This window comes from Cyprinus carpio, chromosome A20, assembly GCF_018340385.1.
Source record: "Cyprinus carpio isolate SPL01 chromosome A20, ASM1834038v1, whole genome shotgun sequence".
NCBI classification, from domain to species: domain Eukaryota; kingdom Metazoa; phylum Chordata; class Actinopteri; order Cypriniformes; family Cyprinidae; genus Cyprinus; species Cyprinus carpio.
The window spans coordinates 19,502,689-19,563,636 of record NC_056591.1 but is presented as its reverse complement, the minus strand read 5'-3'; the positions used below and the strand labels follow the sequence as shown (position 1 = coordinate 19,563,636).

General features: G+C 36.6%; 2 protein-coding genes across 3 annotated transcripts; one reads left to right on the top strand and one right to left on the bottom strand.

Annotated features, from left to right (window-relative positions):
• Positions 1-531: 531 nt before the first annotated feature.
• Positions 532-27,259, bottom strand: LOC109108798 (protein cornichon homolog 3-like). Of its 2 annotated transcripts, none has more exons than XM_042778018.1 (6): positions 26,638-27,259; positions 21,656-21,724; positions 16,711-16,758; positions 6,868-6,980; positions 5,675-5,818; positions 532-3,303 (listed from the first exon to the last, which is right to left on the bottom strand). In XM_042778018.1, exons 1-6 carry the CDS (start codon positions 26,713-26,715, stop codon positions 3,276-3,278), a joined length of 480 nt encoding a protein of 159 aa, XP_042633952.1. In that variant the 5' UTR covers positions 26,716-27,259; the 3' UTR covers positions 532-3,275. The 2 variants fall into 2 exon arrangements, with proteins under 2 accessions (XP_042633952.1, XP_042633951.1); XM_042778017.1 differs by having other exon boundaries at positions 5,675-5,821; positions 26,638-27,256.
• Positions 27,260-28,208: 949 nt separating this feature from the next.
• Positions 28,209-32,445, top strand: LOC109085573. The gene is made up of 7 exons (XM_042778333.1): positions 28,209-28,341; positions 28,973-29,095; positions 29,639-29,763; positions 29,990-30,157; positions 30,405-30,667; positions 30,857-30,957; positions 31,063-32,445. The coding sequence occupies exons 2-7, from the start codon at positions 28,977-28,979 to the stop codon at positions 31,184-31,186; spliced, it is 900 nt and encodes a 299-aa protein (XP_042634267.1). The 5' UTR covers positions 28,209-28,341; positions 28,973-28,976; the 3' UTR covers positions 31,187-32,445.
• The last annotated feature ends 28,503 nt before the right edge of the window (positions 32,446-60,948 follow it).

Here is a 60,948-nt window from a genome sequence, read left to right as displayed (position 1 = left end):
TTCGTATGCATCTGAGTGAGAGAGTTTTTCTCCAGGAGCACACTCCAAGTCCCGAGCAGTTATTGACCCACACGGTGACAAGATATTGACGTGCCATGCAAATGAGCACGCAAGATACTGCCCTGGGGTGCATTTCCCAAAAGCAACTATGGTCCTAAGTTCCATCATTACCATTAGAGTTCAGTGGAACTAACAACCATAGTTAGCTAACTATGCTTTTGGGAAATGCACTCCTGGACGGTTGCCCATGTTGCCCATGTCTAAATACTCCACTGGATGTGCAAATAAAGAAATAGGTGCAAACAGAATACTACACAGTGACGTTGGTTTTAATAAGCAGTTAGTTTATCACACGGAATGCTATTGCAGTAGTGAAACTGTGATGAGTCATGCATCTAGGAGACAACTTTTGATATGTCAAGATCATAAGAAAATAAAGTTATGTTGAGATCACAAGATAATTAAGTCGCGATCATGAAAAAACAAGAAAGAAAAATATTAATAATCCATGTTAATCATTTATATCCTCTAGGACTTCCGTACGAAACGAAATAGTTTGAAAAGAGCATTAAAAAAGCAGTAAGCAGATTATTAAAGTTTACAGATGTTACTTGCTATTTTTATATAGAACATGGGACAGCAATAAGCTTTATTGGATTCTTTATCCTGTTTTTAAGGATTATCTGGTACCTAAGAGGATGTATTAGTAAGTCAAGAACAAAATCTTTGTGAATAGCTGCCAGATTAAAAACACCAGCACCTTGGCGACTGTTCTTCTCTTGGGTAACTATTAGGTTTTAAGATTTGTTGCCAGAATGCTAACTAGATGTGCCAGCAAAAGTAGATTGTACAAAGTTTTGAAAAAAACATATTCAAGCCAGACTACTCCAATATGAATCTGCTTGTTTGAGTGGCCAGGAAGCAAGGTGAAAAAGTCATCCAATCCTAGAAAGACAAGTCAGGTGAAATCCATTCTCAACTGGCCTTCTGGGTAATCTGTGCTGACAGGCTGGACATCTGAGAAAACCCGGCAAACTGACAGGCTGCCCATCCAGCACTGTGTGGGGAACAACCACAATCGTCAAAGCATATAATGTGCAAAGCTCTTGGCTAGAGGGCAGGGATATTTTCTAAGAGAGGAACACACAAAACTCTTAAGAGCAAAGATAAATGGTGTTACTTCATGAAAACAATTGTTTTCATAACAGAAAATACCCTTTACTGTAGTTTGAATTATACATCTCAGATTTTCAAGTCCCACGAGTCTCTTTGAAGCCGGAGCCAAAAATCATCACTTATCTGATGCCACAACATGCTGACCAGGGTCAGAGATGGGAGTCGAAAGGGTGGCAGAAAGCTCTTTGAGCGCCAAGACCTGCAGACATCTGATGACGTTCATTTCACGGCTATAAGTGGCAAAGTGTTAGATTGTTGGCAAAGGGAGCTGCATCCTTTACAAACTGTAATTACGGAGCATGTGGCAGTGATTTGGTCAGATAGCAGGTGGAGCAGGAGGGACAGCCTGTCACCGATCTGTCGGCCAGTCACTGCCACACAGGGCTTGGCTCCGGAAAACGCAGATAATAGTCGATTTACGAGTGGGAGGCAATGCTCCCTGAAGAGGAGACATGTGAGAGATGGGGGCATGGATCAGTCTGAGGTGAATGTTTTTCAAAGAGTCACTCTGGGGTGAGGATTCAAATGAGGAGATGTGAGAAATGCTCTGTGGGTAATTGACTGAAATAACCACATACTGTATGGATCATGAACCACATGACCGATGAAACTAATGATTATGGAGTGAAAAAATAAACAATGCCTCCAGTGGTATTAAAGCATACATGTGATGCATGCATAAGAAAGCACCTTTAACAGTTTAAAATAGTCTGTTTTATTTCATATACAAATTTCTTTACTGATATTTGGATGGGTGAACACGTACACAATAAGGATATAGAAAATGTTTGGTCATCATATGTGTACCTACATAAGGCATACAAAAGACAGCAGGCTACATGACAGCAGCAGAATATAGTACTGCTGGGGACTGGTATTATTGTCCCCTACACGGCAATGAAAATGATTTAGTGTGTCTACTGCTATTTTCATTATATATAGTGCTCATCCAAAGCATCACGTAGTCTTAAGGGGTTTACGCATCATGTAGTTACTCCGGACAGTTAAAACCTGACTGATCCAACAACATTGTTAGAGTAACAGCTGTAGAAAGTAGTAGTCAGAAACATTTATGAACTGTGTTTGGAGATTTTTTTTAAGAAGAAAAAATGAATTGGATAGATGATAGAGTAAGAGAAAACTCTTTTGATGAAAAGAGAGAAAACTCTTTTGATGATTCCTTAAATATCTTATTTCAGTATTGCTGACCTTGTCGTATAACAGTAATACAGTTAATATAATAACAATAATACAAAATGAGAAGGTGATAATTCGTAGATGATGAGCTGTGGTTTTAATTTCTTCCCTAAAATGAAAATCAAGTTTGATGCACTGTAATATATTGGAAGACTCGTACTGGGTATATAAATATGACTTTTTTCCCACCACAACCAATAACTGTATCTACAGTGCAAACTCATAACAACTTTGTGCAAAATTGTGGAAAAGTGGCTCTTGTTTTCTATAATAAAGCCTCGATATCAGCATATTTATGTAAATATAAAGTCCAAAACATCTCAACCAACTGACACCAACACATAAAAGCATTACACAAAGTTCTCTATGTACACAAGTAATTCAACAGATAGGCATTTCATATTAAAAATGCTTATTTTAGGAGTGCACAGATACACATAAAATATATCACAAAAGCTTTTCACACGTAATCAGACTCAGTGGCCTAGTGTGTGACTGGTAAAAATGAAACATTCTCTGATCAAGTTAGCCATAGTTTCTTTTCATTTGTTTTAACCTAACAAGAATTTTAAGCTACATATAGTGAGTGTAAAGGTTGGCAGGTTTTGTGCCTCAAAGTGGTAAAGGACATGTTGTGCTATGCCTGAGAGAATCTGTGCAAATGTTACTGTGAGCTTGTGAAAAGCGCGTCGCACCAGGTCCATGAGACATCTAGGGCGTTGAGTCAGATCTGTAAACGACACTGGTTTCTTCTGATTCTCTGGGAAGATGGGGTCAAGTCTTCTCTGTAGGTTCAGACACTGCAGTATGTTGAACTTGTGTCTAGCGGTGCTCTTGTTTCATCCAGATCTAGTTTAGAGCATTTGGAAAACAGTGTCTTATGAGCAGTGTTGAGAACTCTGTTATGAGGTCACCAAGGAGTAGATCATACTGGAAGACAGAACAAACAGGCATTACTAACACCATTCCAAACATCACTCCCTTGCCATGAGTTTATGCCTGTGGGTTCAGTCATTCTGTCGGATAACGGTTTTAATTAGTTCATTTCTTCCTAGCTAACAACAAACACAAAGATGCATTTTGTCCCTAAATTATCCAGCTGCAACCACAGCATTTGTCCTCAGCTGGTGAAGGCATGGAAATATAAGGCGAGTGGCTTCAAAGCAGCTGGCGCTATGGAAAATGACAGCTTCACCAGCTTGAGGATCACTCCGGGCAGGTTGTGTATGATATGGTTTGTATTTATTTAGAATGCACTGCCATATGTTGATGCGTGTTGAATTTCTGTGCTGAATTCACACTAGGGGCCATGGATGCCATGCCAGAATGCTGTCCACAGGCATTAATACATAATAAGGGGTTGCCCTGATAAAAACTGCATAAGCAGTCCTTGGCTCACTCTGTCTTATTATCTTCAGTGTGTGGGGGTTGGAAAAGTAGTGGTGTGGATCCTTTTATATTCCTAATCTTTTCAAAAAGAAAGCAGATGTATTTATGCTCTTTGAAATTATATCACTGCGGCATATAAAGCATAAATGTTTAACTTCATCAAAAAATGTTTTTGAATGTTGAGTATCATGATTATATTTAGTGCACACAGCTAAAGGCTGGTCTCAAATCTAAAGATGTTTTTACTGGAGAACTGCTGTATTATTAAGGACTGTGGCTTATCTGTGTCCTAAAAACATGTTTTTAGTGTTCGTGTTGAAAGTGGAAGATCAATGAAAAATGTATTTCAGCTATGATCCTAGATATGATCCTGATGGAGCCTAAGGCGAACAATGTTCCTCATGCATTTGCAATCTTTGTGAGAAATAGTGTGATGTTTGCCCAAATCTCTCTTCCACTTCTATCAGAGTGGCAAACTCCTTTCTTGAGTCATTAGGTTTGAATGGTGTTTAGAAAAAAGGAACAGCAAACCTACTATTGTAATTGGATGGATGATGGCCTGGTGTGCTGATATTGAATTTGCAATTGATTTGTAAGATTGATTAGTAAGAGGGAGAACAACATTGTGGTTATTACAAAGGGTTAGAGTACAAACTACGTTTGTAGATCAAGCCACAGGGTTTAAACTAGGCAAGGCAGGCAAATGAAAGCATTCATCAAGTCAGATGTTATATAAGAATTTATAAGAAGTGTCAGTCTAATTAAGAAGTTTAGTTTTACTGAATGGTCCAAGTTAAACATAATGTTGATTACTACATACAGTAAAATAATTAAAAGTCATCCATTAGTAAAAAAAAAAAACATGTGACAGCATCCAGAAAATTTAAGGGGGAAGTGTGAAGCTCATATTTTCAAGCACTATAAAAATTCTTCCGTAAAAACCTGTGTATAATTTAAGCATTATTGTCTAAATCATCATTTTGTTGAGAATAATGTTCTAGACAGATAAACTTGTAGTTATTTGTCACAAAGATAATTCCTGTTAACAGTTAACAAACAGTTGGTAACCATTGAATACAATTGTATGGAAAAAATACCATAGAAGTCTACATGGCTTCGTCAACTGTTTGGTTATCCACATTCTTCAAAATATCTTCTTTTGTGTTTCAAATTATCTTCTTTTGGTTGAACTATCCCTTTAAGTTTAAATTGTACTGAACCCTGAACATGCCTTTAAGAAAGTAGCAATAATAAGCAAGCAATTATAAGAGGAAGGGTCAAAGGTCAAAGTTACAGAGAACATTGGTGAAGACCCTTGCAATATGCTATGAAGGGAAGTAAGACTGTGAATGTTTCACAATACATGGCACAATTAAAGGCCAGGCGAAGTTTAAGGTGTGCAGGATGGTCAAAATCAAAAAATGGCATGACCACTGAGAACTCACAACCATCACTCCTCAAAGAGCTGAACAAAAAGGCTGTATTTGTCCTTGAATTTTAATTCCAGAAGCAAATAGCCTTTAATAATGCAGAACATGGCTGATGCACAACAATCGGCTTTGATCTGACAAAAGGTCATCAGGCCTTTTCGCTCAAAGGGTGAATATGTGTGTTTTTAATATGTGTATATTAACATTTAATGTGACGTTATATAGTGTGGAGCTTAAAAGGAAATTCAGGAATTCTACCCAAAGGCGAGTTGTTGGCGCCATCCAAGTGCGCAGAGTCCTTGTCAGTTCAAATGCTTGTTTAAGTATACATCTCTGCTATGCTATAGGCTTAAGGCAGCTTATACTATAGCAAGGGCACACAGTAAAAAGCATATTTGGCTGTAAAGATGTAAAAATCAGTGAACGCGTTACACAAAATCTCATTAGTAGGCAATTGAGTTACTCTCTCAATCTCTACTTACCAGTAGAGATAATAGAAGAATGAAAGGACGAAGAAGGACATCTTGCACCAGGCTTCTTTTTGGCAGAATTTAAGTGTGTCGCCATTCATGACTGACGCTGGATCGTAGAGAAGCTCCTTAGTGTCTGTGGGGCTGTGAAAGTACCTGCCGAATATGGGAAAAAACACGAACCGGGTAGCGCTTCTTGAAACATTATGTGCACCTTTGTTTTAGATTCTTGTTTCATTCCATTTAATTGACTTTATTATTAATTTAATTTAATTTTATCTAATCCAAAGTGTAGATGGTCTAAGCCTCTTTATTCTAAATATTTCTGTCAATCTAGGCAGTCCTTGGAGATGGATGACTTAAATATAGTCTGTAATTGTAAGACAAGGAAAAACGTCACCCCCGGTGCAATAATTCTATTAGGGAAATCGAAAACAAGGAGTGGGGGCTTTAAGCGCATTAGGAGGAAAAACGTGAAAGAATTAGAGCAAAACAGAGGGAAGAACAGAGTGGATCTGTGGAAAGAAAGGTAGATTTATTGCAAGAAAAGCAATAAATCTGGTAAGAAAAAATATTGATAGTGAGTTCAAGCAGCTTATCAAACATTACTTCATAATAATCAAAATCCACCATTACTATTGTACTGATTAAGTTCAGTGTTTTATCATTCTGCAAAGAAAAACAGAAGCACAGCAGAACTATCTCTCATATTCTGAGGATGGTGGCAGTAATTGACAACAGCTCTGAACATTCAGTTACAAACCCTGAAGAAAGATTTAGAGCTCCACTGCAAAATGACTGAAACTCATTTTATCCCAGTTATGATTTCCCTAGTTGTTTCATTGTGTGATGAAACATTCAGTCTGCTATAAATCATCTAGAAAGATTAAAAAGACACTGTGGCAAGGATCTTTAATATAGGAAAATTAGGAATGGGATTGATCTGAACATTGATAAAAGTGATGCTGCATCAAGAAGATCAATCCTCACATAAAAACACTGATTCACATGAAAATAATAAATTAATAATTATTAATTTTTATTATTTATTTTGAAGGAAAATTAATATTAAGTTTCCAGTTAATATAAAATCAAGGGCTATAGCAGGGACTGGTTTGATTTCTCAGGACACATGCTTTAGTGAAATCTGACAGGTAGTAGGCACAGCTTGTTTAAGAGGAATAAAGGCTGGTTCAGGTGCTCACCTCCAAGTGTTGTAGAAGAGCAGAGGGATATTCAGGCCTACAGTAAGCCACTCCTGGGCACACAGGAACATGATACAGAAGAGCCCATGGATAGAGTACTCTGGAAGCACCAACTAAAGAGAACACAGATAAATAACTAAGGGTACAGCTGGGCAGAAGACAGTGCTCTGATTTAGGTCTGATTCTTGCAAGCAGATCTATGGATTTGTCTTTGATTCAGCCTTAAAGGGACAGCTCCTCCAAAAATGAAATTCTGTCATTATTTACTCACCCTCATGTCATTCCAAACTAATTTATTTGTTCTTGTTTTTCTTCAACTTTGTTTTTAAGAGTGACTAGGATATTTGGCCTTGATTAAATTATAGAGAATTGGCAGAATATTCTGAAAAGCCCTAAGTCAGGGAAGCACCATAATTAATTTTTGACAGAAATGAAAATGAAGCTGTGAGGGATGGAAGTAGAGTGCATTCAATGGATTGTACTGTTAACAACATACCAATAATCCAGCTGATGAAATGTATTTTTGAAAAACATTTCAGTAGACAAAAACTCCTTAAAACAGTTTTGAAAATTCTGAGTTAGTGAAAATTGTGATCCTGTACCTTTATATTGTGTTTGTGTTTGTATTGTATGTTGTTTTGTATTTCACAGCCTCATTTTCATCCACGTTTAATTCAATATGGCTAATCTAATCCAAATAAAGGTCTGTTGTCATTTTGTGTGAACTATCCCTTTAAGAAAGGACTGTATTTCATTCACATTTGTTGCTCTGGAGAAATTGTAAAACATGCATTGGATTTCTCATCGAAAAAGTACTTGAAATAAAAGAAATCAATAAAATATCTTATGTGATCACTGGAATTACCATTGTGAATTTTAGGACATGGTTTCTAGGTTATGTTAGTTCACCTTCAGCTGAGGAAGAACAGGACAATTTTTGGCAGCACTGCTGTGCCAGTTTGCTGTAAATGGACAAGAAAGGGGACTCTTAGGGCAGTTACTTTGGGCAGTACTTGAGTATGTCTGATACCCAAACTACTTAAGATGTGTTTCCCATTCACAGTGGGATTTCTTTGTAACAAAATCCCAGCACTGACAAATGAATAAAAACACAATAGCCTCAGTTAACATCAAATAAACCTCGGACTGTATAGCAATGAAAAAGTACAGTATATGTATTTTTGCAGTATCTAGGACTTAAGGCCAATGTATACCTGACACAGACTAAGGGCTGACTTCTGTGAATCATTTGTCATTTAAGCATCCTAAGGCACAAAACTTTCCTGTGGAGTCCTTTCACAGCAGGCTAAAGGAAATGTGGTTCAGGACAACCTTTACGTAAAAGTGCTCATTAAAGTTTGACCTTTCCTAGCTATTTAACCGGCGCAAAATAGCCCAAAGTATTCCATCACCAATACAAAAATACCCTGGACATAAAAGGAAAATTTTAAATGCTTTAGAAAAAAATTTATTGTCCTGAGTAATTCCTATCTGTGTGTCACATTCTTATCTTCATAACAAGATACATATTATACATAAATTAAAAAAATGTACAGAAATGAAAGACTTATAGATTCTAGCTATTACTCAAACATGGGAGACTGAGAGTTTGTTGTTAGCATGTTGCTATGCTAATCAGTATTCTAATTAGTATAATCAGTTTCAATCTTGAACAATCCTCTCACCTTGTCATTTTAGTTTATTGATTTCCCACTGAGCTTACTGCAGTGCATTCTGGGATCTGCATTAGTTATATTTGTAAAGCTGCTTCAAATGTAGCTTTTACTTATCTTATAAGGCAGCATAATAAAGTTGCCCACCTTTTGAAACAGCTTTTTTGCTCCTATGATGCCTTCAAATTCTGCCACAGTATAGATTTTGGAACAGAAAAAACTGAGGGCAGTGATGAATGCTGCATAATCAAGTATATATGGACTGGCAGCTGGGCTAGGAAGGGCCCATCTGGAAGATCAGTCTTTATCTGTTAGACTTCAGGGCTTCTGAACATCTGACTAACTTTAGGCACAATATTTTGTCCTTCATTTCAATGGCACACATAAACAAAAACAGCAATTTTGGGGTGATTTTATGCATGACGTTTATGTGAAAATAACCTTTAATCATCAGGCCAGCTGCAACATGTAAGCCAGCATTAAATATAAAACTGCATAAATAAAGCCATATTCTGTAATCAATTTGAATACAAAGTAAAGAAATTGCTATCTGTAATATTGCAGATGTCTTGTTAAAAATAAGATTAGAAATATATTGTATATAAACAATTCCTGCATTTTGCTGATTCTGTACACTTGAAGCCACTGATGCACATATTTAACCATTCAGAAGGAGCTAGTTTCTCCTAAATTGCTGCTGTAGCTATATGTTAATTATGAAGCTGTGGTCGAGGACCACTCAACCAAAGTCCAGACGCTTTGAGTGCTTTAAGTGTAAGTTTTAAAGTTGCCTTCCTATGGAAATCACAAGAGCCTGTTCAGTGTCATGCCACCTAATGAGAGGTCTGCTGTGGCTGAGTGCTTTTGACTGTGAAATATCTTTAACATTCTCCCTTCCTCATTCCCTCTGTAACCCTCTGTTCCTCTCAAACTCTCACCAGCCTGCCACTGCAGGTCTCTCCAATTAACACTATACTTACTCACCACTAATTACATGTCCCACCATTAGTGCAGAATGGAACGAGCACCAGACCTGTAGATATCGCTTTAATGAGGCAGTGTGTCTGGACAAGAATGGAGATTAAAAGGGAGTGATAACATTGATAACATTACTTTTTTTGTGGTAGAGAACTGACCACAAATATATAGAGGGTTGACATACAGTAACTATAAATAAATTCATACATGTTCAGGAACCATTCGCTTTCACATTCACTTATTACAATGACAAATCTAGCTGCACCCTCAGATTAGCAGCAGCAAAATGTTCAGCCTTAGCAGATCAGAAGAGCCACTAGTCTCCAATTACTGTCTTTCCCTTTCAATAGCAGCCAATAATTAACTGCAGCATAGAATTATACATATTTTCTCTTTAAAGAACACCTATCCACATGACACTGGATAGCATAGGAACTGGCTCTCCATTTAAATATTCAGACTGTGATTATAACCATTTTGAATATTGTATGGCTGTGTATGCCACAGCAGATCCATTCTTAGAGGCTTTAAAAAATTCTTTGTTTTTAGAATAAATCACTATAATTTTAAATAGCAGATTAATAATAAACATACATTTTTCATAAATATTTTTGTAGTACACTGAAAATCTGTGTAGAAACCACTTTCCCTCAAATTGCTAGTAAATTTCTCACATTTTTAATTAAATGTGAAATTTTGAAATAGAAAGACTTATATTGTTTTTTTTTTGTGTTTTTTGTTTTATTTACAACTTTGAATATATATATATATATATATATATATATATATATATATATATATATATATATATATATATATATATTTACACTGTAGTACATCATGCTGTTTTTACAAACCTGCAATATCTGCCATTTCTGTCAGAATAAAACAATACATAATAATATAAATTTATTGACTAATAAATAATAAACTTATGAAAAGTATTCAAATTGTCATAGTATTGAATGTGAAAGAGAATGATTATTACTTAACATGCAGTGTTAGTCAAAAGTTTATTTTTTATTTTTTATTTTTTATTTTAATTTATTTATTTATTTATTTAACCTTTATTTAACCAGATGATCTCATTGAGATTTAAAACCTCTTTTTCAAGAGAGACATATTAACAGCGCATAAATACAAATATAATCACCAAGCATATGCACAACAACAAGAGACATTTAAACAATATCCTCAAATACATAAACAAACAACATCAACATCAAACTACTTAAAAGTACAATTTATACCAACCATAGGATTTGGTTATTTTAAAAACAGTGACAACAATTTATGGCATCTATTTCCAAAACTTTCATGCGTTGTTTAAATTCACCAAAAGAAATCAGAGTTCGCAATTGCAATTCAGACTGTAATGTGTTCCAGGCGGACAGGGCTGCATAACTAAAAGCCTTCTTACCAAGCTCCGTACGAACTGTAGGTACAGATAACAAGTACAAATTACCAGAGCGTAAATTATAAGAACTAACATTACGTGACATATAGGAGCAAAGATAAGATGGAAGCATATCCAGCATAGACTTATAAATAAAAATAAGCCAATGTATATGCCTCCTCACTGACAATGAGGGCCAAAGTACAATGATGTACTGATGCCTTACATCCAGTCACAAATCTTAATGCATTATGGTAGACAGTATCCAACAAAGACGAACATTTATCAGGCGCATTTCTATAAAGCAAATCACCGTAATCGAGTGCAGTGAGAAAGGTGGCAGCAACCAATCTCCTCCTAGTTTTCCAAGAAAAACAGGCTTTGTTTCTAAAATAAAATCCTATTTTTAATTTGAGCTTTTGTACCAATTTATTAATATGCAACTTAAAAGAAAGCTGATTGTCAATTAATATACCCAAATATTTATACAATTTGACTAGTTCGATCTGCTCACCATGTATAGTAAAAATACTTGGAAAAGACTTCTTAGATTTTGAGTAAAGCATAATCTTAGTTTTCTCAACATTCAAAACTAGTTTAAGCTGATACAGTTGTATCTGAACAAGGTTAAAAGCAGATTGTAAATAAGAAAAAGCTTGGTGTAAAGTCGCAGCCTCACAATAAATAACAGTATCGTCAGCATAAAAATGGAAATGAGCCTGAGAAATGCCGTCACCCAAGTTTATTAATATAAATAGTAAATAAAATTGGACCCAAGACTGATTCTTGCAGTACACCACAAGATACACTCAGAGTTTCTGATTTGGAATTGTCAAAATAAACACACTGAGTTCTATCTGCCAAGTAGTTAGTAAACCAATCAACAGTACGGTCAGAAAAACCAATATTTTGTAGCTTTTCCAGCAAAGTGCAATGATCCACTGTATCAAATGCTTTGGCTAAATCTATAAAAAGAGCTACACAAATGTTCTTGCAGTCCATTGCCTCAATAATGTCATTTATGACCTTCATTGCAGCAGAAATAGTACTATGCTGCCTTCGAAACCCAGACTGTACTTCAGACAAAATATGATTGGAAACCAAATAGTCTTTTAACTGATCAACAACCAATGTTTCTAACACTTTAGCTAAAATCTGTAATTTGGAAATTGGTCTATAATTATCCCAACACGAGGAATCTCCTCCCTTTAAAAGAGGGAGTACATATGCCGATTTCCAAATTCTTGGTATCTCATTGTTGACTAGGGTTTGATTAAAAATAATTACAATTGGTTCAGCAATAAAATCAGCAGCTATTCGCAAAAAATAAGGCTCTAAAGTATCAGGGCCAGGAGATTTACTAGGGTCCAAAGCAATAAGAGCTGAAGATATCTATGATCAACAAATATCTCCTTAAGGTTTTTATGTTATAATGTGTATTTGTTTTGTAGTATTATTTTTTGATTTTTCTGTGCAGTAAGAAATTTATTTATGTTAACAACAATCACATGCTCAAAAAAAAATATATAGACAAACGTAAGTCAACACTGAGTAGGATAGAGTGATGTCAAGCTGGAAGGGCTACACTAATTGAAAGTTATAGTGGAAGATTGTGATTTTTAGGGCCAGAGTTAATTATACCACAGAGCAGCAGCAGCAGCATCACTGCCACACCTCTGCTGAGAGCACATTGTCTTTGAGGCTGGTGACAGTCTAATAGGCCCCTGCTGCCCCCTACACACCCATGGCTCAGACCTAACAAGATGCATACAGAGACAAGATACTGTCTGATTACCAGCCAGATGTTGCTATTTTTAAAAGCCATAAAGGAGATTGCTCTTTTCTCCAACAGTGAGAGGCTGGTTTTCTTTCTGAAAGAGTTTAGCATATACATCAGGAGCTGATAAATTCTCAAGCAAGTTTCCATTTTTCATTGTACACGACCAGTCTAGGCAGCTCATGCAAATTCATGTGCGGGCTACGCCTTGGCAGCAGTAGTTTAGTCTCTGCACTGAACTGTTTGATGACGGCTGGGATGCTTTTGGCTGGGTAAGAGAATCAGAACAGTACAACAAAGCCCCCTCACCGTGCTCTGACTTGAGCCCTTTGAAATCAAATGGAGCTTTTCTCCAGGCAGAGGCAGGATTTCTTAGTGCGCCCCCAAGTATATCAGTGTAGGGTGTGAAAAAGAAAAATCACATTCTCTGCTCTAATGAGATAAGGATTGCTTGGAAAAGTCATAAGAGGAAGAGACTATATATGTTTGGGGTGAAACACAGCAGTCTACAAATATGAAATGAGGTTTGTTCTGACTTTTGCTTTGAAAAAGTGCATCTGAATCTCTTAACAAGGGCTGTGTTGTCACCATAATAGAAATATTTTTTTTTTCTATATATGTGTGTTTAAGAATACACATATATAGAGTATTTGAAGTATTTATGAATACACACTACACACACTACTTGAAGCCTTTATAATACATGGCATTAATTATGCCTTGTAATGCACTTTGTAATGTAATGTAATGCATACATGACAAACAATGAATATGCAAATATTAAAATGTATTTTAACTTTATGTATTTTAAAAGTATTTCTGAAAAGATATAATGCATTACAATGACAATTATGAATACCTTCCTGATGCATTATACATAAAGGCTTAAAGTAAAGTGTTACCATATCTTTATAGCAGGTTTAGAAAAAAATGAGGGTGCGTAAATGATGAAAGAATTTTCATTTTTGAATGAACCCTGTAAGCATGATATTAAAAGAAAAACATGTTTCCAAAATTAAATAATTGGCATTTATATTGTCATTGTACTAAAGGTAAAACAAATGATTACATTAATATCTGGAATATATTTATTTTGTATCAAGCTGTATCTGTTTTTTTTTCCTGCCCACTATTAGATATCTAAAATCTAAAAAGAAATCAATCTAAATTTTATATTTTATATATATATATATATAGTACACACACACACATTTTAATATAATCACATAGAATAGGGTGAAGTTGGGTAAGCTGTGAGCAGTATGTCCTCTTGTTCTCTACATTGTAAAAATGAAAGTTTGGGCTACCAGTTTTATAAAAAATTATAATTTTGCAGTTCCTTTTGGTGCATATACATTGTTTAGCTATTACAAGGGTTTCATTGTTGTCTTCTGAGAAGATCCAACATCACAGATCTCAGACCCTGAGTTCAAATAGTCTTATCAGATGTTTTATGCTTTATGTTTTATGTCATTTATTGAATTATGTGCATCAGCATGTACCCACAGCATCAAGATAGTTTCCAAAGAGATATGCATATCATAAAGGTCTTTTATGAATGACCCTGTGCCTTTCAGTTCCACCTTGTCATTTGCATTTAACGCAAATTCTGTGCAAATGACTTTGGTGATGAATGTAAGTGTGAAGTGGAATGATGAGAGGACAGAAACGTTTGTACTGCAACATCAAAAAGTAGCTTCTCATTTGAAGAACAAACACACAGCGTTGGCAACCATAGGGGATTACGCCGCACTCCCCCAGCGGACGCCTCTGATTGGCTGCTGAAATATTGACCTTGACCTTCAGAGTTAGAGGGAAAAGCTTAGTTTAAGAGAAAGACAGGGTCAAAACAATGATGGTAAACTGCAGGGACAGAACTTCACAGCAAAATGAAACTATTTTTATTCATAGAAACAAAGACACAGAGAAGAACTGTTGAATTATGTGGTGATCATATCATTTATGTGTATTCAGAGCCATATTTTTGGGGGGCACAAACACAAGGTAGCTTTATTTTTATTTTTTAAGAAACTATTTTTACTTAGGGTAACAACCTATGTTCAGCAGTTTAACAAATAATGTTTTTAATAAATAAAACTATTTATTTTTTACTATCATTCAAAAAAATTTTATTTAGGAAAATGACAGTAGAGACATTTATCATGTTACAAAAGATTTCTATTTAAAATAAATGCTAAACTTTCTATTCATCAAAAGAAACCCGAAAAAAAAAGTTTCACAGCTTTTTACAAAAATATTAGGCAGCAATATTTACAACATTGCTAATTATAAGAAATGTTTCTTGAACACCAAATAACAATGTTACAATGATTTCTGAAGGACTGAACACGGGAGTAATGGCTGCTGAAAATTCATCTTTGCCATCAAAGGAAAAAATTATATGAATAAATATATATTAAAATAAAAACAGTTAATTTATTATTATGATTATATTTGACAAGATTACTGTTACTGTATTTAAAGTGTACTGTATTTTTAATCAATAAATGCAGCCTTGGTGAGCATAAGAGGCTTATTTAAAAAACAAAATCTTACTGCCCCCTAACTGTGTGTGTGTGTGTGTGTGTGTGTGTGTGTGTGTGCGTTACAAACAAATACACTCGATATGAAAATGTATACATTTCTAGTGTGAGGTATCTGAATTATGGATCCTAAAAGGATGTGCTAGCAGTTGTCTAAAAATATGCTGGCACTTTGCAAGGAAGCTCCGCGTGACTCAGTATAATATTATCTGACTGATCTGAAGTCAGTCAAACAAACCGCCATTCCTTTCTTGTTATCTCATCACGTTTTGTTGAATACACACATACGTCAAAAACTGCCTAATAAAAATGAGAAGACATTCATGTTTGTTTGTCTAGTAGGGGAAAATAAATGCTCTCATGCTACCTTTTGTCACTCTAGCGCTGAATACCAGTGAGCATAACTGAATGTCTCATTCTGGAAAGATGCACAATCCACAGATTCACTCAGCAATAAAATTGTCTCACTTACAAAAAACTCTGCTAAGTATATGTTTATTCTCCCATGCACAAATATATTAAACTCTCTTATTTGCTGAGTAAAGACATGCCATCTGTTATGCCTACCTGTTCAGAATGAAAATTCACTTTTGTTTGTTTACTCTCTGGCTTGATTCTCACAAATTATCACTGTGCTCATGTCAGTCAAAGCAAAGACACTGTGGCCCATTGGGAAGTGATAAGAGCCTTATGCTAATAATAACAACCAAGATAATTAATAATGATTATAAATGACAAATCACATGCCCTGTGTACATAAAGACCCCAACCGAGAAACAAAGAGGGAGGGGGGAAAACAGAGCTAGCTTTAAAACCATTCAGTGACTTTAAACGTTATGTAGCTTGTAGATTGTCAATTTAAAGTTTTAAGCTGTTTAATATTTGATGTGTGTTTTTTATGTTACAGGCAATTCAGCTCAAGCGCATATGAAGCACCTTGTGAACACTGTTTGGATAAGTGTTTTTGTCAGACAGTGTTTTCTTTTACATTTGCAGTCAGGTGAAACTGAGTGACAGCAGAAACCTTTTCTGCTAGGTGCACATGCACACAGAGCAGCTGGAACTATATAGAGAGCCTCATGCGATCAGACATATTACTCATGAATGCGTTCTGCTGATGTAGGCACAATATATATATGGAACATAACAGGTTCTGGCCCCCTGTAACAGTGCTTGGATTGAAATGTTCAAACACCCACAATGCGTTCAGTTTCACATTATAAAGGTGTGGGAAACACTTTATAATACCTTTGATTAATAAGTCATCATTTGCAAACTGAGACCACAAGTGAAAATGCTTCTTTTTCTATAAAAAAACAAAAAAAACAAAAATACAATAATAAACTGAAACTCAAATAGTTTCAGCATAATGTTAGCAAAAATGCTAAAGCTGACTGCATATGTTTGTGTAAAAACTGATGATCGTCCAAATAATAATAATAAAAAAAAAACTTTACAGGTTTAAACGTTACATACCTTTCTCAGCAGACAGCAGATCCTCTCAATATTTCGCAGTCTTTCACGCTGTTAAGAGAAATAAATATCTGTTAAATTTCCCATAACACCTAAAATGCCAGTCTCAAGGAAAAAACTAGTATGAAGGCCACAGTCTTCAGCTACTAAAAGGTTGATATGATGCATCAAAAAAAGCAGGAGTAGGGGGAGTAGATTTTAATTAGGCTTAAAAGTGTATATGCATCCATAGGTGTTTGTGGAACAGTGGTTATAGCTTTGACATGCACTGCTGGTGCTAAGGCTCTTGTCTTCCCCAGCTCCTGGCCCGTGTTCCCTTGCAGGATCAGAGCACTATACACTGGCAAGAACATCAAGGGACTTGCATTTAGAACAACAACTGCCAAGAGGTGGAAAAAACAGCAGGGAGGTTGTTGAATGGCATGTAAAACAGGGATAATGTACATTTTGGGGGGCAGGAAAAGAAGCGGTACTCACAAGGGACAATGTATTTTTGTATATATAGTCCTAGATATAGTATAGTCCATGTTTTAATCACATGTGTGCAGTAGATTAAATCTAATTCAACAGAGATTTGAATGCAAATTCTGATAAGTCAAATCAGGTTTGAGGTTTTATTTTTTTTATTTTTTTTTTTTTGCATCCTGAATTTACTTTCTCTGCATGCAATTTTTTTAATCATATATGCACTATGGAATAATTTTACATATTCGAGGCACAAAAAGCAGCATAACTCAATAGGAGGCATGTATAGATATATGTTAAAGCACAAATAAATCTTACATGAGTAACACAGAAGAAATATGGCTGCCCTATATGGCTGCCTAACAGTTCATACAGTTCAACAGCACTGTACATATGAGCACTTGGCAGGGGGAGTGATGCTGTTTTCTAACATGCATAAGTCTAAACATACATATTTGACTGCTATTTTTAAAATACACATTAACTTCATTCAACTCAATACATTATTTACACTACTAGCCTGCACATGTAAATAATTAAATCATTTGTGCTGTTATTCACTAATCCACAGAACCACCCATAGTGACAACTACAAGACTCCTACTCAGCAAGAATACTCTACCAGAAATGGCCTTGTTAGTCAGTTTAACTGAATTTAAGTCAGTTTGTTTAATATAATAAAATATTTCATTTGTAATATAATAATTATTTTATTGGATTACATAATAATATATTATACATTTGATTAATATATTTAAACAAACAGTTTTTACTACAATTATCTTGCAGTATATTTATCAAAGATACAAATAATTCCACTAGCAAAAAGGCGGCATTATGATTGTTTTCTGAACTTGTGAAATATAATTGATATGCATCTATTTTCCCAAAGTTTCCTCAGTGTATTTTTAACAGTTTTTTAAAGGCTTTGATTGACAACCTCCCACTCTCTTGTTCTCGCACACAGCTGTGTTTCAGAGATTACACCTAACATCTAAGAAAGTTACACTCAACTCCCTCACTATTTTTGGGCCACACTTCATTTTAGTTCACCCAAATTTACTCAAGAAATTTTTTCACACCATACTCAACCTCCTCAACAGCAGCATGCAAAAATATTCCACTGGCAGCCACAGTGACTGGAGATAACTGCAGCCATATCAGCACTTTTAATTAGCAGGCAATTAGACTCAGCTCCCTTTGAAATATTCGTCAGCACAAATTCTGCTTGACAAGTGCTGGCATACAATGTAAACAATATATTAAATATAGGACAAAGAGACAATACAGCAGCCAGAATATTATGTTCTTGAGCTATGGAGTCTGCAACATATAAATGGGTAGTCCTTGACAGAAATATTAACGCAAAAACAAACAGCTAAACTGAGCATATCATCTCTGTAGAGCAAATAATATTCAGCATATCATCTAACGATGGCATGAAAAGAGCATCAACAGATCTGATCAAAAGCTAAACCTCTGAACAAGCTCACTATTTTGGTCACTTTAGACACTTGTCAAAATAGGCAGATGCCAACATGAATATGCTGTTTGGCATCCCCTCATATCATGAACAAAGAATATAATGTAAAAAAATAAAATAAAATAAAAAAATAAATAAAACATGGCTTAGGATATAAAGAATAGAGGTTAATTTGCAGACAGTTTTTGCTGACCACAATCTGTTTTAGAAACCAAATTGTCAATCTATGCCAATCTATGTCATGTTAATATATATATATATATATATATATATATATATTGTTATATATATATATATCTAATATCTATATCTAATTTAAATCCAAAAAGTAAGGCTGATTACCACTTGATTACTAATTAGTAAAACTAGATCTTAAGACACAGTCTTAACATGGTGACTATGTTTATACAACTGACCCCTGGTTAAAGAAAATTGTGTATGTTACGTGAGCTTTCTCTAACAATCTGTTTTTTTTTTTAATCCACTTCTGCTGTGTCTTTTGAAGCACTCTTCATTTCTCTCTTCTAAATGATTCAGTTTAACGTTTCAGTGCCAGAGCAAAATGGTCAGACTTGCTGCTCAGCTCATGCAGCTAATTGAATGGTATGGAGAGTAACAGATGCCATTTGACCCCAAAGGGATCATCAGTATCCAATTCAAAGTGGGCCCTGAGGAGGGTCATGTGACCTCTACTAAGGCAGATGTGGTAGGTAATATTGTTACCATAGGTTCTGAATTAGACAATTAGCTCTTATTTTAGTAATATTCCTGTAGCTCAACTGGTAAAGCTAGGCACAGTTAAAGGGTTTGATTCACTGAATGTTACTTGTGTCTCTACCAAAGTTAATGTGTTGGATTGTTCATATTGTGCATGCTGACAAACATCTGGATCATAGAACTCTTGCCGTCATGCAAGCAACATAATAATACCTCGAATTTAATGTTGTTTCACATTGAAATCAGTCACATGCATGGTAATGTCTGTCTAGAACATTAGCATGATAAAATATTAAAAGCTTGCGCGCATCAGGCAGTGCAGCAGATACTAATTTCATCTAATGTGCTCATAACATTAACATGAAAGATGCCTCGTTTCAACACAAAGAAAACTCATCAAGGATTATTAGAAAATCCTATAGAAGAATAGCATCAGAAGTGTTTAATTGGTCGAGAATTATGAATGCCTTCACAGAATTAGCCGGGCAGCGGCAGTCAAGGGCAGCTAAATGTGAGGTTCTGCTAGCTCTTGCTTTCTGATTTATCAGACATATTAAAGTTTAAAATGTTTAAACCTCACTAAATTTAGTTAGATTTATGCTTATACAAGAAAAACACTATTTTCCAAACAGTGTAAGAAAAACTCAAGATTGTATTAGTATATTGTGTTATCTATTGATAATATCTTTAGCAATTTTGTTTCGCAAGTAAGTATATCCTGTTTCAAGGATTTTTATTCAAATATTATTTGGATATAATTTACTGGAAGACTGGAACAAGACAAAACTAGGGTTGCCAATGGACTAATCATTTTTAAGTGAATAATTACAGTTTTCTGTTCACAGTTCATCTCAGTTGCATTAAACATACATTTAATCTGTAATAATTACTACACATGTAGAAAAACATGAAGAAATTACAGTTTGCGTAATATTTGTTTAATGACATTTTTTAACTATCAAGTTAGTAAATATATATACATATATACATACTGTATGATAATTTATGCTTATATCCAGGGGAAAAACTATTTGCCAGTGCGGTATGAAAAATAAACTTATTTCAAGATACTCTATTCTGTCTTATCTTATGCTAATATCTGTTTACTATCAAGTTATATCTTGTGCTGTTTTATGTTTATTTTTAAGTTATACCACTAGTGATACCAATATTGCTGTTTTTATTTTTTTAAAGTAAGAATTTAATGTTTACATCCATTCAAACATGGCCAATCACAGAGTACATTCGGACTGCCGTTTCGACACAAACAACATAAGCATAATAAAACATTAGCGTACCCTCAGAAATTTAAAAACAATGCTGCATTTATTGTGTAAATTATTGTATTAATTGCATAAATTAATTCTTACCCATAAAAACTACTGACAAAAAAAATATTTTGCTGTCTGTTTAAGAAGCACACATTAATGCAATGTGGCATTAACATGCCTGAGGGAATGAACACAGTGACTGCAGCACTGCTGTGCAGAGCTCCAATGAGAATCACAGGATGAAGTCCTGACTTCCTCCCAGCTGAAGACTGACAGAAGACACCAATTAGCCAGGCAGGGTGTTAGATTGACTTGACATAGTGGTGAGATCAGCTAGGAGGCCATCAATCTTTTAGCACCCCCACCTTCCATCCTCTATATATAGTTCCCTCCAGTCTCACAGAGGGGTGGGTAACATATAGAGCATGTATCTCTTACTTTGACACTTTGCTGGGAAGACAGTAATAAATTACGGCTACAGAAGTTTTGTGTGGAGCAGATACGTGACTCAGATATTTTGTCAGTGCCACTTTGTGAGTGAGACTTTCTGACACAAAATAGCCTGTGCCTCTTGCTTTGCTTTCTGTCCCTATGTAGCCTGACAAGGTATCAAGCACACACATGTAAATTATTCAGCAGTTTTGGCATCTAGAATGACAATGTTGTTCTAAACTTTTGGATAACATTTGGTGTATCCAAAAAGCTGAAAAATTTGGCTCTATTTGAATTAATTTGTGAGATTAAAGCTGCCAGGGCCTCCAGCAGAGGAAAGACAACACATAGACAGCTGCTCTATGGATTATTCATGCAATCCTGCGGATGTCAGGAAATGTTTCAGAGTTTAGGGTATAGGCAACACACCTGGTGCCGGCAAAAGATCAGAGGGCTTGCTTAAATATATTCCCACCATAAACAAATAAACACACATGCATACAAACTCATTAATTTCCATGGAAGTGCAGGAAAGGGCAATGAATCAAATGATCAAGTCCATTATTTGCCGTTTACTTACAGCGTGAAGTGGATTGCCCTGATCGATTGGCACCTTGAAGTCTGCCTGAAGCTCATCAAAGGCTGTTATCTGAAAACACAAAGTAAAAAAGGGAACACGATCAGTATCACATAGACACATGGATTTTTAGCATTTGCATGATCTTTAAGAATACACACTTTTCAGATCCTCTATTGTTTCTACATCTCATTGGTATAGTGGAAGTAGAGCTGGGTGATACAACTGAATTTATGTATATATATATATATATATATATATATATATATATATATATATATATATATATAATACTGCACACTATATGATCTAATGAGATTAATAACATCACATATAAACTTGAATATTCAGGATCTTCTGAATCCGACTATATATATATATATATATATATATATATATATATATGTGAAAATGTGCTTATGCGCTTCGTTCTTTGAAAACTGTGTATATAGCTCTATATACGACGTTATATATATCCACCTACTGTATATATATATGATCTAATGAGATTCAATAAACTTGAATATTCAGGATCTTTCTTGAGTTGACAATATCTTGAAATCTTGGTATCCACTTGTGTATGTACTGCTTGATGTGACAAAAATTATTCAAAGGCATATGAAATTATCCCCTTTAGTAAGTGCATTTGAGCAAATAGTGTCTTATGGTGCCTCATGGCTATAGCTCATGCACAAGGCAAGAGAAGCCAAAATTTAAGTTAGATCAAATTAGACAAGCTTATTTCCCCTGTTACAGACCAATCTGCCCTCTCTTCCTACACTACCTCTCCTGTAGTATATCAAAGCTCTCTCAATTCCGTAGGCGACACAAGCAGTAAAAATGTTTGGGTTTGACTGCTTTTCTGCTTGGCTGTCAGATAAGTGTGTGTGAGGTGTAACCGCTACATAATCAGAAAAAAAAAATACATTACATACACATTTTAAATCTGTCCATCCTTTAATAATCGCATTTAAATTTGCATCACGAAAGGGCGATCATTGAACCATAGAAGCTACACAAGTGACATATAAATAACTGAAGGCTTTTTCTAAAAGTTGATGAACCATACAAACCACTTAAAATGGGTTAATTTAAAATGGTCAGGTTTAAACCTAACAGCAGCATATGAATCTTAATCATGGTTGTAAGAAATTGTTCCTGCATATGTTACATGCCTTCTAGAAAGAAAATCAACAAACAATGTAACATGTGCATTTGCATCCATGTGGAAACATTGCTGTTTTGTTCCTTATGTGACATCAGTTTACCCATCTGAGGATTACGTTGTATTGAAAAAAGCTGAGCTGACTGGAGAACGGAACTTTATATAATATACGTGTTAATGCACAGAACAATAATTGTTGCTCAGTAAAATGCGTCTTTAAGTTTTAAAATGATTAGAAGTGATTTCCTCAAACATTCTCATATTTTTCATGATTATAACACATTGTGTTGTCAATAAGAGAGAAACAGGCTGTGAGAAATTATAGATTGCTGCTTGATTGCCTGCTGTACTGTCTACAAATGATATCATGCTTGACCTCATCCATCACCTCATTCTCTAATATTGACCCAATACCTATTATTTCTAGAATTGTGTTAATATTAATCCTCTTGTATTACCCATGATTTTGGGTTAGAGACCTTCCTAATACTAGCTTGCGTAAGGCAAATGACAAAACCAGTATAGGCTCATTGGAAATTTTGTTGCTCCAAAACTCCAAAAACAAACCTATACATACAGTTCACTCAGATTCCAGCTAAACTTTCCAGTAGTAGCAGTAAAACACAGACAACTTTTATTTCTATTCACACAAATTACGATATCAGTTACAATCCTATGTTATGACCTCAAAACACTTTTACCATAGTGTATAATTTGTAAACAGATACATTTTGATGTTTGCACCACAGCCAGTTTCATGTGTATGGCTTTTCTTATGTAGTAAACTTGCTCGGTAGCACCCCCGGTAAGCAATACACATGTGATGCAGAGTGCTTCAGATACAGAGTCATGATAAAAGACTTGTAGAAGCAAGCCTTTGTTTACACTATCGGTTAGGTTAAGGTAGGGTTTAGTGTAGGTAGTGCATTATTTTCCAATGCAATAAAGCATTAACCTGTTTTTGTGAACATAGATGTAACTGAAAATCTAGTCTGTATAGCAAATATGTTTTATTCTAGTGAAAAGGACTGTGGTTCATGTACTGACATTATTCAAGTCATGTTAGCATGTGCAAACCTGTTTAACACAGTACCCCTTGTAGCTTAATCAAGTTGCCCTCCGATGTTTAACAAGAGCTCTCTGAAGTACAGTAGCTTGCAGAATTCCTGAATTAAATGTGCCACAATTAGGACAACCACTATACATCTCTATAATCCATTCAAACTTCCACAGATGAACGCACAACTGCATTCACAGATAATCTGTTAAATACTGTTCTAAACTGTGCATCTTTGCACTAATGTGTTGGTTTCCACTGGCTCTGAAAGTGGACTTGAAACATCTGCTGAGGGAGCTTTTGGCCCTCAGTGTTAGTTAAGCTAATGTGGGGATCATTTCCCCTCAGATGCAGAATAACACACAAGGGGAAATATGCAGATAGGCATCCCTTTGAAAAGGATGACAGATAGATTCTGCTGTGCTCATAATCTGAGATAAAGAAAGATAGATTTGACAGTGCTTGAAAACATTTGCTACTTTTTCAAATCTCAATATTGAGAGAGTGCTGTGAGATTTCAAGGATTTTGCTAATTTTAATCACTAAACTTACAGGTAGATATTGTAATCACACCATTCTGGGGCAAAAAGCTAAATATATTACACTATACCATCCAAAGGTTTGGGGTCAGTAAAACTTTACAATTAGGTTTATTAGTTAACATTAGTTAACTACTTTAGTTAACATGAACTAAGCATGAACAATACTTCTACAGCTTTTATTAATCGTAGATCTACTAATGCATTTTTAAAATCAAAAGTTGTGCTTGTTAACATTAGTTAATGCACTGTGAATTAACATGAACTGACAATGAATTACTGGATTTTCATTAACTAACATTAACAAAGATGAATAAATGCTGTAATAATTGTACTGTTCATTTTTTGTTCATGTCAGTTAATACATTATTGTAAAATGTTACCAATGTTTTTTATGCTTACTAATGCTGCATTTACTTGATCAAAAATAGAATAAATAAACATAAAATCAGTAATATTATGAAATATCATTACCATTTAAAATAACGGTTTTCTAGTTTAATATATTTTAAAATGCAATTTATACCTGAAAGCTGAATTTTCACATGTCATTATTCCGGTTTTCATCGTGGAATCGGTTACTGAACAAGTTTTCAAGAAACATTTCTTATTATTATCAAGTTGTGCAGCCAATATTTTTGTGGTACATTTTTTCAGGATTCTTTGACAAATAGAATCAATCAATAAATTTAGTGTGTCCTTGCAAAATATATATTTATTTTTTACTAACCCAAAACTTTTGCTGACAATAAATAAATCAAATATTATATAATAGTAGATGCTTTGCCAGTGTCTTTGTGGAGGGCTCTTAAAAGCATGAAATGTGCTTTCATAGGATATTGTCCCTGTCTGCTGCTTTTCACACCACAGCTCAAGTTCCCTTGGGATTGTGCGCATTTGTGTGGTGCCATCAGCCAATAAGTACTGTCAGCTTGATAAATGAATGCATAAATAATAATTTATGTGTGTTATTAAAAACAAATTAACTTACAACATTTTAGGATGTTGGCTGAAGGGCACTAATCAACTAAAGTTCTGCTGATATTCAGAATTTCCCAATGTCCCAGCACTCAATAATCATGATTTTATATATATAAAAAAGATCCTTTTTGAAGTGGGTGCTGCTCTTTTTGATATGTCTGGGTGACATACTGTTTTCAATAATGGTTTAAAATAACAACGAGGAAGCTGTCTCATAATCCATACTCTATATTCAGTGCATTCAGCGCAAAAAAAAAAAAAAAAAAAAAAAAAAAAAAAAAAAACACGAAAATGTACTGTACACTATCTAACACCATGCTGAACCTACACTCAAAACCTAAAATTTATGCAGTTTGCTGACGTGAGTGGGGGTCGACGTGTCAGGATTTTCCCATTGTGACCCGATCGAATTAAGTCTATTAAAGCTTCAAAAGCTGAAACCGCTGAGGAAAGCATTTCTGCCTTCCTCACACAATAACTGTCAAATACAAGGAACCTCTTTTAAAATAACTGAAAGACAGTTTTAGGGATATTGGAAATAGATGGAGTTGAACGATAGCTTACTAACAGGTCTGGGTCAAATGTGATGTCCTCATAATTACCCCTTATTTAACCCTTGAGGCCAATGTCTGTTGCTATGCAAAAGCAAGCCCAGGGCAAACGACTGTGCTGACCCAAATCTAGAGCAGTCTTGCAGTGCTGTGAATGTGAGCGAGTGCTTTAATGCAGCTGTCCTCAAGGAAAACAAAAAACAGTGTTACACCTTGCATAAAGTGCACAGACATAAAGGCCATCAAAACAGGTCAGGCACAAACTGCTGCTTGAAAATAACACTGACCATTGTTCGAACAGTTGAACTGTAACAGGGTTTAATGCAGGTATGCGTTTCCTGAAATGGAAAAAAAAGGATCTGAAACAACCCGCAAAGGTGTTTTGGCCACTAGAGCGTAGGAAAACCAAAAAAGGTGTGCAAAAGACTTCCCTGACACAAGCTGGTGCCACTAAGTCAGGATATACCCCTGTCACCCAAATCTAATTTCACTATCAATTTAAACTCAAATGATAATCAGTGACTTAGTTTGGTGATGTAAGACAAGCCAGAGACATTCATAATATCAAGGAGGCTTTGATCTGGTGATGAACAGTTTGGTCTGATGCAGCAACCTCTGCTCTAACACATGCATGCCATCCTGCAGAGGTAGCCTATATTTTAACAAAGCACGCCAAAGATGCAAACACTTACATGCCAGATCGCGAAGAAGATGAGAGAAGCACAGAGGACAAGGGAAAGCATATAGCAAAAGGCAGCGAAAGTGAACATAATTGAGAGGAAACTGGAAGGAAAATCTCCAGGAGAGAAGACGGTGCTTGAGCCAAACTGGACTGAATGAATGAATGGAAGCAGTTACGGGGCACGCGAGAGGGAGAGCATCGTGTTCTTCATCAAAATATTTGCAACAAATGTGTTGCAAACCTCGGCTCTAGTTCAGTGCAGTCGCTTTGCCATCTTCACGAATCAATAATAAAAAATAAAAATAAAAAAAAGTCCAGTGTTGTGTCGATTTTGCGCGAGTTGCAGCTCTGTTGCGAAGTCCCTGCGAGATCAAGCCATTTGTGGACGGTTAAGCAAATGATGCATTAACATCGTCCCGTATGGTGTCGTCGGCAGTGATAGTCCATTAAAGATGGAGACTGTGTGCGGTGACGACTTTGGAAATGCAGAAATTTGAGTTAATGCACTAACACACGGTCCTGGCGATCAGTTCACCTCCTCAAACAGAAGGCGCAAGAATGCATGCCGGCTAACAGGTGGATTTAAAGAGCTCTCTCTCTCTCTCTCTCTCTCTCTCTCTCTCTTACTCTCTTCTCTCTCTCTCAAATCAGACACTGGGTCAAAGCAGGTCCCACAACATTACCTCCCATTACTTTTTAAAATAGCGAAATACTTTGACATTTGAAATTAAATGAGATGAAATTAAATACAAATTACCATTTCACAATATCACAATATGACATTATCACTAACTACCCTTAAAACCAGTTGTTCTCAAACCATAACTCCATAATACATAATAATGTATTTCTTATAGATTGCATTATAGACAGAAATATATGGCCTATGGTCTATGTATGTTTTAATGTATCACAATTAGCTATGTCCTGACAGAAAGAAGAGGGTCATTTTAAAAATATTCCTCTTTTATAAGTTTTCTCAGCTATAAATAACTCCTTCAGATATTTATAAAATTTGTTAATATCAAAGTCAGCCCTCATCCTGACAAGCCACTTTCCATATTTCGTCTGCATTGAGTTCAGAAACCTCATTCTGGCTCTAGTAATTTTATAGTCTTTTTTAATATTATTAATAATAATTTAATAATATAATTTTTACATTTTCAAATCCACTTCCTCTAGCCTGTTATATTCCAGTAGCATACTCAATCAGTATCAGAAGAGTATCAGTTCCAACAGTATTTAATTTACTAAATATATAAAAGTATCAATATATATAGGCTTAAGACATATTATTGTATTATATATTATATGTCTTAATATTATATTATTAAGACATATTTATATATAGGCCTATACCTTCTATATATATAATCCCTATACCTTCTTGCGCCATCTTGCGTTTCGACACGCTAAAGTCAGTTCAAATTCTGATTTTACATTCATTTTTGTAACGTTACAAACAAAGAGACCGACATAATTACCATATGAATAAATAATGCATATCAGTATGTAAGTAAGTGAATAATTGAACAAATATATAGGCTATATGGTCAATTTATAGTGCATTTGTATCTGACTCTATAGGCTATTGTCAGTTTTGTTTATGTTCTCCCGGCAACGGATTATTACAATAGTTTTGCCTAAAGCCTAACTCTCTGTACAAAGACCATCACTCCCTAGGAACGGATCATCTGTACATAAGAGACAGGAGGTAAGGTTTCCACAAAATATTTGGTCCAGATAAACAGCCTAAAATTGATCTTTTATTTACTACAAATTATTTATAGTAGTCGCGTTTCGATGCAATTAGGAGAAACATTTTTTAAATGAGTCTCAATGCAACACTTGCTCACAATCGAATGAAATAACACTTAACTGTTTACTTAAACGGAATTCAATCATTTGTTCCTCAAAACGTTTCACCCCTCACGAAGTGAATAGGGTTTTAGAGGAGAAAAAAGAAAAAAAGTTAAAATCATGTAGGCTACACTCACACGAGATTAAGGCTGCGTATATCCAGTAGTCCAGGCTAGCCTAAAGCTGATTTATTTTATGAAAAGCAGGACGCAGTGGTAGCAGACATGTTGAAATCACATGAATATGAGCAATATCAGTATTATCAAATATTATAATAATTTTTTAATTTGTGTAAATAATTAAGTTATTAACTTTAAATTAGCACTATTTCTGAAAATCTTGTGTATACTTTTCATAGAAATACTTATTTAGTTACAACACAAGCAATAGGCCTAAATTTACTAAGTTCAAAAATACTGCATAACATTCCCTTTAAGGTTTTTTTTTTTTTTTTTTTTTTTTTTTTTTTTTCTCATCACTTACAGTGAAATGTTACGGTCATACACAGATATGAAGAAACACACAGACTTCGGTGACTCATTCTGGAGTTTTGGAAAAGAGCAGGACTTCAAGCCTCACATCAGACACGTTGAGCCTGTTCTCACTGAGTAACTATTCCATGAATCAGTTTCTATCCCCTAAAGTAATAAAACTGATTCAACTGCAGTTCAAGTTACTTGAATTACATCTTTTCAATTTTTAATTTAGTGTACTTTTTTTAATTTTTAATTTAGTGTCAGAAGCAGTAGAAGATTTTTGTGTGGGAGAAATGAGAGACTCTCCAGTCTTGGTTTTATGGGTATTTTGTTTTAATATTAGTTAATTGTGAGTCTCCAATGTCAACATTTCAAATGCTCAAGTCATATATAATGCCTATGTCTATCCTATTCATATGATTTTATGCTGAGGATTTTTTTTTCTACACCAAGGATGTCAAAACTCGGTCCTGGAGGGCCACTGTCCTGCAGAGTTTAGCTCCAGCTTGCCTCAACATACCTGCCTGGAAGTTTCTAATATACCTAGTAAGACCTTGATTAGCGGATTCAGGTATGTTTAAGGTTGGAGCTAAACTCTGCAGGACAGTGACCCTCCAGGACTGAGTTTGGACACCCCTGCTCTACACTATATTAATATGATATCAATGGTTTTAGATGTGACCTTGACTGGAAATCCCATTTGCGCTGGATACCTGAACCTCGATATAGTGATGCCCCATTTCCACACATCAAAGACATAAAGTTTCCCAATGAAAGGAAACTGATGAGATCCTTCCCACGTGAGTCAAGCTTTGATCAGCAAAGTCTATCTGTTCAAGTATTAATAAAAGTATCTCTAGTGGCAGCTGCACATGAAAACTTTCCTATGACTTCATTAGAGTAATCACTATGGCTGTAACATCTAAGACACTTTTAACTCTATTTTTACCCTGTTCTTTGGAATTTGTTACTAGATTCTGAGATCATTTTTCAGTATTTTTGATGTTTACTGCCATGTCCATTCAGAGGCTAATAGGGTGTCCGCATCTGAGTGGAGCTTTTATCCAAACATCGGACAGCCCAAGACCTATCACACTGGAAAGAGATGTTTTATGGATGGCATTATGCATACAAGAAGCATGAGATGCTTTTCAGAAAATTCCCTGGAATCATCCATAGGGAGGAAAAAGCAGGGTAAGAGCTAGTTTATCAGTGCTAATACCGTTACTTGCCGCTATTGTTCTTAACTATTCATATAAAGAGAAATTGTATTTAGTAATGTGTAGTCAGTGCACCCCATGTTGTTTTAGGTCAGGGGTAATTTATCATTTTTTTCTTATATACAGTTCATAGTTCAAAACATTTGTTGTCTGAGAGATGTTCAGAACTTTAATAAAATATTTATCATATTTTTATTATATTCTTTTTTTTTTTGAAAAAGTTTGTTGTATGATATACCCTTTAACAAAGGTCAGACCATTTCTAGTTCCTGAGTACAGCTCTGACTTTCATAAAATGAATCATCACTGCGCACAGCCACTTTTGGGTAAGGACCAACATGCTTACTGCAGATGCAGTAAGATAGACCAAAAGGATGGGACTGTAGCCATGTTTTATTGCAAATTATTGAACATAAAAACACCCTTTGTTCCACTTGTGAAGGGATATATCAAAGTAGGCCTACAATGTTTCAAATCTCGCCACTGAAACTGAATATACACACAGCCAACACTTTTACAGCACACTGTAGGGCAATTGGAAGATGTCCAAAGAAAAGGAAAACACAAAGGCTATAAATACACAAGAAACGAATGATTTAACAAGACTAATTAACCAGAAACATCTGCAAGACAAGAGCAAGGAGACAAAACTTCAAAATAAGAGCACAGACAGATAATTTTTCTGACATATTTACTTGTATATTACTTCAGATCCAAGCCGTTTGCAACATTTAAACCATTTATTCACCTAAAACCCTCTACAAAAAATGTCAGGTAGGTAAAAGAAATAATATTATGGTGGCCTGCACCATACAACTTCATGGCTAAGAAATATTTTGTTTGAATTTCTTAAGGTGTATGTACTGTTTGCTTTTACAGTCCACTGTATGCAGAGAAACATAAAAGTCTTGCTCGAGAGGAGGACATTCTTGAAGTCAAGAGCCTGAACAGCTGGAGACCAGCACCAGACATCTATGACAGGACAGTTTTGCTGGACACCTAATTTGGAAGGTGTCAAACCATGCTTACATATTTATTGTTGTTATGTGTTGTTATTGTTAGTGTTTGCTGTTTTGTTATACATATTTTAGTTTTATCAAAGTGTTGAAGCAAATAAAATGCTCTTTCTTTCCTTCAACACTACCTTATGGTTTTCCATTGAGTATATTTGACAGTATTTAGATCTTTATGGTTTAGCCCCAGAACTTCACATTTGAAAGGGTTGAATCAGGACAAAATGTTATGGGCTTCAGACAGTGAAAATTGTTTGACCTTTTCTTTGCCTTATTAGTTGGAGGTCCGTCAAATAGATTTTCCTTAATTCCCTGACAAAGACAAATGCTTTTTTTTTTTCAATGTGCCAAAATGTAATTGCAGGACAGAATAGGGTACAGTTAAGTATAATTGTGTAGGGAAGATGTTTATAATTGTTAATAAAAGAGGAACAGAATCTATTTCACTCTTATTGTTTCATCACAATCTGAATTCACCATATTGTATCATTCATACACAGTAAGATATAATAAGCAAGTTGTATTATAGTCAGTTCGTTCTTGCACTGAACCATGTAATCTCATAGCAAAGTAACTGTTCATAAACTGTTATTTCATAAAATGAGGATCAAACTCAGCTTGCTTGAAAGCATTTTAAAGAATATTTTATATAGGGTTTATTTGCTTTTGTAAGAATTTCTGTGGTGGAACATCTGTTGTGTTTTTATCTAGGGTAGTTTTGCTGCATATTCATTTTCCATATGATTCATTCAAAGGGCAGATGAATAATACATTAAGAGCTTATCAACACTGTACAGACTGTATGTTGGCATTTTTTATGCATCTGTACTTTCTCTGAACTCACACAGTACACTTTGATAATATGTATATATTAGTCTTAACTTGTATCACGGTTCTGCAGTAGAGATAGATGATATTTTTTCACTCTGATAACGCTATAAAATTTCCATTAAATCTACCCACAGGGTTATGCCAGCCCACAGTGTCAATTATATTTAGATAGACCACAAATTTGGGGGCCATTAGGGAAGCTGTTTAATCATTTTATCCTTCAAGTAAATCTGTTAGAAACCTCAGTAAAAACCTTTCAGTGTATGTCATTTTTTGCACTTTTCTCCTGTCATTAGGATTCATTAAGGACAATGAAAGTAATGAATGAGAAAGTGAGACAGGTTGAATAGTGTCTCTATTTACTCCAGCCTTGTGCAGATACATTTTGGGGGTCTGGGACCACCTGAATCAATTTGGCATCCTGAACCTTGCATAACACCATGCAGGTATTACCTTATCTTACGGACTTTGGGTGTTGCTTAAATTTTTTTTTTTGCCATTTTGCCATTTCCATAGTTCTAGTTCCTGTACTCATAAATTGGAAAACTTCTGTAAAGATAAGTAAAGTGTTTTGTAGAAATTTGAGCATTTGAGCACCAGATCTGGGCCTTCAGGGTAACCCAATTTAGTATGCATGAACAAGTCAGTATGCAATTTTTTTGGTAACAAGATGCCAGAACACAGTGGTTAAAAACAACAAGAGTGATTTTAAGTTGAATTGAGGGTAGATCAAGAATGCCATTGATGAAGCCAATCATTTTTTTTTTTTTTTTTTGCCCATTCATGTTCAAACTGACTTTTTGATATTATGTTAAAAAATTCTTTTATTTTTTTTTCTTACGGGCAAGAGTCTCATGACATTTCAAGAATGGCTTTCCTCCTAGTAACACTTTTAACATTGTGACAATCTTTATAGCCGGTGACAAGCTCCTCTGAGAATTTGTAAACTCTACAGATCACCTTTTGAGCGCATTTATGTTGAAAAGGGGAAGACAAATCCCTGGCACAAAAGTGCACAGAGCACATCAGAGATCTTGCATCACTTATAGCATACTAATTTGACATCCTCTTTTGGAATAAAAGCATTCAGAATAGGAGAGGAGCAATTAAATGTATCTCAAGCTGAAGATTCTTTTTTAAATGCAATGAGAAGCATACAGCGGAGACGTTAATTTGCAGTTGGTCTAATTGCCACCAATACATATATTTCTTTATATATAATTTTTTTTTAAATGCATCTTTAAAGATTAATTTAGAGATTTTCTGATTGGCTGTTTGTCGAAATTAGGTGATTTCTGTTCCTGAACACAGACGTAGAGTTTACTTTTTCATTGTACCGTTGCAGGGCCTCAGCAGAGTGTATTGATTTACACATGATCACTCATTGATCCTTCGCCATCAGAGAAACACCCTACACAGCATTCTGTAAGGATTTGTTTCTGACAGTGGTACTGCTGTATACTGACAATTTTAAGTAGAGTGCCTCCTGATTAACTATCAGCATTGTCTAAACAAGGCTATTGTACGGATTAAATGAAGCCAAGGAAAAGTACTAAGGCATGATGGTGGTCTCCTGACCTGTATTCAAGAAATATTAATGAAAGCTTTTCCAAATTTTAAATCTAATTTAGCTGGGAAATTGTTATTAGCATGGGTCACCAGAAGTCATAAGCTTAATTTATTCACACGTGAGTGAGGTCAGTGCAAACTCTAATGCATTTTAGTATTTGCTCAGGCATTTTTAAACAGGTCATAAATGAACATGTCAACCTGACAGCTGTTTTTATTCTCTGATTTGTACATTGATTTGATCACTGGAGACAGTTAACAAGTGAAAAGTTGTTTTTATAGATGCAACCACTAGATGACACTGTTCATTTTCTGTTTGCATTTGAGAATCAGAATCCATTGGAACATCCTTAAAACAAGATGCATTTAAGCAAAACCGAATTGGATATTAAGAAAATTCATTTATCATTTACTTCATGCATATCATTCTCTAAACCCCTTTGGTATCCTTTCTTGTGGAACACAAAATGTTAGTCAACTTGCAGCATGTCTGAGATATGGAAGGTTTTTTTCCACCACCATCAAATATATAAATAAAAAGGTAACTGTGACATTTTAACTCACAATTTGGACCTTCTCGCAATTCTGACTTTTCAAAACTCACAATTCAGAGAAAAAATTCAGAATTGTGAGATATAAACTCTGCAATTTCTCTTGTTGTTTTTTCTCTCTCTTCCATGCAATAAAAATGGTAATCGTGATTTTTTTTTTCTTCCAACAATCCCAACTGAGAGTTTGTTCTCAGAATTAGTGATAATTCTGACTTTATTTCTCAGAATTAGACATTCTGCTAAATCTCCTTTTGTGTTCCACGCCGACCCCTATATGTAAGAAGAGGCCTTTCAGAAGATAAGAATCTTAATTCCAATTTCTTTGAGTGAGTGTTTAAATCAAATGCACCACAGGCCTTGCCAAGTCAAACCAAGCTGGAGCTGCACCATGTGTCTGTGGGCACTGCTCTAATTTGTCCATCGCATGAGCCAATCTGTGTAGGACACTGTCTGCTGGATCAGCACTTTATCTTCAGCCCGCAATGCTCGCAGAGCTCATGCCTCCTCTTCTCAGTTCCTCCACTGTTGGTGTCTTTTGTTATTTTGCTCCATTCCCCTGCATTCACTTATGGCCTGTGCTTTTTAATTTAGCTTTAGTGGTTAGTGAAGCCAGCAGTCAGCCTTCTGAATATACAGCCACTGTAGATTATTAAATAGAGTCCTTAGACATGCTGCAAGTTCACCTTGATAGAAATGCACTGATAATCAATACTATACAGAAGCCATAAAATGCAGTCATTTCTTGAGAAGTAAGAAGATGAATTGAGTATTAGAGTTTTTGAATGTTTTCAGTGAGTGAATCACAGTTGCACTCGGTCACATTGACTCAGTGTGCATTATGAAAATGCTTGGATGACTGAAAATACATTTGAAGGTGGTCTGGGAAGGACTTTGACCACATTAAATGAAGGTTAATGCAAACGCTGCAAATAATATACATCTCTTGAGTTGTTCTTTTTTTGGTGGTTGTTGTTATTTAGGTCTTGTTATATGGAGAAATCCTGTGCTTTTGCATTTTGCTTGCCTGATTCAACCAATAATATGCTATTATAGTTATCAAATTATTTCACTGCACTATTTCTCCTGGAATCTTGTTTCTGCATTTTTATTTCAATCCAAAAATAGTGAAATTTCAGTCTTTCTGTTTTATCAATCCATGGTATTTTCTTATTGCAAACAATTCACTAATGCATATACTTTCTTAAAAAATTACCTTGAAATCTTTAATCAAAATATTATAACTTGATCTTCCAATGAAACAACAGACTTCTTGCCTGCCTACGGTTTTATGAATGCTGTGAATTTGTACATACTACTCAAACTCTTTTCAAGTACATTTTTTTTGTGTGTGTGTTTGTTCATATACACTTTTACATTACACTTTGATTGCAATGCTCACATCCTAGAGAGGTGCATACAGAAAGGAAATACATAATAATAATAATAACAACAATAAAGCAGTTTGAATTATCTGATAATGAGTTTAGTAAATCATGGAAATGTTTTAGCTAACTCAACCTCTCATGTAATATGTACAGTAGGTGTTTTTTGTGTTTAATTATATTATATTAAACAGGCATTTGAGCATATTTGGCATATTTGTTTTATGCTTTTATTTTAAATTTTTTTCATTGTTTTCATTGTTTGCATTGAGTGTATGTAGAATTTATAACATTTGCAGATTGCATGACTTCTTACCCATATTTATGAAATGGACATTTACAAATCTGCTTATTAGGTGCATGTGTAACCTCCCTCATTTAGTTGCTACTCCTCCAGTGTTATGGGTGATAATGAGCACAGTGTGAGTGTGGGTGTAACAAGATTTGACTTCTCTCTGGGCCTCCATCAAGCTATTAGCACATTTTGAATCACCACTCTGCATCGCTGGTGCTACCTCGGGAGCTGCACTGTCATCAGCATACAGTGGCTGGTGGCATCAGGCCATTCCTGCTTCCATCTTCATCTTTTACTCACTGCACTTCCAGAATTCCCTGAAGGTACTGTAGCACATTAACTGTGTCCGCAAGCCCAACTGGATGTGTGAGGACATGGAAGAGGTACTCACCCGTGTCTGGGCTGGCTTGAGCTGAGAGGAGGCCTAATGAAAATGCCCTGAGGACCTACTTTCCTTCCCAAACACCAGTTTATCTCTTCTAGACTGTGTAACCCTTTTCCGTAGCACTTTTAAACTTAATACTCTATGCTTAAAGCCTAGGAGCAGCTGCAATGGCTAAGATCAGATTAGATCCGGGCGCTTTTAATACCAATGATGTATATCCTATAGTGTTCCTTATGTGGAAACAGTACAGCATGGTGGTAGCAATGCCAAGGTGATGGGTTTGATTCCTAGGGAATGCATGAAATGACAAAATGTATTCTTTCACTTTGTGCCGCTTTGGATAAAATCATTTGCAGATTACATAAAAATGTAAAAACCCAACTAGCCTATTTTCAGTCTTCAGTGTGGGTGGGAATGTCTCTTAGCAGGTAATGGGAATATTCAATTGATTGTCACTTTTCCCTCTTTTTCTTTAAAAAAAATAAATACAAAATCTGAATTACAATGAGACACTTTACAATGGATGTAAATAGGGCCAATCCTTAAATGTTGAAATATTCAGTAAACAGTTGTTTAAAATTGTAATAAAATTTAACAATATTACCGCTTTTATTTTTGATCAATTAAATGCAGCCTTAGTGAGCAGATTCTTTCAAATACATCTTACTTTGCACTTCAGCTTTAAAATACTGAGTGCCTCAATGTAACCTTGATTTTTGCTTCATCTTCTTCTTCTTTTTAAGAAAACAAGGGACTGTAATCAGTATTATACCACAAATACTGGTGATTAAGCTTAACTTATATTGAACCCAAAATATTCCTTAAATGGTCTTGCCTACACTAAGACTTAATCTAGTATGTCTGAGTTATTAAAAGTGGTCAGTAAGACAGGTGTTCTGTCCATTTGTCCTACCCTGTCAGATTTTGTTATCTCCCATTAAAACAGTGGGTAGTACAATTCGACAATGAAAAATGCTACCTGTAAAGTTATGGTTTATTAACATCTACACCTACCACAACCTTAAACCTACCCTTACAGTAATTCAAATACAGTAATTATGTGTTATATTTGCGGTTGTATCTAGAAGGGGTACAGCTACAGGGAACCTATTAGATTGTGTTTTATTAATGTCTACACCTATCTCAACCCTAAACCTACCTTTATAGTAATGCAGATACTGTACATTAAATATTGTTGCTCAGCATGAGAAAAGGGACGCAATATTAATGTGTGCATGCACAGTAAACCCTGGTAGGAAAATCTGAAAGCTAGGATAAAATGTCAGGACACCGGCACTCATAGTGTTTGCAGTAAGCAATGAGCTTTTTCTCATACTGAAGAACTGGCATGCATTGTCCTGCTCGGATCGGATCCAAACATCTTCCTCAGCAGCATATCTCGAAGGCTGATTGTTATAACAATTACAGTATGTAACCAGAGGCCTGTTGCACATAGCCAGTTTCATTTTTTACTCAGGTAAGTCTGCCTTTAGTTTGAGCAAACCCTGAGTTTTCAGGCTCAAGAAGGTGGATTGGTTTTGAGTGGGTTTCGTCGCCATGGTAACTTACGCTACAAGGCTACCCAACTCTGGAGCAGGTTTTATTCTGGTTGGAGATCGCAAACATAAACTGGACCAATCAGCTTTGAGCAAAGTGACATGAATCTAATGCAATTAGTCACTCCCCCTGTATCTCTTGCTTTAAGTTAAAGCAGTTTACAAGTGTAAGTTTTTTGATGCTAATTATTTATTATATTAAATATTATATGAATCATAATAATTTACAATTATATAATATATTCAAATAATTATTATATGAACCATTAAATGAATGGGTATTAATACTAATCTTTGCATTTGATTTAATTTAGATATACACATTACCTATAAATGAGTTTTAATCTATAAAGCTATAAAAATTACTGAACGTATGTATTTTCTTTTGAGCTCTTTGTGAAACTGTATAAATTCTTAAATTCAGCTGATTATTTTACATAGTCAGATATTTTCTTTCTGCTGCCTTCTCAAAAATTTGCTGCAGCAGCTGTTTATTCCTGCCTTGTAAATGCATTTAAATTCATTACATTTTTAATAATGAAAGCTTCTTAAGCTTCAGCAGAGAAGTGAATTGCACCGACTCTCGCGAGAAGTGAATCAAACTGCCACTCTCCGTGTTCCCTGTGACTGACTGTATGCTTTACGTGTCACACTTTCTGGTGCACACGATCTAGAGTTAATCACAAACTCAAACTCTGAGTTGATAGAGAACGTTTATATCAAGCTTTGTGAGCCCCCTGATCCTGATCTAAACCAGTTCGGATTTGTTTGGTTTTGTCAACTCTAAACCCTACTCTGAAACTTTGTTCAGCTAGCTTCGTGCAACAGGCCACAGATGTTTTAGGTTCTCATACACGTAAATAAATAAGAAAGTGGAGACAGTCTGCATTTATTGAAATCTATTGAAATACTCTGTATGGCAAGGCCTGAAGTAAAAATACACATTCACGGGGTAAATCACATCAGTCTATTATTGTTCTCACAGTGCTCCTTTTCTTATTTTGGAAAACCATCAAAGGTAATAAGAGAGAAATGTCAAGGCAGTCGTTTAATCTGTCACCCTACTTCCAAAGTGCCAGACCCTGACAAAAGAGAGACTTCAAATCAAAACAAAAACAGTTGGTACATGTACGTATGACATCCTAGTTAGTCACCATATTGTGTGTGTGGGTGTGTGTGTGTGTGTGTGTGTGTGTATATATATATATATATATATATATATATATATATATATATATGTATATATACAGATAGATAGATATATAGATAGATAGATATGAATGTCGCAGTTGTATAGATTGTTCTGTATTTGTTCTTATGTTCATTCTATTAACTACAAACATTTTCAACATCAGGAGTTGTGAAAGATTGATCTTTGAAGTGTATTTTCAAAGAGAGGTGTATTTGAGGCTCCGCTATAGAGTTTTATATCCAGAGTACTTGCTTCGCCAAATAGCAACCGCCAGCAAAGAAGCAAAAAATAACAAGCTCTCTTTTGTAGTCATGACTGCGCTTTCATTATTCAAATCCTCCTCATCTTCCAGCTCCAAAAAAAAAAAAAAGAAATTTGGCACACGACTCTTGGAAAACAATAAGCAGAATGTCAAGAAAGGCTTCTTCTATCACTAGTTACTAGCATTGTTCTAGCCAGTTCACTTGTCTCCCCTTCACCTCATTATCAGACAGCAGCACCCTCAGGTTAGGTGTCTTAATCAAAACACCCCACTAATGCAATGAAATCGGGGCTAATCTAAAAACAGGCCTGTTTTCTACCCAGGTTTAAAGAATAGCCCATGGATATGTGACAGCAGTGATAAAAGCAAATGAGAAAATCAAGAGAAAGGCACTGGCTGCCTGGCTTTGGGTCTAGCTTTCATTGCCCTACTCTGTTTTTGTTTTGTAAATGCTTCTCTGCAAATGGCCCCCTTGCAGAAAAATACCATATTTATCATAATCACATAAGTTCATGGAGATGGAAAAAGTGAATTACAGAGCCTCCGCCTTGCTGTGGGGTCTCCTCGCTTACTGGCTCACGCACCTGCTCTCCTCGCCTCTCCTCTGGTAATAGCTTTTGAGAGCGGATGGCTGAGATGCGCAGTGGGCTTTCCTTGCTGAATGGTAGGGACAGGCTTGAATGTTAAAGCAAAAGACGGGGCAAAGTATTAGCTGTTGTGGTCAAACTGTATGGGACTAGGATCCAGTTGATCTGACTGCTGTATAGCATTAGGTTGATAAGGTGTTAATACTTCACGTTTCTTATTTTATTCCCATTTCAGCGTTCCATCATCCCAGGGGTTTCATATTCCATGACTGTTTAGTTGTCTTTTGTCCTCTCACGCTGTCAGGACACCATGATATATGGTTGTAGGTAGGAATTAAGAGGGAAAGATGGAGGAATCTGTTCTCATTTCCACCGTTGAGTTGCTAATCCCCAGATGACATGCTCTGTGGACGTCTGCTCAGCAGCGATTCTTCCTCAGAGTGTCAGAAATCCTATTTCACACACTCTTACTATACTTCATTATGTATGACATGCCTGAGTGATAAAAATGGATGGCGTGCAGACATTTAAGCATTCTGTCTCTTCTGTGAAGGATCACTGAGGAAAAACAGAAGAAATTGTCAATATTGTTGAGAATATAGCTGGTGAGACAGAATATAGCTGGCTATTCTCTACAAATATGAATTGGGTACAAACTTAATAGATTCAAAACCTTATTAGGCCACCTTGTGAAGAACAAATGCGATTTATTACTGAAAACTGAAAAGATGATTTTAGTAACATGAAGAGCAACATTTTACTTTAAATGCTTCTGCGAACGCAATGAAAAGTTGCCTGTGTTTCTTTAACATCGCTCAACGGTTTCTCAGCAAATGTTAATTTAGTTTTGATGCTACAGAGCTGCAGGGTATTCCAGTCTGATTCATCATTGCTGTTCTGGTAAATAAGCACATCCACAGAGGAAATCAAGACTTTCTGGATTCTCTTTGATCTATTTCTGGGCTGGGGCAAGTGTGGGAGTGTATGTCTGCTGGAGAGCTGCAATCACACCGCATTCGTTGTGTTTACTCAACATCATGTGCCAGAACACTTTCTTTAATTTCTTGCTTCTACAGAATGTAAAATAAGAAAACTGATTTGATGTCCAATTTGGTATATTCAGTACAATGGCTGTAAATCATAATTTACTTTAATGCTTAAGAAAGTACCCAAGAGTGTCAGCAGAAAGTACAGTACATGCTGCTCGCTGATCATTTTTCATGATCATTAATTTTGGTGAAAAACAAACCAGTGTTGCATGCTCCTGGTCAGCAGGTGGTGGAAATGTGAAGTACTGGATGGCATGCAGGAGAGCAATCGGTATTGAATTCATGCAAATGGATGTTAATAAAATTATTCAGATTTTTAACAACATGAAGGTGAGTAAATGCTAACAGAATATATTTCTTTAATGCTGTGAAGTAGCAACAGATTATTTCTTCCATATTCTGTATTGTACATCTGAGTGAAATGGATTATCAAGGGGGAAAAAAGTATGGCAGAGACTTGGTTCCAACCATCAGTTGTTGATTGTATGGAGGCAGATCTGAATACAAACTTGCAGGCAATTGTAAGAAAGTCTGTCTCTTTAAATTTTGTTTGTTCATAATGCATATTTTTAGTGCACTTTGTGAAAAAAGACATCCTTGTTACAGCTTACTTGACATCTACAGTACATGCCTTCCTTCTTCAAATGACAAATAAATGACTTGGCCACTAATCATTCCTGATAATAGCTGTTCATATTTCATATTGCACCTGCTGTTTCCAAACAAGTTTCCCAATGACTTTCAATGCCCCTTGCATTCATTGTTTGGACAAACAGATAGTTCTACACCTCATGCCATCTGTTGAGTCATACCACTCAAATAAACACAGCAATATTGTGAAAGCACCACAGTAACAACCCTCTTCTATAAATCAGCCTACGAATGGCGTACTTATAATTATCTCTGCACATTAAACTTGAATAGGAAAAATCCAGCCTTAAGTGAAACACTTTGAGTTTAAATTTTTGATTAGAGCTGCTGAGACCTGCTTTCATCTTTTCCATGTATAGTAGCCGTACAAATGCTAACAACCAGCTAATTGCTGCGGACACCAATTGTACATAATTTAAGCTAGTCCGTTACCCATGCAATCATGCACTTTCACACCCATGTCCACCTGGATGGTTAAGAAGCAGGCCTTCTCTGATACGTTTATTTACTATTATACTCATGCTGGCACAACCATCTGTCGGTTAACACTGCAACATGGAGCTATAGTTTGAGCTGCTCTTTGGAATATTAAAAGCCTTTACAATGCTTGTGAGTAATGACTGTCATCATCATTGGCTTTGGGAATTTATGTAGGTAATGAAAAATAATCAAGCCACTATATATCACTCAGTGGAAAGAGGTAATTTTGTGATCCATCTAACATTGTTCCTGGGGGGAATTTCTCCTTCTTTTTTGATATCTTAGTATTTTGAGGCAATTTCTTGTATCTGACAACATGATGTTAAAAAAAGGAAAGGAAACAATTCACCATTATTAATTTGACTGTTCTTGACAGTTCACATTTCAGAAGATGTAAATGGGACTTGTGGAAGGGCAATTTAAAATATTTCCAGCCACTGAAATGGAATTGCAAATAGCCTTTGGAACTTCAGATACAAAACACAACATTTTGTTGTTCTTTATCTAAACATTCAGTTCAGAATTTATTAGGGAACTTTTACACATTTTCTTTTTACTGTGCATTATTAAAATCTTACAAATTAATTAGATCATTTTATATGTTAATGTGAAATGAATTGCTTAATTTGAGTATATTTTACTATATATATTTTACTCTTTTGTCTGTTGCAACAAATTTCAGATAAATTAAGTTTAGTTAGTTCATAATGCATATTTTTTAGTGCACTTTGTGTCAAAGGACATCCTTGTCACACCATACCTTCTATACAATTACATATCCAAAAAATTAATGACTTGGCAACTAATCTTTTCTGTTAATAGCTGTTCATATTTCATATTGCACCTGCAGTGTAGTGTGCTGTAATTTCGTAAGGCATCCTTTATGAATAATACAAAAATGTTTTTTTTCCCCTCTCCCTGTGCAGTTTGTGGCGTATTTGCATATAGTCCGCAAAGACCCGTGTGGATCTCACATGAAGATGCTGTGCCACAGCTAATACATTTCTTAATAGCTACAATCATGGAAGACTGACAGTTTTATCAATAGATTTATATTAGAAAGCCACAGTCACTCGTGGGCTCAGATTAAACAAAACAGATTCCAGGGTGTCGTGCTGCTGCTTAGCTGCTTGTGGATTTATTTACAGGCTTCTGAGGTTCTTTCCTGCCCTTCGTTCCTCCTCCATTCCTTTATGTACATAATCAATTATTTAGCATGCCGTTTTCTCCAGCGCAACCTCCTGCTATGCTGAATCGAGGGCTTCCTCCTGCAAAAGGTGCAATGCTGTCATTCGTGAAGCTTTGAACTATAAGCACTTTTAATTCTGTGGACTTTTTGAAAACTCCTTGAAAATACACTTCACATGCTCACTAGTACAGTGTTTACAATAATACATTTATCAAGTGATAATTTTGTTGAAAGTCACCTTAGTTTTTTTTATTTTTGTTCAATATCATTGTGTAGAGGAGATGATGTGGTGGAAATGGGTTTTTGGAAGAAAATGTAAAGACATTTAAAGTAACATTTAAGCATTTAAAGTAGCATTTAAAATACTTAGACATTTAAAATGTTACAAAAGATTTATATTTCAAATAAATGATGTTCTTTTGAAATTTCTATTCTTTGGAGAATCCTGAAAAAACGTTAGATAATTATATTATTAGAATAATATTAGAATGGTTTATATTTATTTACCTCCTTCTTTAGACTATCAAAATGTTAATCTAATCATTTAGATTAAGTAAAAGATTTTATATTTTAAAATTCTGGATTTGTGTGAGAAAACTCTTGGGACATAAGTCAATAAACACCCTGGAATTTTCTTGTGCATCTGTTGCAATAATAACTATGGACACTTTTGGCCCTGTGGGATTTTTTCTCACTAGTTTATTTAATTTGTCTACTAACAGTATAACAGTGTTATTCTGTCACTTTTGAAATGTTTGTCTGAACAAATACATAATTTAATAATAATAAACACAATTCTGTGGTGTAAATTATGTTTCAAATATATATATTTTTTTAAATAAAAGGGCTGACTCCTCTGTCTAGAGCTAGGGCTAGCTATCATTTTATGTATCTTACTCTGTTGCACAAATGCACTGTTACCAAGGCCACACTATAAAAGACAAAAATTAGAGATGTCCTTCTTATAAGAGCTCGATCATTTATAAGAACATGTACTGTAGCATGACCACCCAACAGAAAATGTATATCTTGCGTGAAAGCAGGACAATTTGGTTGAGATTTCATTGAGGTTGTGATCGAGACTACAGCTGACAGTGATGTACGAGCAGGCAAAATAGAAAAACATCGAGCTTATAAAGCCTGTGGATGAATGGAGCAATATTTCAATATGTAATAGTGGCCTGTCACAGTTCCTTACTGCTTCATGCCTGCATCTGTCTCTTTCCAAGTCTCTTGTGTTTGGAGTCACAGTCTTGATCCACAATCTGAGCATGAGTGAAGGCAATATTACACTTGATTTCCTTGATTTCCATTAAATATGCAGCACTTTATTTTCCTGCCAGCAGACAATAGTGCAGAAAGTGCTATATTTAATAATTTCAATGAAAAGCAGTGGGCTTTGATAACAAATTTGTGAGTCATTTGAGATGAGTCTGTCCATTGATGATTCAGACTGGCATTTTACAGATTAAAATAAAATATTAATGTGATGATTTGCCCTGTTTGAAATCTTTTTGTTAATCTACAGAAATGGGACTCATGCTCTTTAATGTATAACACAAGACACACTTCATGTAATAGACAATTAACTAAACTAAATTAGCTCAGGGAATTGTTTTCTCTAAACCATTTGAGTTCTCTCAATAATGGATATATATATAATTTTTTTTTTTTTTTTTTTGTTAAATGCAGAGTACTCATCTAGGGCTATTCCCAGCGACCTGGGATTCCTCCAATGTGCATTTCCAGCTCTCAGCAACACTAATGAGTGGTTGTAGCACTTCTCTTTGTCATTTCATCAACTAAAAGCCTTTAAAAATACATGACCAAGGAGTTTGGCTTAAGCCAGGTCAGCAAATCTAGCTACATGCTTAGAGAGGTCTTCTCTCTCACTGGTGAACATACTAACACTGAGGTGTCACAAACAATATTCCATGTTGTATGCATTGACACTAGTTATTCAGTGAGGTGGACCAAAAAAAGAAGAAAAAATGGTGAGACCACAGATGAATATTTCATTCATTCATTCATTCATTCATTCATTCATTCATTCATTCATTCATTCATTCATTCCTTTGCAATTTGTTATAATATAATATTTTGTTGTTATAATTTTATCATCATAAGTGTATGTGTGTACTTTTATTGATTCTCTTGGTTTTCATTATTTTATAATAATTTAATATTTTGTTATTACAATGTATAATATTAATAATGATAATAATTATTATTATTTATATTATCACATATATGGTAAAATTAATCTTATTTTGTGTCTCCCGAAAATATTATGATGAATATCATGAGTATTATTTTGAATGTTTTTTTTTTCTTGGTCTATTTGTCAGGGATTTGTGGCACAGAAGGCCTGTTAAATGTAATATGTATTGTAATTAATGGCGTTATTATTCACTATTTTCATGGATTAGATGTACGTTTTGGACATATTAGTTTTTCATTAAAACCTAAAGGCTTATATTGAGTGAAATAATTCAATTTGCATTCATGATGTTGCTAATATTACAATTTAAATACTACAATTAAATATGTAAATGTCCATACGCTTGTATATAATTCATAGAATAAATTTACATTTCAGATGAATCTCTTTTACGGGGATTATGCTTTGTCTGTCATTGTTTTTCAGTTATTCCACTAAATCGTCAAAATACAATTTTAAATAGAATAGTTAATTTCGTTTTATTTTTTATTTTTTTACATTACTGACAGTTTAAAAATATATAAAAATTGATAAGATTGATTTAAAAAGTCATTCATACATTCTGTAATCGTTTAGTTAGGAGTTTATTGTCCCAGATATAGGGGGCTATCTTATAATTTAATATTAATTGTTATAATTTAAATAATATTAATAGTTTGTAACAAACACACACAGACACACACACACACACACACACACACACACACACACACACACACACACACACACACACAGACACACACACACACACACACACACACACACACACACACACACACACACACAGAGAGAGAGTTTATTTCCACTTTAACAGCTTTTGTACCCCATTAAACTGACATGTTTTGCTTTTACCCCAGTATCACAATTTACAAATGCATCAGGATAATGAACCCATTCAAATGTGTTATTAAGTTTTATGGGCCAAAAGTTCCATTTCTTTGAAATATGAAGCAGCAGCATCATTTGATGTGACCTTGATGCGCAGCTGTCACTGCAGACACTGCCAGACCTGTGCTCCAGGCATCTGTCACACTCTGTTGCTGTATATATGACACAAGTGAAAGATTGTTTTCTATTCATATAATCTTAGCCTACAGGAATGTCCTAGAAGGTTGATCCCCACTAGAATGTAAGAGAACCGCAGTGAGAAACTGTACTCCACCCCCCCCACCCCCCCCCCCCCACAAAAATAAAAAAATAAAATAGATCATTTTTCTAGTTTAGACAGACAGTTTGTCAACAGTTTCGAAATATTTCATAATTTTTCATAGAAACTATGTGTTTCTTATTTTGGAAGCATCCCATGACTGTGAAATTTAGCATCTAGAAATCCAAAAGCTAGTTTGATATGTATTTATTTGGATGTTTAAATGCGCATTAATTTTTGCACTTGACTTTGTCATAGTAAAACAATGACTCTATTAATAAGAGAAGGAAGAGTGTATGTGTAAAAAGAAGATACAACTAAAATGTCATTTAGACTAACAAATTAAATTGTTTGCTACTGTAGGATAATAAATATTTAAGAAAGGATAAAGTTTCTAATCTAATGGTTATAATACTGATGTTGTCAATTTTAATTCTCATTTTGTGATTCGTTTGTTTGAACTGACAATAGTAGCAGAAAAATGTATATATACTTGTACAGATTTTTAATTTGTGTGAGAACGAGGTTTAATATTCTTTCATGCATTCGTAGAAGACAATAAATCATTAAAATGGCTGTGACATATTGCTAGAATAAAAGTCAAAGAATTAGAGATCATCCTTGGCCTTGACTGTCAGATTGTCTATATTTTTAATACCTCAATAAAGCTCTTAATTCTTAAGATGAGAGAAAGGATTTGCCCGCAAAAAAGACAATACTTCAATAGATAGTCTGAAGATTTAATGGATTTGTCTTCAAATGATGAAGCTGAGATAAAGTGCAGAGTATGTCAATGAACATTGGCTATTGCTGCATTTATAATTATGCCCTCAATGAAAATGCCTAGTCCAATATATTTGATATTGATTGGAATATATGATGATGTTCCAAAAAGGTTTTGTGTCAGGGTATTTCCTTATTTTCAGTATTGTGATTATGCATTCTGACAACGTCTGAACTTGACTTCCTGCTGCTTCACAATGTTTTCCCATTATCGCAACCACCTCTCTAAAAGCACTCACTATACAAAGGGAGCTTGTATTGATGTTGTGACTTGATAAATTGCTCGGCTGGAACTTTTATTCTGTTGTAGTGGAAAGAAGAGAATACAATTCCATTGTTACACAAAGAGAAAAACCGAGGTGAATAAACGTTCCTAGGGGGCCCTGGCATTTGCTTAAGAACACTTGCTTTGGAGCTTGATTGTTGGATACATATTCTTCTGTTGCACAGTGTCTTCCACAATGCTTCCCCTGGCAGTCCACAGAATCATCAGGGCATTTCTGGGGGTGTAGCATTGCCTAATGTCAGATTAAACGCTTGACAGATTTTTTTTTTTTTTTTTTTTTTTTGTATGCAACCATATTCTTCATTTGTTTTACACAAAGTTATTCACCAGCATGAGTATGAGTATGTATATAACACAATGTTCTGTTAATATTTTGTAGTAAAATGTGCCATAAAATGCAATTACTAAACACACACACACACACACACACACACACACACACACACACACACACACACACACAAATCAAGAGTATAGTACTTTTGTACTAAGCTTTTTATCTGTGAAACAGTGATGGCAAAGCTGATTTTTCAGCAGCTATTATTCCAGACTTCAGTGTCACACGATTCTTCAGAAATCATTCCAATATTCTGATTTGGTGCTCAAATAACATGTTGAAAACAAATGTTGAAAACAACTTTAGCCATTAGCCAAATACTGGTCATTTTATAAATACAGTTGCAATTTTTGTACTGTGACCCTATCATTATGAACCTTGTTGCCAAGTGCTGCTTGCTGTAGCTATATACTGTAACTCCTAGTTTCTTCTCTTAGGTCTACTAATTATTATGCTTTGGCAGTATCAGCTGAGACTTTATGAAATATGAGCACATTGGTAAGGCCTCATGGGGGAACAGATTAATAGGAATACTTTAATGACCTCTTCATTGAAGGGAGCACAGGTAGTGCCTGTACCATGTAATGGAAAGTGATAAGCCCATGTGCTGTTAGGAGGACCATTCCACACTGATGTTAATAAGTCAGCCATCCTCCACTGGCTCCATGATGCTCGTTGTCTGAAGGATGAAACTACCATGTGCAGGCTCACATCAGGGGGGGGAAGAAAAAAACTCACCGCAACAGTATCAAATACATACATTACTTTCAAATACTTATATTACATTAAGATATTACATTTACATTCCGAAAATTATTGATTTTATGAACTGATTGTTAATAAATAGTCAAATGTTTTTATATAAGTAATTAATTTAATTAATTATTTAGATTTTACTTTTAATAAATTATCTTGGTTTATGGTTTACCAAAAAAAAAAAAAAGATTCTGTCATTAATAAAATCTCTATATTTATATGCTTATTTAATGTGAATACTGGGGCTGGTTGCATAAACTGCTTAGACTAGTCTTAAAAAGTTTTTAAAATCATAACGTTTTAAAATCAGTTACAAAAAGGTAGACTGGTCTAATTAGACCCGGAAGAGAAGAAAATGCTTAATAAAGTCGTAATTTTTGTTATTTTTGGAGCAAAATGTATTTTCAATGCTTCAATAAATTCTAACGGACCCTCTGATGTCACATGGACTACTTTGATGATGTTTTTATTACCTTTCTGGACGTGGACAGTATACTGTACATACATTTTCAATGGAGGGACTGAAAGCTCTCGGACTAAATCTAAAATATCTTAAACTGTGTTCCGAAGATGAACGGAGGTCTTACGGGTTTGGAACGACATGAGGGTGAGTCATTAATGACATAATTTTCATTTTTGGCTGAACTAACCCTTTAAGCATCAAGCTGCAAGACAAACAAGACAACAAATGGCCAAGGGAATCCAGTATCAACTGATCCAAAGAACAGAATCCATCTTCTGTTAAATCTAGGCCCAAAATAGGTCAGGTTAGGACACAGCCCGTCATTTTTTTTTTTATTGATATTTTCCCCTGACCAATAACAATACACACATTTGTCAGGTTTGTGCATCATTAATTGAAGCATCAAACAAATACAGCTGCCATATTTGATTTTCATATTTTCAATGCAAAGATATTTTTTTTCAATGGCTGAATGCATTTTAAAACATTTGTGATCTGTTATTATTTTCATTATGTTTAGGAGAGATTTTGGTTTACAATATGATCTTTTGAAAATGGATATTAAAGAAGCTTGCAGCTCAAATAGCATCACCTTCATGTTGACATTTGTGACCCTGGACCACAAAACCAGTCTTAAGTCGCTGGGGTATATTTTTAGCATGAGCCAAAAAAACATTGTATGGGTCAAAATTATTGATTTGTCTTTTATGACAAAAATCATTAGGATATTAGTTAAAGATCATGTTCCATGAAGATATTTTGTACATTTCCTACCGTAAATATATCAAAACGTAATTTTTGATTAGTAATATGCATTGCTAAGAATTAATTTGGAAAACTTCAAAGGGGATTTTCTCAGTATTTTGATTTATTTATTTATTTATTTTTTTGCACCCTCAGATTCCAGAAGTTCAAATTGTTGTATCTCGGCCAAATATTGTCCGGCCCTAATAAACCATACATCAATGGAAAGCTTATTTATTCCGCTTTCAGATGCTGTATAAATCTCAATTTTCGAAAAATTGACACTTAAGACTGGTTTTGTGGTCCAGGGTCACATTTGGTTACCACTTTAACTGCACTGGCGGTGATGTATAGTTTGGTGGCACTTGGGTAATTTAGACACAGCTTCTGTAGTCGAGCTCCATTTCCACATAAACATCTTAACTATATGCATTTAGCTTAAATGAGCCGCTGTCAAAACCGTGAGTTACCAAAGTGGGACTTGGCCACATTTTCCCATAAAGCCACACTCATGGGACCACCACTTACAATGCAAAAGAGAAGCAAAATACATGTGCTTATCTAGCAGTTCCCTAGCTGATGGCTGTGGTACAGAATAGCTTCTCTTTTACTGGTGGAACAAACTGGATTAGGTTTGCAGCAGCCTCAAGACTTCCCTCTTTGTAATATCTCCTCCAACACATGGCTTTCCTTCTTGAGGGAGACGACATCTGAATTTTAGTTTTACATAACGTGTTTTATAGTCAGAGCCAATGGATGTGTGCATCTGTAAATGGCTGCTAAGTGCTCAAGCAACCATCCTGTTTGAATTCACCTTCCCAAATAGATTCATATTTGTCCTAGAGATGAAGTGCATGCAGCAGGAGGTATTAGATGCATTATTTCTTGCATACACTAATTCCTTGATTTACAGACCGATAGGGAGCATAATGTGTGCAGGGATGATGGCCTGTTTATGATGCCATGCATGCAATAATGCAAGACTGAATTGTCTCATAAAAGACAAGCATGTGACTCTTCAGTTGATTTATCCCTTCCCTTTAGAGAGAATGGCATCAATGCAATTAGGCCCGGTTTCATTTAGACAAGAAAAAAGGATTCCGCTGTTAATGTGCTTAGCATTTTCCTGCACAATTAAAAAATTGCTAATAGTACAAATGCATGCTTGACTATTCATTGATTTTTGTGGTAGTGCATATTACTATATATTATATAATTATTATTATTTTTTATCAATAGTGAATGAAATGAGAGAAACATACCATGTATAAACTTTTATTGGCCACATAAATTTAATAGCAGGGCACTATACTGCATTTTAATTGTATATACTTTCCCTGTTGTTTCACTGCTGCTCCTGGCCTGTCATCATAACATTGTTCTCCATAGTACAACACTATAATTCAAATGCAACAATAACCCAGCACAACCAAAGAGGCATTTTCTGATGTAGTCTAAGTGTATACTGGAATGTAATTTGAGCTGTGCTTTCAAAAGGAGATCATTCCAGAACCAACAGTATGGACACTCTGCTCCACAATGACCATTAATGAATGTACTCCTGAAAAGAAACAACTCTTGGAAACCATGGCAAGCACTAAAAATGTGTTAATGCTTTTAATCTTTTTCATTTTTGCCATTGTGGCTCTATGAACTCTCTCTATATAGAACAATGCTTTATTCTCAGTGCATTATACATATATATGACTAGTTGTGTGTTTTTTAGTGGTATCACAATTTTTTTTCTGTTTTTGTCCCATCAACGAAAATAGCACCACACAAATCTACAGCAAAGCTAGAGTACCTGAATGAATCAGCATTTGTGAATGAACTGGTTGAATGAATAATTCAATGACTCACTCATGATTCACTCATGTCACTTATTCCCTTCCTGAATGAATCAATGTTTTTGAGTGAATCGGTTAGATTAATAAATGAATTGCTTATAAAGTCAGTCCCTTGTTGTCAACTACTGGCGTAATGTCTGAAATGCTATTGTATAATACAGGAAAATAATTTAATAGTATGCACAGTCTTCATATACCATGTTACCAAATGTTTTGCTTGATAAAATTATGCAAGTATTTGAGATTGGTTCCTTAACTATTACTATGAAAACCAGTCAAATCTGATGACAAAATAATCACAACATATGCAAAAATAGCACAAAATATCGGTTTTCAGCATCTGGGTTCATGACATTTATAGATGTTTATTTATAATCTTAATTAATGCACTAGTTAAAATGTCTGTGGCACAGAAATTCAGGCAGCCTCAATGAACATTATCTGTGTTTTTATTTTGCTGCCGGGATAAATTTGTGACGGCTGGTAAAAGAGGAGGAAGCAATTGCAGGCAATCAGAAGAAGTTTATTGAAATCAGAGTCCAGAATGTAGGCAATGGCAACGAAGGTCTACGGTGGCGTGAGAAGAGCTGGATGGTGAAGTCGCAGGTGAAGGTGAAGACGGTCAATGGATGAAACCAGGAACAGACCGGAACCAGGATGTCTAAGAAACTAAAATAACATATCTGTCTAACCTTAACCCTTGCGCCGGTAAACCAACTAGGCAGTGGAGACATGAATGAGGATCTGACAACAGACAGAGAGATGAGTGAGTATATGTAGCTGAGTGGAGATGAGGATCAGCTGGAGCGAGACAATCAACACACAGGTGACAACAATCAACCAAACCGAGCACATGGAGACTACGTGAGTACAACAACAAACACAAAACATGACACGGAGGAAACAATGGATTTCCTACCGTGACAGTACCCCCTCCCTCCCCTAGGACGTCACCTGACGTTCCCAGCCTGCTTTACCTGTAGAGTGTAATCATCAATAAGGCGGTGATCCAGTATGTCCCGAGCAGGAAGCCCACCTTCTCTCCTCCGGACCGTAACCTTCCCAATCCACCAAGTACTGAAATCCGCGTCCCCTCCGTCTAGAGTCCAGAATACGATTAACCAAATATGTGGTTTCCCCATTAACGATACGATGCGGGGGGGGGAACCGGGGCAGGCGGGTTAAGACGGGAAAAAATCACCGGTTTTAATTTTGGACACATGGAACACGGGATGAACCCTCCTGTACGCCGGAGGAAGGCTAAGACGCACTGTTACCGGATTAATGATTTTGGTAACAGAAAACGGGCCAATAAATTTGGGAGCAAGCTTATTCGAAACGGAATGCATCTGAATATTCTGGGTAGAAAGCCACACTCTTTGACCGACGACGTAACGGGGAGGCTTCGACCGGTGGCGATCGGCCTTAGCCTTGGTGCGCGACCTAGCCTGGAGCAGAGCTCTGCGAGCTCTGGTCCAGGTGCGGTGACACCTCTGGACTAGTGCGTGTGCGGAGGGGACCGAAACCTCGGATTCCGTACTGACAAAATTAGGTGGTTGGTACCCTAAACTACACCTAAATGGAGACATGCCCGTAGATGACACTGGTAAAGAATTGTGTGCGTACTCCACAATTGAGAGTTGCTGACACCAGGACGAAGGATTATTGGAAGCCAAACATCGCAAAACCCTTTCGACATCCTGATTGGCTCGCTCGGTTTGACCATTGCTCTGGGGATGGAACCCGGAAGAAAGACTAACAGTCGCTCCTAACAATTTACAAAATTCTCTCCAAAATTTGGACACAAATTGGGGACCCCTGTCAGAAACCACGTCTGTCGGAAGGCCATGTATACGGAAGACGTGGTCAATGACAGCTACCGCTGTTTCCTTGGCTGATGGTAATTTGGGCAAGGGGATAAAATGAGTCGCCTTCGAGAACCGGTCCACTACGGTTAAAATCACCGTATTGCCCTTAGAGGGCGGGAGGGCGGTAATGAAATCTAGCGAAATGTGGGACCAGGGTCTCGAAGGGACAGACAGCGGTAAGAGTAACCCATCTGGAGGTCGATTGGAAGTCTTACCAATAGCGCAAACTGAACAAGCCAAGACGAAGTCGTGGACGTCACGAGCCATACCAGGCCACCAAAATCGTTGCTTGACTAGAAACCTAGTTCTAGTACTCACCCCTGGGTGACAAGCAACACTGGAACAATGACCCCACTGGAGAACGTCTGACCGTAACCCCTCCGGCACAAACAATCGGTTCGGTGGGCAACGAGCCGGGGGCGTTACCCCTTCTAAGGCAGTCAGCACCTTCGATTCGACCTCCCATCTGAGCGCGGAGATAATGATGGTCCCCGGTAAAATGGGCTCGGGAGTAGCAGTACGATCGGAACGCTCAAAAAGACGGGATAAAGCATCGGGTTTGATGTTCTTGGAACCCGGCCGGTAAGAAAGTGTAAAATCGAAACGACCGAAAAACAATGCCCACCGAGCCTGCCTGGAGTTAAGTCTTTTGGCGGTTCTAATGTATTCGAGATTCTTATGGTCCGTCCATACAATGAAAGGTACCCCCGACCCTTCAAGCCAGTGACGCCATATCCCAGTGCAAGTTTGACTGCCAACAACTCTCGATTGCCAATGTCATAATTAACCTCTGCAGGAGATAAACGGTGAGAATAATACGCGCAAGGATGCACCTTTCCGTCTGAGGATGCGCGTTGAGACAACACTGCTCCTACCCCCACCTCTGACGCGTCGACCTCCACTATGAATTGACGTGAGCGATCAGGGGTGACGAGAATGGGAGCTGAAACAAAGCAGCTCTTCAGTTTGGCAAACGCAGCCTCGGCTGCGTTTGACCACCTGAACGTCAAACTAGGGGAGGTCAAGGCGGTCAGAGGAGCGGCTAGTTGGCTGAAATTGCGAATGAAACGCCGGTAAAAATTGGCGAACCCCAGAAATCTCTGCAGGGCCTTGCGAGACTCTGGGGATGGCCAATTTACCACAGCCTTAACCTTCTCAGGATCCATGCGAACACCCTCAGTCGAAATGATGTGTCCTAGAAAAGAAACAGACTGTGCATGAAAAACGCATTTCTCCGCCTTGACAAACAATCCATTCTCTAGCAACCGCAGAAGCACTCGTCGTACGTGTTGCACGTGTTCCTGGAGAGACGAAGAAAAAATCAATATGTCATCCAGGTAAACATATATGAACAGATCGACCATGTCTCGCAACACGTCATTAACGAGTGCTTGGAAGACTGCCGGCGAGTTCGTTAGCCCGAAAGGCATCACGCAGTACTCAAAATGGCCTCTAGGGGTGTTAAAGGCAGTCTTCCACTCATCCCCCTCCCTGATGCGGACCAAATGATAAGCATTGCGTAAATCCAATTTAGTGAAAACGGACGCTCCCTGCAACCTCTCAGAAGCTGAAGACATAAGCGGCAAAGGATAGGTATTCTTTACCGTTATGTTGTTCAGCCCTCGGTAGTCAATGCAAGGTCGCAAGGATCCGTCCTTCTTTCCCACAAAAAAGAACCCCGCCCCCGCTGGAGAAGAAGAAGGGCGGATGAACCCCGTTGCTAGAGAACTGGATATATATTTCTCCATGGCCGCCGTCTCTGGAATAGACAAAGAATATAACTTGCCCTTAGGCGGAGAAGTTCCTGGCAATAACTCTATCGCACAGTCATAGGGACGATGAGGAGGAAGAGAATCAGCCCGAGACTTACTGAACACCTCCTTCAGGTCGTGGTACTCCGCGGGCACGTTAGCCAAATCCACTGCTTCCCCCTGAAGACACAGACTCAGAAACATTAACACCAGCAGACAAAAGACAAGACAAATGACACTCCTCGCTCCAGCTAACCACAGATCCGAGGCGCCAATTGATCCTGGGGTTGTGTGTTTCTGGAGCCAGGTGTGACCTAGAACAATGGGGGATTGAGGTGAGTCCGTGATGTAAAATGAAATCTCCTCCGTATGGTTGCCAGATGTGATGAGAGAAACCGGTACAGTGGTCTGTGTGATGACTGGCAGTCTGTGTCCGTTGAGTGCAAAAGGTGCAATGGGGTGTTTGAGGGAGGTGAGAGGAATGTTGAGTTTAGTAGCCAACTTACAGTCCATAAAACTACCCTCTGCCCCAGAATCCAACAAAGCGTGATGATCGAGTGCGTGGGTGGACCACCGTAGACTCACCGGAAGGAGTGTCGATGTAGATGAGGTCTTCCTGGCAGAGATCCCACCCGATAGTAGCCTCCGTCTTACTATCGGGCTTGGTCTTTTACCGGACAGCGCTGGATGTGATGTTCTTGGCTGCCGCAGTATAAACATAGTCCCAGGGATCTCCGCCTGATCCTCTCCTCCCGGGAGAGCCGAGCTCGCCCCACCTGCATGGGTTCAAGATCTCCCGGTGGGCTGACCGCAACCTCTGAGCGCTGACGCTGAGCCTCCGGTCTGGTCGCGAGAACTGCTCTCCCCCTCCGTCTGGCGGCTTGGTCGAGTCGGTTGTCTACTCGGATGGTGAGGTCGATCAGGCCATTGAGAGAAGTGGGGAGCTCGACGGCGCGGATCTCCTGTTGGATGCGGTCAGCCAACCCATGCAGGAAGTGATCCCACTGCGCCTCTTCGTTCCACTTACACTCCGCCGCCAGGGTGCGGAACTCATAGAATAGTCGGCTACGGACCTGTCTTCCTGACGTAGGTCCGTGAGAAGTCTAGCCGCCTCCCTCCCGGCGACGGAGCGGTCGAAGACCCGTCTCATCTCCTCCGATAGGGCGTGGAACGAGGCACAGCAGCTGTCTTGGTTCTCCCACACCGCCGTCCCCCAGAGGGCAGCCCTCCCCGTCAGTAGTGACAAGACGAATGCCACCTTCATTTCCTCGGTTTGAAACGTGCGGGGCTGCAGGGCGAAGTGCAGAGAACAATGAGACAGAAATGATCGACAAAACTTTGGCTCACCCGCATATTTCTCAGGGATGGGGAGGCGTGGTTCGGACTGGGAAATCCCCTCCGGAGACGATCGGCGGTGTGGGTGGCGTGGGAGGCGCAGCGTGGTGGCGGTTGTTGTGTTGTTGTCGTTGAGCCTGGAGAGCGAGCTCGGACACCTTCGTCACCATTGCTTTGGAAAGCTCGACCCATCTCATCTATCGCCTTGTCTTGGCGATCCATGCGATCAACGCCTCTCTGCAAAAACTCCTCTAGATGAGATGGGGAGCGATCGCCTGCTGCTTCCATGATGGTCAGATCCTACTGTGACGGCTGGTAAAAGAGGAGGAAGCAATTGCAGGCAATCAGAAGAAGTTTATTGAAATCAGAGTCCAGAATGTAGGCAATGGCAACGAAGGTCTACGGTGGCGTGAGAAGAGCTGGATGGTGAAGTCGCAGGTGAAGGTGAAGACGGTCAATGGATGAAACCAGGAACAGACCGGAACACTGACACGAAGACGACAACACGAATACAATCCAGCACACGACCACGGAAGACGGTTTAAACCAACTAGGCAGTGGAGACATGAATGAGGATCTGACAAACAGACAGAGAGATGAGTGAGTATATGTAGCTGAGTGGAGATGAGGATCAGCTGGAGCGAGACAATCAACACACAGGTGACAACAATCAACCAAACGAGCACATGGAGACTACGTGAGTACAACAACAAACACAAAACATGACACGGAGGAAACAATGGATTTCCTACCGTGACAAAATTACTTCGTATTTGTGCTGCTTCTTAAAAGCACTTCTGCTACATAAGTACAATTACCATTTTTGTGATCCCTATGAAAGGAGAGAACTGTATTCTGTGTGAAATAACAAAATGTCTGGTTACATAATACTGAAGTTGTGAAGAATAGTCTGCAAAAGAAAAACAGATCATCATGTTCGGTAAGAAACTATATAAAAAACTAATGTATAGACTGTAATGGTCAAAGCACCAAATGCATAAATCACTCCTGACGTAAAGCAACTGATGGGATAGTTCTGCAGTAGTCTTATGTATTAATTTGAGACCAAACAGTGGGTTGTCATGTATTACTGAAGCACTCAAGAGTGCTGTGATTTCAAGAGCTGTTGATTTGAGGCCACTTCTCCACAAAAAAATAATTTGAATCATTTATCTGTTTTATCTGATTTGAAGACTAGATTTTTTTTCTCAGAGCAACATCAAAGATTTAGAGCTGGAAGGTTCTGATGGCTTAGAAAGAATGCCAAATGAGCAAATTTCAAATGAAAAACACTGAACAGTTGTATGTTTTGTGTGTGTGTGTGTGTGTGTGTGTATGTATATATATATAGTAATGTCAGGAGGCATGACAACGGAGTAGAGGATCCAAAAGCAAAGCATATTTAAAAGCGCGGTCAGACAGGCAGACTCAAAACACCAGCAAACAGTAATATCCAAGGCACAGGCAGAAGGGTAATCCAATACACAGGCAATAGTCAGGGCAGGCAGCAAACAATCAAAAAACAAGGAAATAGTCCAGCAGGGTAGTGATGTTCAGTTCTTGAACGAATCATTCTTTTGAGCCAGTTCTCAGGAAGTAACCGGTCGAGCCGGTTCACAAATCGAACTGAATCGAACTTTAGTTTCGGGTTGATGATGCAGGATGCACAGCTGAAGCAGCACATCCTACTCAAAAAGAACCGATTGAGCCAGTTCAACCAACTGTTGAAAGTTTGCTGAGGATTGCCGAGGACTCAACAAGAACCGAATGAGCTGTGGCAAAAACTGAAGATTCTGATGAGTGAGTTAACGATACTGTGCAAGCCCGAGGCGCGTACTGGAAACAGTGGCGCAAAAACAGGATATGCGCTGGAAATATGCTTATTATGACTGTTATTAATTTACATTTTATTAAAACCTACAAAAACCTTTCTGTCAAGTGATGAATACATTTTACAATAGTTTATTGTGCATGCATATTATATTTGAAAGTGAAAGTCGTGACATTTGCCAAGTAAGGTAACCCATACTCGGAATTGGTGCTCTGCATTTAACCCATCCAAGTGCACATACACAGCAGTGAGAAGTGAACACACCGTGAATACACACCTGGAGCAGTGGGCAGCTATATATCCAGCGCCCGGGGAGCAACTGGGGGTTCAGTGCCTTGCTCAAGGGCACTTCAGCCATGGGTATTGAGGGTGCAGGGAGATTCGAACCTGAGACTTTCTGGTTACAAGTCCAATTCTCTTACCAATAGGCCAAAGCTGCCCCATATTTAAAGTTGCTTAAGCAAAATCAAGGAGTTTATAAGACTTGTTTATTCATTCTTTATACTGTAGACATGTAGAGCATATCCACGTTTGTGCATCAATGTCTGTAATGTGTGCTGCAGGTGTGAAACTTTTAGGAATCTTATCCAAGTTAGTCAATATTGAGAATATTCTAGTGAATCATATTATGTATGCAGATGATCTTGTGGTGTTTAGTTCTGATTATGGTCTTGAACATGATATTTTTTATAATCCTGATAAGAGTGCGGTTATGATTTGCAGAACTGAGGAGGATAAAAGTATAAAATTTCCAGTTTTCAAGCTGTCTAATAAGAGTCTTACTGTGTGTGTGAGAAAGTAAATTACCTTGGACATTTCGTCAATGAAACCACTAACAGATGATGAGGATATTGAAAGGCAACGCTGTATGTGGTATATGCAGGCAACATTTACGTAAGTTTAGTTTCTATTCAAATTAGGTGAAGGTGTCACTTTTTAAAGCATATTGTACAACACTTTATACTGCTCATCTGTGGTTCAACTATAGAACATCTAGTTTAAGCTTAAAAATAAAGATTTATTTCTAACAGTGATATCACTGTTATTCCATAACAGTGTTTTATGAGGTGAAAAACTATGAACATAACACAGTTTCCAAGCAAGGAGACATTGCTGATGAAATTTGGACAAAGTACTGTAATAGGTAGCTTAGAATGTAAATAGTTGCAGTTTAAAATAAAGGAAAGACTACCAATTTTTCCAAATATTTGGTTGGGGATAAAATGCCAAATGGATCTTGGATTGGATTGATCTTTTAAGCCAATTTATTTTAAACACGTTTTTATTTTAATTTATTTTAAACATGTCAGAAAAAAAAAAAAATCAACACCTCCTTCTGCTCTTTTTTAATTTATGAGATTTCTTTTTCCAAATGAAATCTAAAAAAAATATTGACTTCTTTGCCAATGTTGTTCTCAACAAATAAAGATAAAGATGGATATACAAAATGAGAAAGACCTTCTGCCTTTGATAGGAGGACTCTGCCATATAACGACAGGTCCCGCTGTAACCAGATATTAAGAATATTTGCAAATCTAATTATGCTAGCAGAAAAATGTAAGTGTTGTCTTGCCAGAAGATTTTTAGTAATATAAATACCTACAGTAGGTATTTCACCATGGGCTTAACAGGAATATTTTCTATTGAATCATGATTCAAATCATGGACAAGCATAATCTCACATTTTGAAATGTTTAATTTTAAACCAGAAGCACAAGGAAACTGGTTAATTAAATCTAAAACCTTTGACACACAATTTTCATCTTTTAAGAACAACGTGGTGTTGTCTGCCAACTGTGAAATTTTAATTTCCCTCCCAAAAACAGAGATTCCTTTCAATTCTTGATTCTGAACAATGCTCACAGAGAGCAACTCAGTTACTAATAAAAATAAAAAAGGAGAAAAAGGGCAGCCCTGCCTAGAACCACACTGTGCATCAAATCTGTGAGAAGTGTCAAAATTAATAACAGAGCTGTTGATTCCTTTATAAAACATAGAAATAGTAGAAATAAACTAATCCCCAAAACCAAACAATTTAAGCGATTTTAAAAGAAAATCGTGTTCAATTGTGTCAAAGGCTTTTAAAAATCAAGAAAAAGAATAAGACCTTGAGAGTGCATGGAATCTGCATAATCCAACAAATTCAGGACTAGTTTTATATTGTTGGATATATGACGTCCTTTTAAAAAAACAGATTGTGTTTCATATATAATAGAATTCAGATGCAATTTTAATCTATTGGCATTAACCCGAAGTCAGAATTTTATAATCTACTGTAAGAAGCATAATCGGGTGCCAATTCTCAATAGAAAGAGTGTCTTTGTTGGGTTTAGGGATAAGGGGAAATAATCCCTTTGTTGTTAGAAAAGAAATGCGTAGAGACGTTATTGCTTGATGACGTCAG

Excerpts from the sequence above, each read along its gene's own strand:
- LOC109108798 (XM_042778017.1), bottom strand. The coding sequence starts at position 26,715 with ATGTTCACTTTCGCTGCCTTTTGCTATATGCTTTCCCTTGTCCTCTGT. Across the intron at positions 21,725-26,637 it reads TCTTCTTCGCGATCTGGCAT|ATAACAGCCTTTGATGAGCT; the intron begins GTAAGTGTTTGC and ends TTGTGTTTTCAG. Across the intron at positions 5,822-6,867 it reads CTCTTCTACAACACTTGGAG|CAGGTACTTTCACAGCCCCA; the intron begins GTGAGCACCTGA and ends TCCCATATTCGG.
- LOC109085573 (XM_042778333.1), top strand. The coding sequence starts at position 28,977 with ATGTTACGGTCATACACAGATATGAAGAAACACACAGACTTCGGTGAC. Across the intron at positions 30,158-30,404 it reads CATAGGGAGGAAAAAGCAGG|TTTGTTGTATGATATACCCT; the intron begins GTAAGAGCTAGT and ends TTTTTGAAAAAG. Across the intron at positions 30,668-30,856 it reads AATGTTTCAAATCTCGCCAC|ATAATTTTTCTGACATATTT; the intron begins TGAAACTGAATA and ends GAGCACAGACAG.